This window comes from Physella acuta, unplaced genomic scaffold, assembly GCF_028476545.2.
Source record: "Physella acuta isolate Inbredline_101_S28 unplaced genomic scaffold, ASM2847654v3 ptg000713l, whole genome shotgun sequence".
NCBI lineage: Eukaryota > Metazoa > Mollusca > Gastropoda > Physidae > Physella > Physella acuta.
This window is the reverse complement of record NW_026732231.1, coordinates 112,501-172,500: the sequence shown is the minus strand read 5'-3', so window position 1 is coordinate 172,500 and position 60,000 is coordinate 112,501. Positions and strand designations below refer to the sequence as shown.

The following is a 60,000-nucleotide window of genomic DNA, read 5'->3' as shown; positions in this document are numbered from 1 at the left end:
CTAAAAAGTGACCGCGAGTGAAATTCTCTTTATATGAGCTCTATTACGAAAAAAAATTTCCTCCGACGACCCCCCTTGAAATTTTGTGAGGTGGTAGGAGAACGCCTCGGGGTGTCACAAAAAACTCGCCATGTCCGGGAAAATTCGATAAATGGGTCAAAACTGACCAGTCGTATTTCCCTATATAATCTTTGTATTTTATGGGAAAAACAGAGGGTGATTTCAAAATGGATTTTAGGGCACTTACCGTCTTTACATCTGGCTAAATTTTTGCATGCTTTTAGGTAAATGGCTTGACCTTTAGACGAAATGGTCAGTTTCACTCAAAGCCCTCGACGAGGGCTAAAAAGTGACCGCGAGTGAAATTCTCTTTATATGAGCTCTATTACGAAAAACAATTTCCTCCGACGACCCCCCTTGAAATTTTGTGAGGTGGTAGGAGAACGCCTCGGGGTGTCACAAAAAACTCGCCATGTCCGGGAAAATTCGTTAAATGGGTCAAAACTGACCAGTCGTATTTCCCTATATAATCTTTGTATTTTATGGGAAAAACAGAGGGTGATTTCAAAACGGATTTTAGGGCACTTACCGTCTTTACATCTGGCTAAATTTTTGCATGCTCTTAGGTAAATGGCTTGACCTTTAGGGAAAAATGTCGGTTTCACTCAAAGCCCTCGACGAGGGCTAAAAAGTGACCGCGAGTGAAATTCTTTTTATATGAGCTCTATTACGAAAAAAAATTTCCTCCGATGACCCCCCTTGAAATTTTGTGAGGTGGTAGGAGAACGCCTCGGGGTGTCACAAAAAACTCGCCATGTCCGGGAAAATTCGTTAAATGGGTCAAAACTGACCAGTCGTATTTCCCTATATAATCTTTGTATTTTATGGGAAAAACAGAGAGTGATTTCAAAACGGATTTTAGGGCACTTACCGTCTTTACACCTGGCTAATTTTTTGCATGCTCTTAGGTAAATGGCTTGACCTTTAGACGAAATGGTCAGTTTCACTCAAAGCCCTCGACGAGGGCTAAAAAGTGACCGCGAGTGAAATTCTCTTTATATGAGCTCTATTACGAAAAAAAATTTCCTCCGATGACCCCCCTTGAAATTTTGTGAGGTGGTAGGAGAACGCCTCGGGGTTTCACAAAAAACTCGCCATGTCCGGGAAAATTCGATAAATGGGTCAAAACTGACCAGTCGCATTTCCCTATATAATCTTTGTATTTTATGGGAAAAACAGAGGGTGATTTCAAAATGGATTTTAGGGCACTTACCGTCTTTACATCTGGCTAAATTTTTGCATGCTTTTAGGTAAATGGCTTGACCTTTAGACGAAATGGTCAGTTTCACTCAAAGCCCTCGACGAGGGCTAAAAAGTGACCGCGAGTGAAATTCTCTTTATATGAGCTCTATTACGAAAAAAAATTTCCTCCGACGACCCCCCTTGAAATTTTGTGAGGTGGTAGGAGAACGCCTCGGGGTTTCACAAAAAACTCGCCATGTCCGGGAAAATTCGTTAAATGGGTCAAAACTGACCAGTCGTATTTCCCTATATAATCTTTGTATTTTATGGGAAAAACAGAGGGTGATTTTAAAACGAATTTTAGGGCACTTACCTTCTTTACATCTGGCTAAATTTTTGCATGCTCTTAGGTAAATGGCTTGACCTTTAGGGAAAACTGTCGGTTTCACTCAAAGCCCTCGACGAGGGCTAAAAAGTGACCGCGAGTGAAATTCTCTTTATATGAGCTCTATTACGAAAAAAAAATTCCTCCGACGACCCCCCTTGAAATTTTGTGAGGTGGTAGGAGAACGCCTCGGGGTGTCACAAAAAACTCGCCATGTCCGGGAAAATTCGATAAATGGGTCAAAACTGACCAGTCGTATTTCCCTATATAATCTTTGTATTTTATGGGAAAAACAGAGGGTGATTTCAAAATGGATTTTATGGCACTTACCGTCTTTACATCTGGCTAAATTTTTGCATGCTTTTAGGTAAATGGCTTGACCTTTAGACGAAATGGTCAGTTTCACTCAAAGCCCTCGACGAGGGCTAAAAAGTGACCGCGAGTGAAATTCTCTTTATATGAGCTCTATTACGAAAAAAAATTTCCTCCGACGACCCCCCTTGAAATTTTGTGAGGTGGTAGGAGAACGCCTTGGGGTGTCACAAAAAACTCGCCATGTCTGGGAAAATTCGTTAAATGGGTCAAAACTGACCAGTCGTATTTCCCTATATAATCTTTGTATTTTATGGGAAAAACAGAGAGTGATTTCAAAACGGATTTTAGGGCACTTACCGTCTTTACATCTGGCTAATGTTTTGCATGCTTTTAGGTAACAGGCTTGGCCTTTAGGGAAAACTGTCGGTTTCACTCAAAGCCCTCGACGAGGGCTAAAAAGTGACCGCGAGTGAAATTCTCTTTATATGAGCTCTATTACGAAAAAAAATTTCCTCCGACGACCCCCCTTGAAATTTTGTGAGGTGGTAGGAGAACGCCTCGGGTGTCACAAAAAACTCGCCATGTCCGGGAAAATTCGATAAATGGGTCAAAACTGACCAGTCGTATTTCCCTATATAATCTTTGTATTTTATGGGAAAAACAGAGGGTGATTTCAAAATGGATTTTAGGGCACTTACCGTCTTTACATCTGGCTAAATTTTTGCATGCTTTTAGGTAAATGGCTTGACCTTTAGACGAAATGGTCAGTTTCACTCAAAGCCCTCGACGAGGGCTAAAAAGTGACCGCGAGTGAAATTCTCTTTATATGAGCTCTATTACGAAAAAAAATTTCCTCCGACGACCCCCCTTGAAATTTTGTGAGGTGGTAGGAGAACGCCTTGGGGTGTCACAAAAAACTCGCCATGTCTGGGAAAATTCGTTAAATGGGTCAAAACTGACCAGTCGTATTTCCCTATATAATCTTTGTATTTTATGGGAAAAACAGAGGGTGATTTCAAAACGGATTTTAGGGCACTTACCGTCTTTACATCTGGCTAAATTTTTGCATGCTCTTAGGTAAATGGCTTGACCTTTAGACGAAACGGTCAGTTTCACTCAAAGCCCTCGACGAGGGCTAAAAAGTGACCGCGAGTGAAATTCTTTTTATATGAGCTCTATTACGAAAAAAAATTTCCTCCGATGACCCCCCTTGAAATTTTGTGAGGTGGTAGGAGAACGCCTCGGGGTGTCACAAAAAACTCGCCATGTCCGGGAAAATTCGTTAAATGGGTCAAAACTGACCAGTCGTATTTCCCTATATAATCTTTGTATTTTATGGGAAAAACAGAGAGTGATTTCAAAACGGATTTTAAGGCACTTACCGTCTTTACACCTGGCTAATTTTTTGCATGCTCTTAGGTAAATGGCTTGACCTTTAGACGAAATGGTCAGTTTCACTCAAAGCCCTCGACGAGGGCTAAAAAGTGACCGCGAGTGAAATTCTCTTTATATGAGCTCTATTACGAAAAAAAATTTCCTCCGATGACCCCCCTTGAAATTTTGTGAGGTGGTAGGAGAACGCCTCGGGGTTTCACAAAAAACTCGCCATGTCCGGGAAAATTCGTTAAATGGGTCAAAACTGACCAGTCGTATTTCCCTATATAATCTTTGTATTTTATGGGAAAAACAGAGGGTGATTTCAAAACGGATTTTAGGGCACTTACCTTCTTTACATCTGGCTAAATTTTTGCATGCTCTTAGGTAAATGGCTTGGCCTTTAGGGAAAACTGTCAGTTTCACTCAAAGCCCTCGACGAGGGCTAAAAAGTGACCGCGAGTGAAATTCTCTTTATATGAGCTCTATTACGAAAAAAAATTTCCTCCGACGACCCCCCTTGAAATTTTGTGAGGTGGTAGGAGAACGCCTCGGGTGTCACAAAAAACTCGCCATGTCCGGGAAAATTCGATAAATGGGTCAAAACTGACCAGTCGTATTTCCCTATATAATCTTTGTATTTTATGGGAAAAACAGAGGGTGATTTCAAAATGGATTTTAGGGCACTTACCGTCTTTACATCTGGCTAAATTTTTGCATGCTTTTAGGTAAATGGCTTGACCTTTAGACGAAATGGTCAGTTTCACTCAAAGCCCTCGACGAGGGCTAAAAAGTGACCGCGAGTGAAATTCTCTTTATATGAGCTCTATTACGAAAAAAAATTTCCTCCGACGACCCCCCTTGAAATTTTGTGAGGTGGTAGGAGAACGCCTCGGGGTTTCACAAAAAACTCGCCATGTCCGGGAAAATTCGTTAAATGGGTCAAAACTGACCAGTCGTATTTCCCTATATAATCTTTGTATTTTATGGGAAAAACAGAGGGTGATTTTAAAACGAATTTTAGGGCACTTACCTTCTTTACATCTGGCTAAATTTTTGCATGCTCTTAGGTAAATGGCTTGACCTTTAGGGAAAACTGTCGGTTTCACTCAAAGCCCTCGACGAGGGCTAAAAAGTGACCGCGAGTGAAATTCTCTTTATATGAGCTCTATTACGAAAAAAAATTTCCTCCGATGACCCCCCTTGAAATTTTGTGAGGTGGTAGGAGAACGCCTCGGGGTGTCACAAAAAACTCGCCATGTCCGGGAAAATTCGTTAAATGGGTCAAAACTGACCAGTCGTATTTCCCTATATAATCTTTGTATTTTATGGGAAAAACAGAGAGTGATTTCAAAACGGATTTTAGGGCACTTACCGTCTTTACATCTGGCTAATTTTTTGCATGCTCTTAGGTAAATGGCTTGATCTTTAGGGAAAACGGTCAGCTTCACTCAAAGCCCTCGACGAGGGCTAAAAAGTGACCGCGAGTGAAATTCTCTTTATATGAGCTCTATTACGAAAAAAAATTTCCTCCGACGACCCCCCTTGAAATTTTGTGAGGTGGTAGGAGGAAGCGTTAGGGTGTCACAAAAACTCGCCATGTCCGGGAAAATTCGTTAAATGGGTCAAAACTGACCAGTCGTATTTCCCTATATAATCTTTGTATTTTATGGGAAAAACAGAGGGTGATTTCAAAACGGATTTTAGGGCACTTACCGTCTTTACATCTGGCTAAATTTTTGCATGCTCTTAGGTAAATGGCTTGACCTTTAGACGAAACGGTCAGTTTCACTCAAAGCCCTCGACGAGGGCTAAAAAGTGACCGCGAGTGAAATTCTCTTTATATGAGCTCTATTACGAAAAAAAAATTCCTCCGACGACCCCCCTTGAAATTTTGTGAGGTGGTAGGAGAACGCCTCGGGGTGTCACAAAAAACTCGCCATGTCCGGGAAAATTCGATAAATGGGTCAAAACTGACCAGTCGTATTTCCCTATATAATCTTTGTATTTTATGGGAAAAACAGAGGGTGATTTCAAAATGGATTTTAGGGCACTTACCGTCTTTACATCTGGCTAAATTTTTGCATGCTTTTAGGTAAATGGCTTGACCTTTAGACGAAATGGTCAGTTTCACTCAAAGCCCTCGACGAGGGCTAAAAAGTGACCGCGAGTGAAATTCTCTTTATATGAGCTCTATTACGAAAAAAAATTTCCTCCGACGACCCCCCTTGAAATTTTGTGAGGTGGTAGGAGAACGCCTTGGGGTGTCACAAAAAACTCGCCATGTCTGGGAAAATTCGTTAAATGGGTCAAAACTGACCAGTCGTATTTCCCTATATAATCTTTGTATTTTGTGGGAAAAACAGAGGGTGATTTCAAAACGGATTTTAGGGCACTTACCGTCTTTACATCTGGCTAAATTTTTGCATGCTCTTAGGTAAATGGCTTGACCTTTAGGGAAAACTGTCGGTTTCACTCAAAGCCCTCGACGAGGGCTAAAAAGTGACCGCGAGTGAAATTCTCTTTATATGAGCTCTATTACGAAAAAAAATTTCCTCCGATGACCCCCCTTGAAATTTTGTGAGGTGGTAGGAGAACGCCTCGGGGTGTCACAAAAAACTCGCCATGTCCGGGAAAATTCGTTAAATGGGTCAAAACTGACCAGTCGTATTTCCCTATATAATCTTTGTATTTTATGGGAAAAACAGAGGGTGATTTCAAAACGGATTTTAGGGCACTTACCTTCTTTACATCTGGCTAAATGTTTGCATGCTCTTAGGTAACAGGCTTGGCCTTTAGGGAAAACTGTCGGTTTCACTCAAAGCCCTCGACGAGGGCTAAAAAGTGACCGCGAGTGAAATTCTCTTTATATGAGCTCTATTACGAAAAAAAATTTCCTCCGACGACCCCCCTTGAAATTTTGTGAGGTGGTAGGAGAACGCCTCGGGTGTCACAAAAAACTCGCCATGTCCGGGAAAATTCGATAAATGGGTCAAAACTGACCAGTCGTATTTCCCTATATAATCTTTGTATTTTATGGGAAAAACAGAGGGTGATTTCAAAATGGATTTTAGGGCACTTACCGTCTTTACATCTGGCTAAATTTTTGCATGCTTTTAGGTAAATGGCTTGACCTTTAGACGAAATGGTCAGTTTCACTCAAAGCCCTCGACGAGGGCTAAAAAGTGACCGCGAGTGAAATTCTCTTTATATGAGCTCTATTACGAAAAAAAATTTCCTCCGACGACCCCCCTTGAAATTTTGTGAGGTGGTAGGAGAACGCCTCGGGGTGTCACAAAAAACTCGCCATGTCCGGGAAAATTCGTTAAATGGGTCAAAACTGACCAGTCGTATTTCCCTATATAATCTTTGTATTTTATGGGAAAAACAGAGGGTGATTTCAAAACGGATTTTAGGGCACTTACCTTCTTTACATCTGGCTAAATGTTTGCATGCTCTTAGGTAACAGGCTTGGCCTTTAGGGAAAACTGTCGGTTTCACTCAAAGCCCTCGACGAGGGCTAAAAAGTGACCGCGAGTGAAATTCTCTTTATATGAGCTCTATTACGAAAAAAAATTTCCTCCGACGACCCCCCTTGAAATTTTGTGAGGTGGTAGGAGAACGCCTCGGGTGTCACAAAAAACTCGCCATGTCCGGGAAAATTCGATAAATGGGTCAAAACTGACCAGTCGTATTTCCCTATATAATCTTTGTATTTTATGGGAAAAACAGAGGGTGATTTCAAAATGGATTTTAGGGCACTTACCGTCTTTACATCTGGCTAAATTTTTGCATGCTTTTAGGTAAATGGCTTGACCTTTAGACGAAATGGTCAGTTTCACTCAAAGCCCTCGACGAGGGCTAAAAAGTGACCGCGAGTGAAATTCTCTTTATATGAGCTCTATTACGAAAAAAAATTTCCTCCGACGACCCCCCTTGAAATTTTGTGAGGTGGTAGGAGAACGCCTTGGGGTGTCACAAAAAACTCGCCATGTCTGGGAAAATTCGTTAAATGGGTCAAAACTGACCAGTCGTATTTCCCTATATAATCTTTGTATTTTATGGGAAAAACAGAGGGTGATTTCAAAACGGATTTTAGGGCACTTACCGTCTTTACATCTGGCTAAATTTTTGCATGCTCTTAGGTAAATGGCTTGACCTTTAGACGAAACGGTCAGTTTCACTCAAAGCCCTCGACGAGGGCTAAAAAGTGACCGCGAGTGAAATTCTCTTTATATGAGCTCTATTACGAAAAAAAATTTCCTCCGACGACCCCCCTTGAAATTTTGTGAGGTGGTAGGAGAACGCCTCGGGGTCTCACAAAAAACTCGCCATGTCCGGGAAAATTCGTTAAATGCGTCAAAACTGACCAGTCGTATTTCCCTATATAATCTTTGTATTTTATGGGAAAAACAGAGGGTGATTTCAAAACGGATTTTAGGGCATTTACCGTCTTTACATCTGGCTAAATTTGTGCATGCTCTTAGGTAAATGGCTTGATCTTTAGGGAAAACGGTCGGTTTCACTCAAAGCCCTCGACGAGGGCTAAAAAGTGACCGCGAGTGAAATTCTCTTTATATGAGCTCTATTACGAAAAAAATTTTCCTCCGACGACCCCCCTTGAAATTTTGTGAGGTGGTAGGAGAACGCCTCGGGGTGTCACAAAAAACTCGCCATGTCCGGGAAAATTCGTTAAATGGGTCAAAACTGACCAGTCGTATTTCCCTATATAATCTTTGTATTTTATGGGAAAAACAGAGGGTGATTTCAAAACGGATTTGAGTGCACTTACCTTCTTTACATCTGGCTAAATTTTTGCATGCTCTTAGGTAAATGGCTTGACCTTTAGGGAAAACTGTCGGTTTCACTCAAAGCCCTCGACGAGGGCTAAAAAGTGACCGCGAGTGAAATTCTCTTTATATGAGCTCTATTACGAAAAAAAATTTCCTCCGACGACCCCCCTTGAAATTTTGTGAGGTGGTAGGAGAACGCGTCGGGGTGTCACAAAAAACTCGCCATGTCCGGGAAAATTCGATAAATGGGTCAAAACTGACCAGTCGTATTTCCCTATATAATCTTTGTATTTTATGGGAAAAACAGAGGGTGATTTCAAAATGGATTTTAGGGCACTTACCGTCTTTACATCTGGCTAAATTTTTGCATGCTCTTAGGTAAATGGCTTGACCTTTAGGGAAAACTGTCGGTTTCACTCAAAGCCCTCGACGAGGGCTAAAAAGTGACCGCGAGTGAAATTCTCTTTATATGAGCTCTATTACGAAAAAAAAATTCCTCCGATGACCCCCCTTGAAATTTTGTGAGGTGGTAGGAGAACGCCTCGGGGTGTCACAAAAAACTCGCCATGTCCGGGAAAATTCGTTAAATGGGTCAAAACTGACCAGTCGTATTTCCCTATATAATCTTTGTATTTTATGGGAAAAACAGAGGGTGATTTCAAAACGGATTTTAGGGTACTTGCCGTCTTTACATCTGGCTAATGTTTTGCATGCTCTTAGGTAAATGGCTTGACCTTTAGGGAAAACGGTCAGTTTCACTCAAAGCCCTCGATGAGGGCTAAAAAGTGACCGCGAGTGAAATTCTCTTTATATGAGCTCTATTACGAAAAAAAATTTCCTCCGACGACCCCCCTTAAAATTTTGTAAGGTGGTAGGAGAACGCCTCGGGGTGTCACAAAAAACTCGCCATGTCCTGGAAAATTCGTTAAATGGGTCAAAACTGACCAGTCGTATTTCCCTATATAATCTTTGTATTTTATGGGAAAAACAGTGTAATTTCAACACAATTTTTAGGTTACTTAACCTCTGTACATCATGCTAATGTTTTGCATACATTTCTATAGATGACTAGGCCGTATGAAAAAACTGTTGGGCACACTCAAAGCCCTCGACGAGGGCTAAAAGATGACCGCGAGTGACATTCTTCTTATATGAGATGTATATAAATAAATTGACGAACGATCCACTTAATGTTATATGAGGTCGTAGACCGACCCTGGAGGGTAACAAAAAAACTTTATTCCAGTCGGGAAAAGCCATTGTAGTCGTTAAATATGTTCATATATTGTATTTTCTACTATAAGCATTGCATCTGTTTGTTAAAAAAAAAGTAAACAATGACAGATGTCATTCGGGCCATTTTCAAGGGAGGTAACCTTTTTAAATAATTATTTTTCAATTAATTATATACTATTTTAAACAGAAACAGAAAATGACAAAGTATAGCATTTGTTTTAGTAAAACATTAATTTCTTAATTAAGCTACATATCATAATTAAATAAAAAAATTAATTTTAAAAGTTAACGTAATATAAATTTTGAGATATACTGATCGTGGAACCTCTGTAGTTCTAATTTCATTTTAGTCATAAATTGCGTACTTTCAGTTATTTTCTCTGAAAGCGGATCGTAAACAACATACAACAACATCTTCTCTCAAATTAGCATTACTGTTTAAATTTAACACTCCACACCTCATCAATCAATAAATAATTAGTATTCAAATTATCAAATGTTTTTGACAACCTAAGCGAAGCTAGGCAGTATGCCTAGTATATATATATATATATATATATATATATATATATATATATATATTAATATAAAACACTTCTGTTGAGGCAAGATTATATTTTTAAAATTCTGACAAAGCATTTCATCCTTTGAAATGATAACCAACGCTTAGACTGACGTATTATGTTCGTGCGTCTAAAGATTAGAGGAGGATGTCAAGGGATTTATTTATTGCCATCGAATCTCAGCTGCTTTATAAAACTAAAATGTTTTGGATAAACAGGCATCTCGTTAGCTTGTGATAAAAATTGAACATTAGTTTTCTATTTCTGTCCGTCCGTCTGTCTGTCCGACTGTCCGTCTATCCGACTGTCCGTCTGTTTGTCCGTCCGTCCGTCCGTCCGTCCGTCCGTCTGTCTGTGTGTCTGTGTGTTAGTCTGTCAGACTGTCTGTCTCTGTCTGTCTTTGAGCCGCTTAATAGTATGTTCTGCCTAAGGAGCATGGATTCTACACAGCCCGACTCCCTATTCTCCCCCCCCCCCCCCACCCCACCCCTGACCGGATTTCCCCCTTAACTCCGCTAATCCCTTTAATTCCATCTGTTGTTGTAGGTTTGATACGTTTATGTGAGGATACAACAGCTCCACCAATCCAATTCCATCTGTTGTTGTAGGTTTGATACGTTTATGTGAGGATTCAACAGCTCCACCAATCCAATTCCATCTGTTGTTGTAGGTTTGATAAGTTTATGTGACGATACAACAACTCCACCAATCCAATTCCATCTGTTGTTGTAGGTTTGATAAGTTTATGTGACGATACAACAACTCCACCAATCCAATTCCATCTGTTGTTGTAGGTTTGATAAGTTTATGTGACGATACAACAACTCCACCAATCCAATTCCATCTGTTGTTGTAGGTTTGATAAGTTTATGTGACGATACAACAACTCCACCAATCCAATTCCATCTGTTGTTGTAGGTTTGATAAGTTTATGTGACGATACAACAACTCCACCAATCCAATTCCATCTGTTGTTGTAGGTTTGATACGTTTATGTGAGGATTCAACAGCTCCATAAATCCTTCATCTCTATCTGTCAACCCTTCTTGCCTTGACTTTACTTTTATTTCAAAGAGCTACATACATTTTAAAAGGGTTTCTTCTTTCTATGAAAGAACGTATCAAAAATTCATGATTGATCAATCCATTATTTTGACGTTAGAGAATACATTAAAGCCGTTGAATCTAATCGCTAGACGTGACCGAGTACACGTATTCTATATTTGCAGCGAGCACAGCTAGTTTATCTAGCTACTGTTGGCAACGTTCTAAGCTAGCTATTATTTACGGTTTGATGGCGTCTTTACGAGTCATAGGCGGGACCACAGGCGTCACTAGGGCTGCCGATCAAACCGGGTGACAAGCACTAATGGGGAAGACACCATGGCAAAAATGTAAATTATACATAAAACTATTAAAACGCGGCGATACTTTTCCCAGTTTAATTAGCATATGCCATTTCGAAGAATGTGGTTAATTTCGAGGCGCTACGTCATCAGAGCTATCTACTTACCAAATATCATGATCTTATCGCATCTGTAAAGGGTCGATCTAATTCAAGAACTTTGATAAATGCATAGTTTATATAGGCCTAGCGAAGTTTATGTCAATTTATGTCATATAGCTAGCTATTAGTGAGATGGCTATAGTTTTTTCTGATAGAATGAGAGTGGTTATATATATATATATATATATATATATATATATATATATATATATATATATATATATATATATATATATATATATATATATATAGGTTTCATGGTAGATTTATTATATCAAGACAAATGATCTCAGGCAAAATATCCCAGACAATATATCTCAGGACAAACGATCTCAGGACATATAATCTCACGGACAAAATATATTAGGACAAAACATATCAGGACAAATGCACTGTATAATAATAGTAGTGTGTTTTTATATTTTTAAAGAAAATTATTTATTTTCTCCCTTTTAGTGCATTATTACATAAAAGCTTGTTATTAAAATTTTAATGCAATTATTTAAAGCAGTATTTTTTCAGTACTTTAAAATATTTAGTACTATAAAGTTGCATGACTAAAATCTATTGCGCGCCAAATGAATATGATAATGTGCGGAATAGTACGTGTAAGACAGCTACTAATTTCAGATAAAATTAATTAACTCAAAAACAATTGATTAGTCATCCCCTTTAGTCAAATTTGATGTCAGATTGCATTTTCATCGGGTCTTGACCCACATGCTAAGTTCGAAACGAATCGGTCAGTTAGAAGTGCCCGACATTTCGCTCGGCAATTTAGATCCATGACGGATAATAACAGCAAATACAAGCTTGTAAACAAAATTTAATAACAAGCTTACGCCTAACGTGTATTACAAAGCATAATTGGCCTATAGCTGAATTGTTTACCTGTTTGTGACAGACAAGCATATTATAATAAACTCCATTTAAACACAAGAACAAAATCAAAATAAATTTATTATCCTTCACAAAAGTTATAATTTTATCTTAAAATGTAACAATTACTTCCCTTTTGAGTATTACAAGATTTTAAAAAATAATTAAAATTACATTTAAAAAATTCAAGTTTGTGTATGTGCTTGTGTTTATGTGTATGTTTATGATTGTGTTTATGTTTGTGGCTGAGGTTGTGGCTAGGGTATGTATGTGTATATGTGTGTGTAGTTGTATAGGTGTGTGTGTACAGATACAAATACAGATATAGGTACAGGTACAGATACAGATACAATTGCAGATGCAGATATATTTAAAAAGTGCTGTCGAATCTATAAATCAGTAGTTAGAAATTGCTTTTTCAAATTGTAAGTTTCATCTAAATTCCCGACATTTTTCACATAGATTTCCTCCTTACGTCCTTTCAACTTGTCACGATCGTCAAGTTGTCTGACATCTGCCAAAACTAAGATCTGATTTATTGGGCTTTGTGTGAATGTTGAATGATACTGTCAATCGACGTTTTTTCCTACCAGCCTTGGTATCTATTGTGCCGATTGTGTCGCCGTGTTTTTGGACGCTGCTATCCTCAACACAACCGACAGATATACCCTCTGTGTTTTTTAATCTCTCCACATAAAGTTCAGTATTGCATCTTTTTCTATTGACTAGTTGGATGTCACATTCTCTTCTCTGTTTGTAGGCTCTTTGTTGTATAGGGACTAATACAACAGTCGACGGTGTGTCGGGTTGGCATAAACTGTCAGCGCGTTCTCTTACAATGTAGTTTGCGTTCTCTGAATCAGCATTGCTCTTTTCTATTGTTTCCGACGTCTGCTTAAACGTTACAACATTCAGCTGACCTTTTTTCCGGTTGCATTTGATGCTATTTTTAGACTTCTTGAGACGACTGGAGAAAAGGCGAGGTGCCGGATGTACGATTAGTGCCTGCGTTGGTTCAAATAAACCGTTTCCCGGTTCTACTCGATAGCTTTTACCAGCTTGATTTGTTTTGTCTTTTAGAAAACTTTGACTATCGTCGCTTGGCTTTAAAATGTTTTCGTCCTTCACGACGACGACACAGCTGGAGAGCCCTGACTTAAGTTGTAAGCTTGTGCTCTCATTGTCAACTTGTGACCTACTGACGGGGACGGTCTCAATAATGAAGGAAGTTTCCAGTGGAGCAGCGTACTTGCTTGTTGGCGTATCTAAGGTGGGAGAGGCATCTTTCCTTAATGATGAATCAATGTTGGACATGATAACCGTCCGGGCCTCAGATAACCTTCTGTAAGTCGACTCGTCTAGCTCAGTCATCCACGAGTTGGATGCTCTCCTAACAGGACAGCATACTCTTGTGAAACTTTTACGAAACACGTGATTAAAAGCACAATAGATTAAAAAGTTGACACCGGCACTAATAGCCAGCAACGTATCGGTGATTTCACGAATTGCTCTTGTCAGATAGCCGGACTCGTGGTAACCAAATCCAAAAGCTGTAGACAAGATGGCGTCCGGTGTTATACAAATCAAAAAAACTAGAATCACAACAATCATCATTATAGTGACTCGATGACGAGCATTCTTGCGCCGTTTAGCTTTGGTTCGCCGAAGTTTGGTTATAATACAGGCATTAAGAATAACAAGAGCTATTAGAGGAATGATAGACCGTAGCAAGTTCTGACACCATGTATAAATCGTAACAAACAGTGTGTTCTGCCACATGTCGGTCAGCTCCACGTCAAGACGGGTAGATTTCGTTTCCTGGTCTACACAGCGAATTGTTCGATACCTCAAAGCTGAAGGCAATGCTAGCGTCGACATTACGATGTAAATAAATGCACACAAGAAGACGGCACGACGCCGGCTCCATACAGCCTTGGCACGGGTTGGGTGGCACACCATTATATAACGTTCTACCGCCACAGACACTGTAAGCCAGGAAGACACAGACACAGACAAACTGAACACAAAGTGTGCGTACGGATACAAATAGCCGTATGACAAATTGCCTAACTTGCTAGAAGTTCTCATGAAAACACTGACGAAAAAGTACAGAATGTCGTTGACAAGCTTAATGGAGTCCGCCACCGCAAGAGCGCTGAGAAATGCGTTTGTTGAAGTATGCATGTTTCGTCTGGACAATACGAAGATGGTCAATGCATTGCCAACTACTCCAGGAAAACAAACGATCGGGTAGATGATAAGACCGGTAGTCAACTGAAAATAAAATAAAATGGTCAAACTTTTTACTTATCGACTAGTATCATACAAAGTGGAAAAAAATCTACTTCTTTACTGTGCTTATATAAATAGCATATACTATATAGATCTAATAATACCTTAATAGATGGCTAATTTGGTCTGCTTGTTTGTAACATAAAACTTCCCAGGAAACTATTTTTTACCTCATTTTAAAAACGTAAGTATTGTAATTTTACACCTCCCTGACGAAATGTCATATATATTTCATACTAGCCGTTCTAGACAGGTCAGGCCCTGCACTGGCCTCTGTGAAAAACCTATCTGTAAAGGACCATGACTTGTGTGTTTAGTAATCAGCACAAAGCCGGCGTTTGGGGGTGGTAAATGGGGCGGTCGCCCAAAGCCCCGCGCTTCAGCACCGTCACTGTTGTCTGAATTAGTTTGTAAACTTGAATAATCTTTGCTGAATTCAATAGGGAAAAACTGAGGCCAAGGTCGGTGTTACTGAGTTTTCACCCACCTGAACTGGGACAGGCCGTTATTCGATAGAAAGACATTATGTCACGCCTCGCTGTCTTCAGGGCACGGTCCACTCGCTTTTGAACTGAGGTGACTTGAGATGGCGGTCGCGTATTAGCCCCCGACCTGACATGTGATGTAAATTTGGTAAAACAAGTAATGAGATACCCTATTGTATGCGGACCGATGAAGACGTTTTTAGTGAGCAGGCGCGATACCTGTAGTGGACAGTTGGTGACTAGATGAATGTTAGTCTTGACTTGGTCGTTGTAGGGGTCGGATGTCTTGGTACGACAAAACTAACACTAAGTGGCGTCTAGAGGGGGTGGGAGGGGGCGGAGGGGCCCCAGACCCTGGGGATACACATCAGTTGTGGGGGGCATTCAACAGAGTGATTTATTTATTTTTGGGGTAGAAAGTTAAAAGTTTTGTTATGTTGTGTCATTTTAACCCATATTCTGCTAGCGTCCCACTTATGGGACGCTTGTAAAAAAAATTGCTAAAATTTATTTAAAACTAGTTAAAACACAAATTATGTTTCATTGTATTTGAAAATGGCTAGACTATTGAATTTGTGTGTGTTTTGTGAAAAAAATTAATTTAGAAATATGTTATAGTGCCGGATTTGCAGGACTAGTCAAAATGGCGGAAAAAAGAAAACATGCGCACAGGAAAATACATATCTTCTAAAATATTAACATTTTAAGTGCAAAATACATTTGAAACTTGTAGCAGTACCATATTTCTATCTGATAAAAATTTAAGAATAACAATTTTTTTTTACTACTTCGTTTTATCAAGTGTACAACAAGCGTCCCATAAGTGGGACGCTAGCAACGAATGGCCCCATGTAGATTGTTACACAAACGTCACATTTATTGGACACTAGCGAGAAACACAGATGCAAATGTTTATGTTAAATGGTTATTTATGGTGAAACAATTGTTGACTTTGTTAAATGCTGACTTTGGGGTGTTAAGTAGTATTTATAGATATTTAATTATGACTTTGACCTATATTTATGCAGATTGCTACACAAACGTCACATTTATTGGACACTAGCGAGAAACACAGATGAAAATATTTATGTTAAAAGATTATTTATGGTGAAACAATTGTTGACTGTGTTAACTGTTGACTTTGGGGTGTTAAGTAGTATTTATAGATATTTAATTATGACCTTGAGCTATATTTTCTTATATATTATTGTATTAAAAGATTGCAAATATTGAAAAACATTTTATTTTTAAGTTTTCAGAATTACACTTACTGAAGTATTTAATACCATTGAATACAAACTAATTTAGTATTGCTGTAAATTTACTAGCGCGTGATATTAAAATTATAACAAACCAGAATAATAACAATGGCCACGATTTAGGTGAAATGATTTAGTCATGGGGGTTGGTTAACTCTCTTCATATAAGAGAGTTTAAGCTACATATAGCAGAAATGTGAATTAGCTGTGTACAGTTGCCATGCCCCAATAATATTCCCCTCCAAAGTTTCCCAATACCAGTTTTACTTTGTTAACTTTTTAAGGAGATTCCTGGTGTTAGATTGGGAGCCGTACATGGATGAGAGCCATGAACACTCAATACAAGCCCCCAGAGACGGATCCGTGCCCCAGAAATACGATGTCTGATGTCCTAATGTACGCCTGTTAGGGGGGGGGAATAGCGAGAGTAACAAATGAGAAGATGGCTGGATGACATCTGGGACTGGACCGGATCATCTTTTGCAAATTCACTGAGGGCAGAGTTTTTTTCAGGCATCATTTAGGAGGAGGGGGGGGGGGGCTCTTCCCCAGAACAAAATGGAATTTATATACAAAACATACTTTTACCAATGTCCACCCTTCCCCTGAAATTTAAGTCCCCACCCCTGAAAATTTCAAGTACGTCCACCAAAAAATCAATTATTTTTATTTAATTATATTACAGTTTCGATGAATAAAACAATATTTGTGATCTTGTGTGTATAATTAGATGTACTAGTCACAGCTTTACTTATTTCCAAGTGTTATTTACTTTGATGGATGATAGATTGAAAGAAAACTAGACTTTTGAACATAATTTCTGCATTTTAGACCATAGTATGGCTAACCCAATTGATCATTATCAGTATTTTTAGCTGTCCTAAACAATGAAATCATTGGTCTAACAATACAAAATCAGTATAAAGCTTAATTTTCGCGTGAATAGCCATATTTCGTAATAAATTATTTTATTTTTCAATAAATGTACATGGGGCCTTTCGTTGCTAGCGTCCCATTTATGGGACGTTTTTTAAAAAATCGATATTTAAAAAAGTATTGATTTTTTAAAAAAATCCATAGTCATTCCTTCATTCAGTGCTCAAAAGCTAAACCATATCAAAAAATTATAAAAATTTGAGACCTTGGGATAATATGGATTCATCCGTTCGCAAACAGAATTATTAATTTACCGAATCCATCCAAATTGATATTTACTATCGTCTACCAATGGTACTAACATGATATAGTCATCGTATTGTCGGCGTCGCACATTTTTTATGGAGAAAGGGGTATCGTGAAGGGCAGTCATTTGGAATTGATATTCCCATAATAAATGTGTTTTTCAGTTAAATAGTTTACCTGATACTTGTTTTAGGCATAGTGTAGGTAGGGGCGTCTATTAGAGAAGTTATGTCTATAAGCATCTATAAAGTATATTTTGCCAATATTCATTATAATACATTTTGTAGGCACCCATAGAGTAGGCCTGTTTAACCCATAATCATAATGCATACACTGTAGGGGTATCTTTTATGTAATTATGCTTGTTTATTTAAATATTATTGAGGGGCATGCATACAGTAACTATGCCTATATTCATTTTGGTGAACTATAAGGGCATTCGTAGAGTGATTAAGCACAGGTTGTTTATTTATTGTAGGGATATTCTTTATAATGGTTAAGACTATATTGATTTTTGTTTTTAAATATTGTAGGGATTCTAAACAAAATGTGAAGTCTATACTGTTTTGATACATCTGGCAGAGTTCGTTTTATTGTAAAGTTATCCTGATTTCTCACACGTCTAGACATTCACGGCAGCCCGGGCATACCGTCGCGAAACTCGTAAATAAGGTGTAGCTGGCTGTCACGTGGTTCACTTAATTACAGACACGAACCTTCACTGGTGAGACCGCGGTCTTGACCGGTAATGTAATACGTGGACGATCTTTAAACACGAAGCTTCTCTTGAACGACTCCGGTCAGAGATCCAGTAACGAAGTACCCGAACTTGGAGATCCTTTTCTTAAGGTTTCGCATCCCATTGCCATAAATTTAAATGCACAGTTATCCTTTCCCTCACCCTACCAACTGTCACCCCAAAGCAAAGTTTCTTCCAGGCATCTCTTCGGGGTGGTCATAGTCGACCCCCCCCCCCCCCAAAGAAAGACTACCGCTCCCTCGGAACGAAAAGGAATTTATATAGAAAGCATATACTGTTACCAGTGTCGCGCCCCCCCCCCTCCCGGAAAAATGTCCGCCGCCTCCCCTTGATAATCAAGAACCCGCCACCCCCTCCCCCCCCCCCCCGGAGAAAAAAGTCTGGAAGAAACACTGCCCCGAATTTGTTTTATGCTATCCGCAATGAACGAACCCTGGAATACAATTCACATTTTGTCGGTATTTAACATGTAGTCCGGTCAAGGGACGTGATCAGTCACCTTCATTCAGTCTTTCTTTTCTTTGCGACATCTCCAGTCGCATGGGCCCCATTGTTCACCTTATAAGGATAGCAACTAGATATGTCTCTTGTTGTTCTGCCTTATTACCTGTGGGCGATGATGCCAGCAGCTAGTGACCGTATTTCTCAAAATGTAGTTGTTAATCATAAGTGTTTAAGACACTCCCGTAATCTCCAGTCAATTGGACCCAATGGTTTACCTTATAATATAAGGATAGCAACTAGCATAGTCTCCTCTCTTGAAATTTTCGTCTTATTTCTTTCCTTATTTCGATGGTGTCTGTCTAGATAGGAGCTATATAGTAACACATATTTTGCGATATTAGTATTTTTATGTCTGTCGGCCTTATGGTCATTTGGCCTTATTGTCTGTCGGCCTGTTGGCTGTCGGCTTTTTGTCCTACACTTATATATATATATATATATATATATATATATATATATATATATATATATATATATATATATATATATATATATATATATATGTGTGTGTGTGTGTGTGTGTGTGTGCGTGTGTGTGTGTGTGTGTGTGTGTGTGTGTGTGTGTGTGTGTGTGTGTGGTGTGTGTGTGTGTGTGCGTGTGTGTGTGTGTGTGTGTGTGTGTGGTGTGTGTGTGTGTGTGTGTGTGTGTGTGTGTGTGTGTGTGTGTGTGTGTGTGTGTGTGTGTGGTGTGTGTGTGTGTGTGTGTGTGTGTGTGTGTGTGTGTGTGTGTGTGTGTGTGTGTGTGTGTGTGTGTGTGTGTGTGTGTGTGTGTGTGTGTGTGTGTGTGTGTGTGTGTGTGTGTGTGTGTGTGTGTGTGTGTGTGTGTGTGTGTGTGTGTGTGTGTGTGTGTGTGTGTGTGTGTGTGTGTGTGTGTGTGTGTGTGTGTGTGTGTGTGTGTGTGTGTGTGTGTGTGTGTGTGTGTGTGTGTGTGTGTGTGTGTGTGTGTGTGTGTGTGTGTGTGTGTGTGTGTGTGTGTGTGTGTGTGTGTGTGTGTGTGTGTGTGTGTGTGTGTGTGTGTGTGTGTGTGTGTGTGTGTGTGTGTGTGTGTGTGTGTGTGTGTGTGTGTGTGTGTGTGTGTGTGTGTGTGTGTGTGTGTGTGTGTGTGTGTGTGTGTGTGTGTGTGTGTGTGTGTGTGTGTGTGTGTGTGTGTGTGTGTGTGTGTGTGTGTGTGTGTGTGTGTGTGTGTGTGTGTGTGTGTGTGTGTGTGTGTGTGTGTGTGTGTGTGTGTGTGTGTGTGTGTGTGTGTGTGTGTGTGTGTGTGTGTGTGTGTGTGTGTGTGTGTGTGTGTGTGTGTGTGTGTGTGTGTGTGTGTGTGTGTGTGTGTGTGTGTGTGTGTGTGTGTGTGTGTGTGTGTGTGTGTGTGTGTGTGTGTGTGTGTGTGTGTGTGTGTGTGTGTGTGTGACTAGACTAAGAAAGTAATAAGGACAAAGGTCAATTAGAAGCTAGTTCGTATTGACAATAGACAATATGGTTCGAGGGGATGTGTAGTTGTTTTTAGTTTTTTGATAGAATGTGTGTAGTGTGAGTATGACGCGACAATAATAGCGATGAGGTAAGAAACAAGACTTAATGGACTATTGGGGGTACGAAGTCCTAGGAATCGATCGTTTGTAGTAGAGTGTTATTAATTACTGAAATTTTGACAGAAGGTAGAGAATTAGATCTTTTACTTACATGTGAAATTCCATTTATCTAACTGAAATAGTACTCAATTTATAGGCTTTTGAAAAATTCAAAGTAGAAAAAGTACCACTTCCGGTTATCGGAAATCGATCAAAAGTTGAAACGGATCTACGATTTTGATAAAATATTTATATATGAAATTTCATCAACCTAGCTGTAACGGTACTTAAGTTATCGTGTTTACACACACAGACACACACACACAGACACGAAGACGAGAGAGTGAGAGAGAATTGCGCACATGGGCTATTTTATATTAGGATTTATATTTACCTACTTTATAAGATCTGTATAATTATTATTGTGGGTTTTTTCCCTATTGTAACAGATCTGTATAATTATTAATGTGGGCTAGGTTTACTTACTTTACCAAATTAATTACATTTCTGTTAGAGCGGTAGCTTGCCTTATTGTATCAAATTTGTTTTGTTTGTCTAGAAATACTGGTATACTGCTTAGGGTCAAGCCTTTCATTACTTTCCTTGAGGTAAAAAAACAACCATTTAGTCTTTAATTTGACCAGAAATCAATATTGATATAGACCCAGCCAGACTTAAGTCGACGGGAAATTGGTTCCCTCTTCCGCTTTCTTTGAGAGAAGGATTAGCATCACCTTAGAGATGTCCAATCTGTGGAAACTAACTTGTGAACTGATGAAGTAATGTTTTGTGTTATATCATACAAATGCTGATCAAAATCCCTGTCGATAGTGCCAGTAAAACTTATAGATGTCGACTCATTCCAAGAAATGTAGAACTGTGTAAACAACACACGACCATGCCTGAACAGACACATATCACCCTTCTAGTAAAACACTATTTGATAGTTCTATTTCTTTCTAGCTACCATTCAAGTCAGTGGCTTAGTAAGGGTATATGCTGCCCTATGTGACTTTGTCGTTAAACCTTATCACCCCCTTACCTGTCCAGATAATTTTGCTGAATGTCCGTATATGATAAACAAGCTATAAGTTAGGGACCCCGCTTTAGTGGAAGCCCCCGAAAGTATTTTTGCAAACCGTGGTGGGTGATTTGTTAACATATCGGCCTATTAAATATTTTTAAATCATACATGGTGTAGTTTAAAATCTAATATATAAAGCTCAGTTCTGTATGTAATGCATTTGTATGTCGTTGGAAGTGTACGAATTTAAAAGTTAGAAAATTATCGTGCGCATTTGTCTAAATTTATGAGCTAAAAAATTACTGTTGAAAGTGTTGGGAAATAATTTTCATTTTTCAAATTATAGTAATAATTGTCGGCATGTACATTAAACACAAGTTTTAAAAAAAATATCATCTTTTACAAAAATTCTAATTATGTCTTTATTTAGTCCTATAACACTTACTTCCCTTTGATAAATTAGGAAAAACACAATTACTTCCCTTTATAAAACATTGCATTTTGTGGAAAAGTATTTACTTTTTAATTACTTTGTTTTGGTGTTGGGAAAAAAAATAATTACATAATTAGCGGGGATTGATCAAGTGCAAATGTTGTAGGTATTTTACGGATAAGCTTGGAGTATTAAAATTGTTCATCAAATTGAAACAGGCGCGTTCGTTTAAGTGAGTGCAAAAGACTATGAATAAGTTGGGGTACTATAGTCGTTCATTAAGCTAAAACAGGTGATTCCGCCCCGGGCGTTTATGTTCGCGTTAGTGTTTTCTTTGTGTTTAGGTGGGTTTGCGTTAGTGGTTGCGTTTTGATTTGGTTCGTTTTTGTTCTTTCTTTTTTCGTTTTTGTTTGTGTTTCTTTGTTTGGGTTTGTATTTGTGTTTTTGGTTGGTTTTGCGTTTGGATTTGGTTTGTTTTCGTTTGCTTTTTCGTTGTTTTTTTTTTTTTTGTTGGTATTGGTGTTTGTGGTTGGGTTTGTTGTTAGGTTTTTGTTTTCGTTTGCTTTTTTGTTTGTTTTTTCTTTGTGTTTGTATTGGTGTTTGTGGTTGTGGTTGGGTTTGTTGTTAGGTTTTTGTTTTCGTTTGTATTTGTAATTGTGTTAGCGTTATGTTTGCGTTTTGTTGTTTTGGTTGGTTGTGGTTTGGGTGGGCAATGCCGGGTTTAGGATGATTACTAAACACACAGGTAATGGTCTTTAACAGAAAGGTTTTTCACAGAAGCCAGAGCAGGGCCTGGCCGGGACGGCTAGTTAATCTATATATATAAAAAGCAATGTATGTGTGTCTGTTTGTCCTTTATGCATTACTACACCTCTCATCACATCGCCGTGAAACTTTGGGAAGTTGTTGAGAATATTCCTGGGGAGGTTTCTGCGAAAAAAAAATTTCAAATTCGCAGGGGTGGCGCCCCGGCAGGGCGCGAATTGTTTTTCTCTATATACCGTATATAAAAATAATAAAAGTGAATTGCCGTGACACTGTTCACACGATCGCCAAGAAACTTTAGGAAGTTGTTGAGAATATTCCTGGGGAGGTTTCTGCGAAAAAAAAATTTCAACTTCGCAGGGGTGGCGCCCCGATAGGGTGCGATTTTTTTTTTCTATTTACGGTATGTAAAACTAAAAGTCGATTTTGGTTTGGCATCGTTCATCCAATAGCCATGAGACTTTGGGGAGTTCATTATACCACTCTAGGGAAGGGTTCTGTAAAAAAATATTTTTTAATTTCGCAAGGGCGGCGCCACGGGAGGGTCCGATTTTTCTCTATATACGGTATATAAAAATAAAAGTCGATTTTGGTGAGACACCGTTATCCGATAGCCATGAGACGTTGGGGGAGTTGATTAGAACAATTTAGGGAAGGGTTCTGTAAAAAAAATCCGTTTTTAATTTCGCAAGGGTGGCGCCACGGGAGGGTGCGATTTTTCTCTATATACGGTTTATAAAATTTCGGTTTCACACCGTTCATCCGTGTACCATGAAACTTTGGGGAGATGATTAGATCATTCAATGGTAGGGTTCTGCAAAAAAAAATATTGTCGGGGGGCGTTTTTTTTTTCTCTATACACGGTATATAAAAAATAAAACTCGGATGCGGTTCATCCGAGTGCCATGAAACTTTAGGGAGTTGATGAGAATACTCCGGAGAATATTTCTGCGAAAAAGAAAACTAAAGTTTCTTATGGGCGGCGCCATATAGGGTACAATTTTCGTCAATACACGGTTTGACGCCCAGAATTTTAGAGCGACTATGTTGGCACTTGACATCCGTTAATCGAGCGTCCTGCATAGCGAGTAAGGGGTACTACTATATTCAGCGGTAAAACTACAACAGGCTTCTAAAAATAACTTTGTAACGCGAGGAAATCCTTCTGTACAGTTTCGTCACCTTGCGAAAGATAACTTTTTGAATATGAGGAGCCTACTGTAGAGTTTCGTCACATTGCGAATGATGCAATAAGCATCTATTATTTGACAATCCAGTCAGAAATTGAGATCGAGCATCTAATAATAGACCATTAGTAACGCTAGCATATTGCATCAGTCACACTGATATTTAAAACACGTCAAATAATTTTTTTAAATGGCGCCTGTTAGTTTTAAGGAGCCAGGGGTCGTACGCCGCGCCTATGCGGTAGTGTAATCGGGGGGTGGGGGCCCTGAGAGCGCCCCTCTACGTCTCTGACACATGGGCGGTCACCGAAGTGTGTTCTACCATATTATTTCGGTGAGTGATTAATGTACACTCAAGGTTTTCATGCGGTAGTGTAGGTAAACCCGTGTCCTGATATTTATGATCCAAGCGCAGGCATTGTTTACATTTAAATAACTCATTTTTAGAAAAGAAGGTCACGCGTCTAAGTACATATAATTGATAACGCGTTGGTGAAATCCTTCTAATAAATTCCGTCAAACTTTCTTCTATCCCCGCGGCAACGCGCGGCCGGTCGGGTGCGCTAGTTTGGTTATAAAATCCTGACTGTTTAGTTTTTTCGGACTGGATGTATTTTACGTTTTAGCATCTTCGGTAATTAAACACAATGAAAATAAAGCAGGAGTAATCTCCTCTAAACTCTCTTCCTCTCTCTCTCTCTCTCTCTCTCTCTCTCTCTCTCTCTTCCTCTCTCTCTCTCTCTCTCTCTCTCTCTCTCTTTCTCTCTCTCTCACACACACTCTCTCTCTCTCTCTTTGTCCGCAACATTTTTACTTTCTCGTATATACGAAGTATAGAGAAAGTCTTGTAATCGTGAAGATTAAGGATAAGCATTTGTTTATGTATTAGGAACAGGGTCCTGGATATGGTTAAGGGGAAGAAAGGGACTATTAGTAAAATATGTATTTTGTAGTGAGGTAATTACACAGGGTGGTAATAGAGAAGAGATAATACATCTGGGGGTTAATGACCGGGGGGGTTAGATATAAAGTGCCGCTCTGGGTGGTCATCTTAAGGGCCGCCCTCATGACTGAAAAATAAATGTAATTTATATCTTATTTTTATGGTAATTTAATCAAAATCTAATCAAATTAAAAAATACACGTGTATTGTCATCGAAGTGGAACGTTTCTGGAAAGTTTGAAAGAAATCTCTTCATTAGAAATTGAGTTACAAGAATCGCCACAAATCCACAAAAACAGACGCAGCGAACTAAATAAAAGCTCGTAAAAATCAAATTATATTTGCGGCTTTGTCCTGTTTGGAAATCCAAACGTCTGAACTGATAGTTCATTTAAATAAAAAGATAGGTAATAATTGGTACAGTACAGGTACCGACACAGGTACAGGAACAGGTACAGCTACAGGTATAGGTTCAGTTAAAGGAATAGGTACGTGCAAACAGTTAAAAATCCGACTGGATGTTAACTGGATAAACAAATGGAGCTTCTGTCGTGTCGCGTTTACGATAAAGTGGTGAGGTTGTAAAACTACGAAAGCTTAAAATCTTAATTAATTTTTTTGCATAAATACAACACTTTCTCTATACTCTGTATAATGATACAAGGAAGTAAAAATTGGAAATAAATGTAAAAACCTTTACTAAAATAAGCTTTTAAATGCACAGAAAATTAGAAACCCAAACTCATTTTCTTTCTTTAATAAAAGCATTGGTCGCATTTAATATCACTTGCATATTTTTGCTTTCTGTTTAGCTATTCTATTTTTAAAAGTTCAAGTATGTAAAAACTGATTAAAAATCATGTCTATATCCCGAGTTGCCATCCCCGTAGTGTTGTATAAAAAATTCGAGAAAGTTTAGGAGAGATCAGTCCCGCTTTATTATAATTGTGTTAAATTACCGTAAATGCATTCATTAAACTTAAGACGCCTTTGTTTGGTTTTTAATGTATATTTACCTTAGTAGCGTAGAAAAAGTATGGGTGTCGGAAAACCAGCTTAACAAAATGGAGGGTGTCCTATTTACCTGAGCGATGTCATAAAAGTGTTTAAACGAGTCATCGTAGTCCCTTTTTGTGGTGTTGGAGCACCATCTTCCCTGGCCATCAAGGGTAGCGTTTCCAAAAATCATTGTTTCCGCCATTAACTGCCGTCTGTGAAGTAATCATACATTCACTTAATCATTACATCACACAATAAACCTCAACCTACTCACACATCACACCGTATGTCTCGGCTTACTCATAACATTAAAACACAAACCTCCTCAACGTATTCATTACATCACACCATAAACGTCAACCCATTCAGAGGCGTAGGATAGGGGCCATCAGGATTTCTGGTTAGGGGGAGCGGCGAGTCGAGAAAAGGGCGCCGTGTATATATATATATATATATATATATATATATATATATATATATATATATATATATATATATATATAACATTAAACGTATATATGCCTCTAATTCACTTGAAAGGGGTAGAGATGGCTACTTAATAAGACAACTGACCTACAGAAGAGGAAATAAAGACTCTAAATATAGATATGTATCGGCCTACACATTTAACTGTAATTGTCAAATTCAACCAAATCAATAATTTCTGTACTATTCAATACAGTATCTTATTATTATTCGTTTTTACAACAACAACAAAAAATGCTGTCTACAATCTGAATATTAACTATATTTTTGTCATAAATGCTAAAACAACACGGCATTAAGAAAGTTTCTGAAAGCGGAATTAATATAAAAGCGCAGAAACTATAGGTGGAATATTCTGAATTATAGCCTAAAGCATTTTGTCAAATTAGCAAACTTATTGGTCTTGTATTTCAGACGTTTACATCTTTGAATTATCTAGGCCTACTGCTTTTTGTGATCTTTTAAACATTATTCTTAACATAATGATAAGGTATGGGTCAGATCTCTGTATTGCTCACATACTTCATTACTCGTAATTCCAGAAACAGTATTCACACAGTTTGACCTGTTTCAAAAACTATACTATAATTATGATCGTGTAAAATAAACAACTATAGTTATTCCAGTAGCGTACGCAGGGGGGGAGCAGGGGGAGCGGCCGCTCCCCCTCTGGCCATTTTCAGCAAAGTGGCGCCTTTTTGGAAACTTTTTAAACTCAAAGTTTTAAACAATGATATTTGTTAAAAAAATATTTTTGGTCGGCACATCTATGTAAATCACAAGATTTCTTTTCATGCAGCAATTAAGCATTATTGTACTAGTCTAGTAGTGTCTACGTTTACAACACGTATTAACAGCTGCATCAGTTTGCCATTCTAAAAATAACTATTATGATGCATTGCAATGTTTAAAAAACCTCTACGGGTAGTACCACTTGGCAAGAGGGGTGTTAAGTTTAAGGCAACTGTATAATGTATTTGCTTACGAATAATTGAATTAGAAAATATTATACATAAAACTTCACACATAATTACTTTATATATACAGTTTGAATCGTGTGATTAATTATTTTTTTTAAATTACAATACAGAAACGGATGTGGCACCTCTATTTAAATTTACTGATGAGCAAACTGCGTAGTGATGGGGAAATTTTGACAAGGTCAACAACGTCATCACGATGAAGTAGTAGTAGTCTTACAGTTTGGGCGATTGTGATTACGATTACAAATTATATGAAACAGTTACAACCCCCCTCCCCCATGGACCCCTCTGTAAAAAAAAATATTGTCATAATAACACTGCTACTTATTTAAATCTATTTCTGCAATATATATTTTTGTAATATATATTTGTGTAATATATATGTATGTTTCAGTCATATAAAAACTGACGCTATGTTCACTCTAAGTTGGTTATCCCCCCCCCCCCATACACCTCACCACCACAATTGTGTAGAGCGACATTAATGTCACACCTAGGTATACACTTGGTTGGATTATTGACCGAAAGGGACCGGACAGTGGTGAATGAAGTTGAACCCCCCCCCCCAACCCACCCCGAACTGATCTGTTAAGTACATGTAGAAAAACGCGTAATGATGTACCAAAGTACCATGCCGCCATAACATTACCTTTTTAAACGTAAAACTCTGTGAATATTGTTTTTGCAATTACCAGTAAAAGGTGTGTGATCATACAGTGATCTAACCCATAGCTATCACTTTGTTAAAAAATGATTTTTAAAGAACACAAAGAAGCAGTAGTTATTTAAAAATATATGATCTGAACTAAAAATCGATATTTAGTTAAATGTAGGCTTTTATTCCGAATGTTCTTCTATTATAGTGAAAAACGTGGTTTTATACCAACTCTGATTTTAAAAGCTTTCATTATGCTGTACTACTTTAGGATTTATTATGACGATATATTAAATTATGATTATAGACAAAAACATTTTGTAAACACGAATAGTGTTAAACAATCTGATTATATTCTAAAGTAAATAATTTTATTTATTTTGACATTTATAATTAAATGTGTAGATATATACATATTTATATTAAGAGATTGATTATTTCCCCATTTCACTTGTCTTACATAATTTCCCAGGAATTATTATGTAAGAAATTTGTTTACAAGAATTACGTTCATTGTTTTTGGTTGTAGTGTGTGTAGATTTTTTTTTTTTTTAGATTGATACAATTTTTGTTTTGTCGGCCTACATTGTGTGTTTTTTCTTATTTCTTCAGAGTGCTACTTTCAATTTATTTTACACCATAACGAAGTAATGACATACAGCTAGTAATTATATATATATATATATATATATATATATATATATATATATATATATATATATATATATATATATATATATATATATATATATATTACACGTATATAGAACGTGTTAAAAATTCGGCGCCTGTTTTTGCTCTTTTCGCTCCCCCTACAACGAAAACCTGGATACGCCTCTGAGTTATTCTTTATTTGAAGTTTGCTTAATCACCTTTGGAGGCAGTTTTACTCTTATCTGCCGTGTTTTTATATTGTTTTAACTATATTTACTAGAGATATTTAAGTATATGTTTGTTATGTAGGTATATCTATTATATAAGATACATTTGGAAAATATTCCAGATAAGCAGAATCGTATTCTACGGGGCAAACTTTAGGTGAACAATTACCCAACGTTTCTATTTCTAGACATCTTAAACCCCTAAGTTAATAGGTCTCCCGTAAATAAGATGGATGGCTGAATTGAGCTAGACAACTCAAGGAAAGACTACAATTGTGATTTAAGATTGATCTGTAGATGGTTGACCGTCTATATCCACAGTGTTTCTTCCGAACACTGTTAATAGTATATATTTTCTATAGAAATTTCATTTCGTTCGAAGAGATGCCTGGAAGAAACTCTGTATATCCAGAAGGAATCACACAAACAGTAGATGTACAGGCGCTAAAGTAGAAAGATATTGTGACACAAATGCGCCTCGCACATGCCTTGCGCTGAGCTACGTAAGCCAAGAAGTAGGCTATAGATTTATTTGCGATGAGTTATTCAAAAGTGTTATATTTATTTAGGGTACACAACACGGGAGTTTTCAGTTCGTAGATTCAGTAATTTGTTTGTAGTTGTTGCAATTTCCGTTAACCGGAAGTGGAACTTATTCTACTTTTGGTTTTTCAAAAGCCTATAACGTAAGTACTGTTTCAGATAAATAGACGAAATTTCACAGAGAAGTAAAAGATCTAATTCTCTGCTATCTGTAAAATTTTGAGTAATTTCCGTTTACTGGAAATAGTACTTTACGCTATTTCCGGTTTCTCAAAAAACGAATATGAATTTATGAAGTACTAACATTCCGCATTACTATACACACATTGTTAGCTGTTCACTTACTGCGCAATTCTTTTTCTACGAGATTCTATATATATAGGCCTAAATATATAGAAAGTAATTTATTCGAGAAAGTTTAGGGGAAATCACTGCCGTTTTATTTGTTTTCCCCCAAAATAGGCGCAACTATCCTTAAAATGTATCTTTAACTAAACCTATTACATCACACCATAAACTTCAACTGTTAAAGCCGCATTTGTATCAACAGGAGAGTGACGTAACTGCGGGTGTGTGGAGAGTGACCAGCTTTTGTTCCAGCTAGAAATTGGCGTTACAACTTAAGTGTAAGTTGATGTAAATGCTTGAAGCCCACATCAGTCGGGATGTTAGCGGCATAGAAAGTTGGCGCATCTATCAATCGTACTAAACGGTTTTTCATGCCGCTTCTATTTCCGGTGGGGATTAGTTCGTAGGGAGTGCAAACGTCTACTGAGATTGATGGTGGGAGGGAGTAAATATAAAGAAAGTAGCTGGTAAAGGTATTTTTAAAATAATTGGGCAAATTTAGGCAGTAACGATCATTTCGAATGTTATAAAGTAGGCAATTGGCCTATATACTCTAACCAGTGTCCGCCCAGAAATTTAAGTGCGCCCCTCCCAGGTTTCACCCCCCCCCCCCCCCCCAAAAAAAATGTCAATTTTCTACAAATCTTAATATAAAAAGATCGCATGACTAAAAAGAATTGCATACTTAATGAAACCAATGTGGGTATAACAGCGCGACAAAATAGTACTACATTTTGGAAATTGTAGTAAATTCTTTGAAAACAAACCAAGCATCCAATTAAGTCGAATTCGATGTCTTTTGAAAAAAATTGGTTCGTTAGAAGTGGTCGAAATTTTACTCCCAAGTTAGACCCATGACGGACGAAGCACGACAGACAGACAAAGGCATCAAGCACGAGGAAACAAGTTAAATAAAAGCTATCTTTTAACATATCTCTGTTATCAACTAGAGTTAAATCGTGTTCTGCTGCTCAGTTTTGTTACTTAATTAAACCCAATGATGGAAGAATAAGCTAAGTTTTATCACTTATCCTATAAAATTCATTTTGCACTTGGATGTTGCAATCATTGTTTCTTTCAGACAATTTTCAACACGATTAGTATTTGAAACTTCTTCGAAGGGGATGCGCAATTATAATCTCCACGAATGCTGATTAGTAGCTATATATTTTCTGAATGAATTATATATTTTTAATTCAGTCTAGGCGGCTGTGCCCCCCATCACCCCACCACCACCACCCCCACCCCCAATACCCCCACCTCCCTATTACACCGATTAGATGCCTGAAATAAACTCTGATTGTGATAGTGTAATATACACGACTTAAACGATTCTTCAAAAATAAAGCTTAGTACTCTGTTCTGTGTGCACGTTTTGTGTACTATGTAAAATAAAATAAATTTTTAGTGGATATAAAACAGTAAATTTAAATTTAAAAGTTGCCGAAAGCCTCAAATGTAACTTAGGACTTAAAGATATTTAGACTAGAACACGTACTGTTAGTCTTCTTAAGAATTTAAAAACAGGAATTTGAACTACCTATTATTGTTAGTACGTCTTTTACTTACTTTTCTTTTTTATTTCCAATAGAAATTGTATTCTTTTGACCAACTGGTGACAGCTGTTAATAACAATAACAAAGTAATAAAAATGAAGAGCACTGATACCACGCACACTTAGTCTCGGGAAATATTTATGTCCCTCGTGAAGAATAAGAAATTAATCGATGGAGAATTTTCGCCCTAGTTTTGTCACACGGCGAGTTTTTCTCATAAAGCAATGTATGAAAGACTAGCACCGTCGCAAAATTATATTTAACGTATAGCCTATCCGCATTATTCAACATTAAACTTTATTAAGTCAATAAACTCATATTTATTTTGTATCAATTTTGTATACATTTAATGAATATTTTATATTTAATGACATATCATTGTAAAAATAATTTACGATCAATAGTTAAGTCAAACTCATGTGAACGTGAATTGTGATGGGTCTCGGGTTATCTTTTAAGAGGAGGTGTGGCCCTGTAAGGAAAAGGCACCAAAAACCGATATTATATATATATATATATGTGTGTGTGTGTATATATATATATATATATATATATATATATATATATATATATATATATATATATATATATATATATATATATATATATATATATATAATAAATATATATTATAAATACTTGCCTGGCTAAGATCATTTAGTAATAAGAAACTGCATGGATACCAGCCGTTTAAGTGGAATAGTTACCCAAAACCATTTTGCCGTTTCTAATATTCTAGTGGTGGCGTGGGGCGTTGTATAAATGTATGCCTGTCTGCTTGGCGCATTGTGTGAGACAGCAGAGCGTGCGATGCTTTCCACCACCAGGAAAACACTTTTTCATAGCTCCAACTTACTGAGAAACTTATTTCATTTACCAGTCTTTATAAAAACAATTTAAATGTCCATAAATAGAGATTTAGTATAATCGTCATTTTGGAAATAAGGATAGATTGTTTAAATGCAGTCGATGGATACATTTGTATTAGGTAGGTTACTCTCACTACAAGCTGCGATGCCTTATTGCCTAAGGGGGTGTAAGAAATTTCGCTCTTTAGTTTTGATACATTATGACGTCAAAAGACAAAAGAACGAGATATCAAGGTAACGGCAAGCTTGTATTACTTTCTCGTATACGGAGTACACAGAAGGTAATGTAATAGTGTGAAAAAAAGAAATCGAGTTTTACACAAATCTCGAAGTTTTACTCTTTTCTAAGTCGGAAAAAAAACTACTTTTTATTTGTGTTGACAAAATTAAACAATTGTATCGAATATGTAGGTTAGTTTAAGTGATACCCGGTAACAGGAATTGTATTTCTTATTTTTCCTGTTCCATCCATTTAAGCTGGTACACTTTCAGCTAGGTGGTCGAAATTTATCTCTAAATTTTAAGTATTAAATAGTATGTGCAAGTTTTTTGTGCAACTTTTGAATGATTTTTCTGGAACCAGAAGTAGCACTTTATTTCTGTGTGAACAGGATTACTTGAGTACTGTTACACTTAGGTAGGCTACTTGAAATTTCAGATATTAGGTCTGATTCCAGTGGCGGAACTACCATACCGACAGACCACGCACCGGGGTAACTTATAATTGTATTTTATTTTTCCCCATCGTTTTTCAACAATTGCAAAGGTCGCATTCTCTTTCTCCTACAAATCAAACATGCTTTGGAAAAAAAATGGAAAAAAAAAGGTTCGTAGATCGAGAGATCTGTAGATTTATCTCACTTAAGTAAGTTTTAAAATAGTTTTTGGGAAAAGTATTTGCGACCATCCCAAATGTTGACGTAAGTGGCCCCTATGCAAAAATTATCAGAGGGCCTCTTTGTCAGCCGTCAGGCTACAATTGAGTTAAACAAAGAGATCAATTGCTACTTACGATGGATAGTTTTAAATAATATAAATATTTTGTATATTTTGTATTTTATATGTCTTGATTGTGTATTTATACTATATTATTATGTAGCTCTACTACCCCGTAGTTTTGTAAAAATGTTACAGGCTTACAGTTATTTTTTTAAGAAACCAAATTCAGTGGCATCACGTGGCGGGGGAAGAGGTGCTGTCCGCGCCTGATGACAATATTTAGGCGTGACACCATGACAAAACTTTGTAAAATTTACTGTCGAAACTCTTTTGTATCAAGCTAAAATCCATAATAATAGTTCCGCTGTCTGTCAGTATATCTATCTATTTACTATCTATTGTATCAAGCTAAGATCTATCAGGAACGCTTTTACTATAGAGAAAACACAGAGTAAAAATATGCATAGTAATTCGAAAAACGAAACGCGACGTCACATGGAGCATATAGTAGGAAATTTTCTAAAGCCGGAAAAGGACACAATAATATGACGACATTGATTCTCGAGTAAACATTGAATTAAAAAAACAATTTTGTCTAATCTTAAAAGTGGTATGCGTGAAGAGTTTTTTTTTTATGCAATTCTTTTCTTCGGACGTAGAACGTCTAAGCCCCCCCCCCCCCCTCAAGAGAAATGACGTCATCGATTATAATAAAAGCACTGACATTACCGCCTAATTCAAGTGTCTAATCTTAAAAACGGTTTGCTTGCAAGGTTTCTTTCATGCATCTCTTCGATTAGGGGCTAAGCACCTATTCCCCCCCCCCCCCCCAAGGCAGAACGTCAAATCCCCCCTACCCCCAAACGAAACATTATTTATATAGAAAATATATACTTTTACCAGTGTCGGCCTCCCCCGAAATTATCGGGGGTGAGGGTGGACTAAATTATTTGGAAGGAGGCGGACACTGGTAAAAATATGTTTTCTACAAAAATTATATTTCGTTGTATGGCGGGTAGACGTGCTTTAGGGTGTGTTATATCCTTCCTCAACGGGCCATTTATCTCGTCTATAATAATAGTTTCGCTCTCTGTCTATGTATCTATGTATCTGTTAGGAACGCTTTTACAAAACAGAAAACACAAGCAGAGTAAAAACATGCATAGTAATTCTGAAAAAGGAAACGTGACGTCACATGGAGCATATAGTAGAAAATAGTCTAAAGCCGGAGAGTGCACACCGTAATATGACTTCATTGATTCTCGAGTAAACATTTAATTAAAAAGCCAATTTTGTCTAATCTTAAAAGTGGTTTGCGTAAAGAGTTTCTTTCATGCATCACTGCGTAGGGGCACCCCCCCCCCTCGTAGAACGTCTAATTACCGATACTTGATATCTTGTTTTAATTTTTGACAGCTTAAACATAATTTTAGCGCTTGCCAATTAATTTATATAATTTTTTGAAAAATAGCATGTTATTTATTCTATAATAATAGTTTCGCTGTCTGTGTATCTATCTAACTATCTGTCAAGAACGCTTTAGAGAAAACACAAGCAAAATAAAAACTGTCATAGTAAAACGAAAACGAAACATGACGTCACATTGAGCATATAGTTGGAAATAGTCGAAAGCCAGCCGGGACAATGCACACAATAATATGACGTCATTGATTCTCGAGTAAACATTGAATTAAAAAACATTCTTTTCTAATTTTAAAAGTGGTTTGCGTCAAGAGTTTCTTTCATATAATTCTTCGGGCAGGGGCGAAGCCCCACCCCCGCGTAAGAACGTCTGAGCCGCCCCCCCCCCCCCCCCCCCCACCAACTCAAAAGAAATGTCGTCATCGATACTCTATAATAAAATTACCGCTTAATTCATTTGTCTAATCTAAAAAGTGGTTTGCTTGCAGAGTTTCTTTCGTGCATCTCTTCGGGTAGGGGCGAAGCCCATTTAACCCCCCCCCCCCCCCCCCCCCGCCCCACCTCCCCCCGGTATAACGTCTAATCCCTCCCCCTAAAAAACGAAATATAATTTATATAGAAAATATATTATACTTTTACCAGTGTCGGGCTCCTCCGCCCCGGATAATTTTATTTGCCTCTGCAAAAATTCAAGTGCCCCACCCCCAGAAAAATAAATGAAAGAAACACTGTCTGCGAGAGTGAGGTTTATCGGCCAAAGTAGGAAACGAGGTCTAAATTATAGAAGTAGGCTCTACCTTTAGTCTGTATGATCAACAAATACGATCAGTGTTTCTTTCAGACTTTTTCCTCCCCTGATTGGTGGGGGGGGGGGTACTTTAAATTTTTGGGGGTGCGTGTGCATTAAATTTTCTGGCAGGAGGCGGATACTGGTGAAGTATATTTTCTATATAAATTATATTTCTCTTTTTTTTTTAAAACGTTTTTCTTAACTCAGCTTCGCGTTTGTTTGTTTGGATGTTTGTTGTTAAAATTGACATCGAAAATTAGCCCACTTCTGATTGCTCTAGAGACCTGAAATTTGGCATGCATGCTACTTTCGCCTAACAATTTCAGATGCAATCATAAAAACTAGCAATTAGTGACCGTAATTAGCTTAATTTAATTACGCCCCAAGGACCATAAAATTGAGGACATGATTTCTAAAGATACCGACAAGACTGGAGGCCTGTTGACACAGTTACTTCGGCCCCAATCGATGTGAGCGCGCTGGCCGTGATCGTATAGTGGTTAGTACTTCGCGTTGTGGCCGCGACAAATCAGGTTCGAATCCTGGTCGCTCAAGATTTTTAGTCCGTGTATTTATAAACACTTTTTTAAAAACCACGTTTTTCATGTGTAGCAACGGACTAAAAAGGAGAAAATAAAATACTTAAAAAAAACTTTTTAAAAAACCACGTTTTTTATGTGTAGCAACGGACTAAAAAGGAGAACGGACACGGTAACACATTGTTAACGGTGACACGGTTGGTACGCTGGGCATGCTAAAATACACATAAACACGTTTTTCCTTAACTCAGCTTCGCGTTTATTTGTTTGTTTATGGGAGATTTGATCACGTGATTCGTGAGTAGATCTCCAGGCCAGCAACGTAAATTACACCCTTTCTCTGTTTAAAGCGTATCGGTCGCTCAAGATTTTTTTAGTCCGTGTATTTAAAAACACTTAGTCAAGTCATACTTAATCAAGTGATTAGATAAAGTAGAAAATAAACTATATAAAAAACTTTTTAAAAACCACGTTTTTCATGTGTAGCAACGGACTAAAAAGGAGAAAATAAAATATTTAAAAAAAACTTTTTAAAAAACCACGTTTTTCTTGTGGACTAAAAAGTAGAAAATAACTATTTACATACATTTGATGACAAAAAACGTGGGTCGGGCAGATGGGTCGGGAAATTTGATGGTGAACGTACCCACGTTTTTTGTCATCAAATGTATGTAAATAGTTATTTTCTACTTTTTAGTCCACAAGAAAAACGTGGTTTTTTAAAAAGTTTTTTTTAAATATTTTATTTTTTGGTGTTTTCCGAATGGCTCGTCTCAAATGACGTTTTAGTTTTGAAGATTTCTTAAACTCGTGACTGAGAACAACTTTGTACAGTACGCTCGTCCGGTAGGCTTAGGGTGCCGTCGTCAGGTAGGCCTAGGGTGCCCTCGTCAGGTAGGCCTAGGGTGCCCTCGTCAGTTAAGCCTAGGGTGCCCTCGTCAGTTAAGCCTAGGGTGCCCTCGTCAGGTAGGCCTAGGGTGCCCTCGTCAGGTAGGCCTAGGGTGCCCTCGTCAGTTAAGCCTAGGGTGCCCTCGTCAGTTAAGCCTAGGGTGCCCTCGTCAGGTAGGCCTAGGGTGCCCTCGTCAGGTAGGCCTAGGGTGCCCTCGTCAGTTAAGCCTAGGGTGCCCTCGTCAGGTAGGCCTAGGGTGCCCTCGTCAGGTAGGCCTAGGGTGCCCTCGTCAGGTAGGCCTAGGGTGCCCTCGTCAGTTAAGCCTAGGGTGCCCTCGTCAGTTAAGCCTAGGGTGCCCTCGTCAGGTAGGCCTAGGGTGCCCTCGTCAGGTAGGCCTAGGGTGCCCTCGTCAGTTAAGCCTAGGGTGCCCTCGTCAGTTAAGCCTAGGGTGCCCTCGTCAGGTAGGCCTAGGGTGCCCTCGTCAGGTAGGCCTAGGGTGCCCTCGTCAGGTAGGCCTAGGGTGCCCTCGTCAGGTAGGCCTAGGGTGCCCTCGTCAGATAGGCCTTGGGTGCCTTCGTCAGTTAGGCCTAGGTTGCCCTCGTCCGGTGACTCAGCGAACAATGGATGCCGTTAAAGGCTAGTCTTGTTGGGTTTTACCATGCTCGCAGCGCCAAATGTAACCAATGAAAGAATGCAGCAACACGCTTTTTTCTACACGATGGTAGGTTCGATGATTTTATTTACAATGAAAAGCCAAAAACTAAAAAAAAAAACAACAGACCTCCACAGTCTGTAAATAAATCGACACAAAAAAGGTTAATCATCACAAGCTATTCTTACACTACTATACCCTATCTATAAACATACCATCGGACATTAGTACAAAATATTCACAACTCATACACTAACAATGACAGCTACGCACAATCTTACTCACCCCTAAGTCTGGTCACCATAAACTCGTCCGTAATGATTTCTTAATTTGGTCTGGATTTACTTTGTACCAGAACCAGAGTCTACTCTGTCGTCTCTCGTGTACTATCTGGTCGTACTGTCCCGTCGGGTTTCGTTGGTCCGTATTTATTGGCTACCGTCATGTCCTAAGTGTCAAAGAGCAAGTCTGTCAATACGCACAGACCGTCTCTGATCCCGTTCTCCCCCCGTGGTCAAACTCAGGCTTCTTTGTGGGCGATAATCAGTGTCAGATCCACTAAGTGATCTGGGCGGTTAAGCCCCTTTGTTACCTGGCCAGCGTTTCCGCTATTGGTCACAGGGAAGGCTGTCTTGGGCCACCCCGCGCTCCGCTTGACCGGTGGGTCGCCAATCAGATGGCCGATCCACTAAGTGGTACAGCCACACCCAGGGTGATGTAAGAGCTAACGGCAGCTAAAGATCAACCCCCCCCCCCCGGTGTGTGTGATATCCCGCCCCTTTTATAACCCTAACCCATTGATCGTAGCTACCCATAGTTCTCCCTAACCCGAAAACCTGTTTACGCTTCTGCTTTGACTACATGTAAAAATAAGCTAAGACAACATTTGCATTAAAGAAAAATTCCTTTAAAATGTATGCTAGATAGTTATTTTTAACTGCTGTGAAAAATTTCGGCATTTTACTCGTCATCGATGCGTAAAAACTGGGCTTTGCAATTTTCTCCGTGTGTGTTTATGTGTGCGTGTATGTGTGTGTGCGCGCGTGCATGCGTGCGTGTGTGTGTGAGAACGTGTTTGCGTGCGTGCGCCTACGTTCGTTTTAAAGAGTGCGATTCGCTATGGATACAATGGGTAGCTATAGTCGCTCATTAAATTGAATCAGACACCTCCTGCTGCGACTCGCAAAGGTGCTACAATTGGCTCCTTGGGCTTTCCCGTGATCACTATGTTGAATACACTCCTTTAAATAGTGCGATACAATATGGATAGGATGTGGTATCATAGTCGTTCACTAAATTGAATCAGACACGTACGCCAGCGCCCCCAGCAGGAGGCGCTTTGGCGCCCCAAGTTACTATGGCGCCCACGTTTTTAAAGAGCACCCTACAATATTGACAGGGTGATGATTAAACCGAGCCCGTCTATACCCCTGACACCTGGATGGTAACCGAAGTGTGTTTTACCTCACTATCATGGAGAGTAATTCACGTACACCCAAGGCTTTCACACAGCATGCGCTGTGCGGTAGTGTTGGCAAACCCATGCCCCGACAAATATTATCCAAGAAATATAGCGCAGACATTATTTACATTTAAATAACTTAGTTCTAGAAAACAAGGTCACAAGTCTAAGAATATAGATGAAACCTTCTTAAAATATTGCGTCAGGCTTGCTTCTGAGGCCGCGGCAGCGCGCGGGGACATGACCGTCAGTTAGATCTACCAGTATTTACATTTTAAGGGGGTAGACTCCGGTAAAAAAAACTTTTTTAATACTCGTTAGAAAACAGTTATTTCTTTACAGCTTTATTTAAATTATTAAGATGCATCCGATTTTAAAGTGCATATCTTCAAACTAATTTTTTATGAATTTTTAAATTGTGGGTCCATTAAAAACACTAGTTTTAATGCCCCGAAATACCCCAAAATTAAGTGTTTTGAACGGACACAAATTTTGTAAATTCATAAAAAATTATTTTTAAGATATGCACTTAAAATGTTTAGCTGAATTCATTATTTATTGGGAATAAAATTAAATATTGTATGAATGGTAGAAAGGCTACAAGGGGGTTAATTTTTCAAGATGGCAGGCGTTGTCATAGTAACCAAGATTTTTCCACCTTTTTTTTAGTGGAAATGCATATGCCTATGCGGGTGTATTTTAATGAAGCTGTAGAAAAAAACGAGTATTGAAAAAGTTGTTTTTTACCGGAGCCTCCCCCTCCCGGTAAAAAAAATTGGTGGAAAAATCTTGGTTAGGCCTAGACTACTAACTATTTGAATAAAAATTAAAGGGAAGCCACTCTAAATAAAATTTTCTTAAGATGGCTTTGTTTTTTAGAAACAGCCAAGTTATTATCTCAAAATTCGTTGTTTAAAGTTGATTTCAGGATATTTTTAATGATTTAGCACTTTTAAATGGTGATTTATTATTCAATTAGGCCTATCTATAATATTTTATTAAATTATCCGAAAATATAGGGCCTACTCATTATGTCAAATCATTATGAGTGGGAGAGTCCGGAGAGGCAACTAGATTTTACTAGATCTAGATCTAGTCTAGATCAGACATCTTGATCTAGATCTAGATCTAAATCTAGATTCTAGCTAGAATCGTTTTTGGTACGTAAAATCGCCCGCGACTAGTAATGTGAAAAACAGGTGACTCCTTAAATTTTAATAATTATTTCACGTTTTGAGGAGGATTTATGTTTTGAAAAATATAAAAATGTTGGTAATCTATCGTTTTAGGTACGTAAAACTCGGCGTGGTCGAGTCGGTAAAAGCTCATGGTTGCTAAACCGAAAAGTCTTGAGTTCGAACCCTTGGGCAGATGAGGCTCGTTAGCTGGGGACAGCCACTCTTCTAGGAGAGACAACTCCAAAATTAAACAACTGCTGCCTTGTAGTTTGTTCTTGGTTGGACAAAGGCTATGGAAGCAAATCCAAAAAGAAAAGCAGGCTAAAGTTGTAGTCAATGGCCTCAATGGCGCATAACCAGTTGACACGTAACGCTTAATTGTGTTGGAGGCGTGGTCGAGTCGGCAAAAAGCTCATGGTTGATAAATTCGAACAAAGTCTCGAGTTCAAACCCACTGGCAGATAAATCTCGATCCCCTTCAACACTAATAATTAAGAACGAAGAAGAAGAAGAGGTACGTAAAATCGCCCGCGACTTGTAATGTGAAAAACAGGTGACTCCTTAACTTTTAATAATTATTTCACATTTTGAGGAGAATTTATGTTTTTTAAAATACAAAAATGTTTCCTTGTTTCATTTATGTATCTGTTTTTAAACAATTGAATTAAAACTTTTCAGTAATAAATGAAGACTAGCGATGTTTCCAACAGATGCAACCATGCTCATTTACTATAGCAGCCATCTTGTTTAAGTTTTATTTTTATAAGATTCAGGGGGAAGCCACTCTATTTTACACATGGCTGCTGTTTATATAGCAAATCTTGCTCGCAGACACTGCTGTTTAAAGTTAATTTCTGGCCTATATTGATATATTTAGCCATTGATTTAGGTTTATTATCCATTTATCTATAATATTTGACACAAACATATCACAATAGACCTCTATTAAAGACTTGACAATGAGGTAACGTTTTCGTACATTAATAGCCGCTGGCGATTTTACATACCTAAAACGATAGATTACCAAAATGTTTCCCTGCTTCATTTATGTAGCCTACCTGTTTTTAAACAATGGACACCAGTGACTTGACGAAAATCCTTCCGTAATGTTGTTGACATGGGATAAAAATGTGCTTTTTACTTTCTCGTATATAGAGAGAGAGTATTGTAATCGTGCACAAAAAAATTATCGAGATTTTCACAAATCTCGACGTTTTACACCTCACTGATACGGAAAAACATAATTTTGCAATCTTGTCCGTATGTCTGTGTGTCTGTCTGTGTGTAAATATGATAACTTGAGTACCGTTACAGCTAGGTTGATGAAATATTCATATATGAGTATTTTATCAAAATCGTAGATCCTGATCAACTTTTGAGCGATTTCCGATAACCGGAAGTGGTACTTTTTCTACTTTGAATTTTTCAAAAGCCTATAACTTGAGTACTACTTCAGATAGATAAATGAAGTTTCACATGTGAGTAAAAGATCTAATTTTCTACCTTCTTTCAAACTTTTTTTCTATGAGATTCTATTTTTAAAAGTTTAAGTAACTAAAAATCATGTCTATATTTCAAGTTATATAAGAATATTCGAGAAAGTTTAGGGGAGATCACTCCCGGTTTATTTTTATTTAGTTACCGAAAATATTAAAAACATCAAATACATCCAATCTTTAGTAAAGTCCGAAAAAAACCAAACAGACAGGATTTTATAACCATATTAATTGTAACTACACCGTGCAAGATTTTAAAATTAATTTATGGACCTCTCAAATACCTTTGAGACTTTTCTCGCTGGTGTCCATTGAATTAAAACTTTTCAGTTATGAATGAAAACTAGCAATGTTTCCAACAGATGCAACATTGCTCATTTACTATAGCAGCCATCTTGTTGAAGTTTTTTTTATAAACTTATAGCGCGAGATTCAGGGGAAGCCACTCTAACTTACAGATGGCCGCTTTTTATATAGCAAATCCTGCTCGCAAACACTGCTGTTTAAAGTTAATTTCTTGCCTGTATTGATATATCTAGCCATTGATTTAGGTTTATTATTCATTTATTTATAATATCTGACACAAATATATCACAATATACTATACTTCTATTAAAGCCTTGACAATGAGGTAACTTTTTCGTACATTACTAGCCACGGGCGATTTTACGTACCTAAAACGATAGATTACCCTAGAATCTAGAGATCTAGATCTACTGCTACACTACTCTACTTTACAAGATCTCTCTAGATCTAGTCAATATTAATACTAGATCTATATCTAGTACTAAACTAGAGATTAGATTTAGAATTAGGTTCTAAACAGAAAGCCAACAAACTAAAAGGCTTTCATTGACGTGAAATGTCAACAACCAACAGACAATTTGGACGGACAAAGCGGACTGAGCAGAAGCCTACCAAGATCAGGCCTGTGGCAAAAACATAAACACAAGGATGAGCCTACATTTATTTTATAATAATTTTCCACAGTATATTTAACTATATACGTAACAAAAGTTGAGGTTGCTATGTACATTATCTTACTGTATTTTAACTTACTATTGTTATAAACCATAATGCTTTTAAAGTTAACAAATATGCAACAGAAGAAATTACCACGCACATTAATAAACACCCACATTTTACAATTATAGACATTAAAATCAAAATATTTATTAGAATATTTTTGTGACTTTTCTGTGTCTTAATTTTTGTTACTTTTTTCACATAAAATTTTTCCTGTGTGACTTTTTTCTGTGACTTATTTTCCTAGCAAAAACTGGACTTTGTGACTTTTTTCTGTGACTTTTTTCCGTTCACCAAAATAATAAGGGGATATATGCTAGAAAGCACCCTTTATATTTAAGTTTGTTGACCCATCATTCTAGTCATGATGTTTGCCTAGCAAGATGTTTAAACAGAACTGTCAAAAAGCAGACACAAAATTCTGACATATAATATTTACAAAACAAATGATAAATGAATGGTACTAAAAAATAACTCATTAAATTAAATTCAGCTTACAGGCCTGGTCACTGTAAAATTAATGTAATAAACACTCTCTCTCTCTCTCTCTCTGTGTCTGTCTCCCTCTCTTTCTCACACTCACACACTAACGCAGCCCTTTTCTACATCATTACCACAGCTAGTTCTGTTTTTTTAATTAATAGAAATTAGAATTAAAAAGCTTCAATTAGTGAGACTAGGTTATGTCTAATCATATTCACTCATTTCATTTTAATTATCATCTGTTATCAATACTTTTTTCTTCATAAATGTTTTACATTAAAAGTAATTGTATCTTTAACAGAATATTCTCTCCCTTTATGGTCCAGTGCCTAGAGAATAGTTTAAGTAGATGGCTGATTGTCAAAACCAGCAAAAAATGCTTAAACCAAAGACATTTGATGAGGAGAATTTAGAAGATGAATTACCAATCTCAGTACCTAGAAGGTAAATATAATTTAGGTTTTCACATTTGTACTAATTTATTGCTGTGTAAATTATGGCGGAGTTCAAAGGGACTTAAGTACTATCTCAGACAGTATTTAGAATGTGTGAGCTTTTAGTTTTTAAAATTGCTTTGACTAAAGTAATTGTCATTGGTCTCTGTTTGTCTTTCCAATCAAATCTTGCTATCGAAATTTCTGGCACTTCCCAGTTAGCTAGCGCGCTGAAATTTTCAGGGAAGCTTTGTTTTGGATGACATTAGAATATTCAATTGTTATTATTACTAAATTGATCCATGGAAACATTTTATTGAGCATTTTAGACCGCTATATAATCTATATATATAATTCTCCTCTGGGAGCCATTAGAAAACAAGCTGCAAGCGCCTCCTTACAGTCCCCTCTCTTTCTCTCTATCACTATCACTACCACCCTACCCCACCCCCACATGGTCTGCTGAGCTGTGGTCACGTTAATGTTTACAAACCGTACAGCCAGGTTTAGTGACGGCTATTAGGGGCAGATAATTTAGTTTGAACCGACTTTAAACTTACAGGAGGTAACTAAGAGGAGGCTGCTTTCACGGGGGGGGAGGGGGGCTGTAGGGTCGGGTTAGGGGAAAGGAGGGGGGTTAGTGTTTTAAAGCAAATATTTTCAGTGGCAGCATTGGTACTGTCGAATTCACAAATTATGAATTACTGAAAAGTAGAAAATAAATCAACTAAATAGCGGCGTATGATATGCCGCGGGTCGGCTCGTTGTAGTAAAAACGTGGGGAAAAAGGGACATAACCCAGTAACTGTAATTTGTGTACAAACAACCGTAACAACTGGTGGCCAGTATGGGGGAGACGATATGGTCGAGTGGTTGGTCACACGATTGCTATCCTCGACACAGGTTCAAATCTATGTGTTCTAGTCAGTAACGTATTCACACAACGTGTTTTTTACGAGTTGTCTTTTTACGAGTTGTCTTTTTACGAGTTGTCTTCGTTTACCCAAAAAAAAGTGAAAAGATAAAATCGATAGCAAGATTTTAATGCAAACAAACAGACAAAGACTAAAAAGTAGAAAATAATAATCATTAAAAAAGTTTTAAAAAACCCACGTTTTCTGATTGAACTAAAAAGTAGAAAATAAATGCTATACATCACAATAATGCAAGCGAAAAAAAAAACGTGGGGCGCCGTGATTTTCTTACAGTTTCTAATACTGTTGACTCTCTACAAGCTCCCTAATAAAAGTCAATAGTATTATCTAATCAATAGTAATATAACTTTTACTTCGGCGCCCCACGTTTTTCATCGCTTATAGTAGAGTGATCGCTTGCATTATTGTGATGTATAGCATTTATTTTCTACTTTTTAGTTCAATCAGAAAACGTGTTTTTTTTAAAACTTTTTTAATGATTATTATTAGGTAGTTTACTTAGTTTGTAAATAATCCAGTGGTAAAATGTTACAGTGGTTGCTTTTCAGCATTTGGTCTTTTAGATTTTCTTTGCCATATTTTCTGCATAGCTGTGAAGGCCTTCTTGGCTTTAGAAGTGTGTTTAAATTTCAATGTTGCAGTCACCTAATTGGCATAATCTGTTACTTAATCTACTTGTCTATTGCTGCATTCTGTTTCATAATTTTGGTTTTGATAATAATTAAAAGTGATCATTGCTAATATCAGATACTCTCTTCACTGCTATATTTTGAAGGGATCTTTCCATTTTTGTTTATAAATACCTGATCATTTTGTTTTCTGTTTTACCATCTGTTGATTCCCATGTGTTTTTGGTTCCCAATCCTTCAATTGTTTGTCTGTGTTTTCTGTTGCTTCCAACTTTGGCATTAAAGTCATCTAAGAACACAAGAAACATCATGATATGGCACTATGTCTAATACTGTTTTTAGACTGTAATGTAATAGAATCTTCCTTTCATTTCTTTTTTTAGCATTTTCTGTTGAGGCACAGCATACTTTAGTTTTGCATATTTTGATCCCAGTAGTCTGACATTCAATATACTTTCATCTAATAGTCTAAAAGCCAGCAGAGCATCAGAAGCTCATTCATTAAGCATCACTGCTACTGCCTGATAATATTTTGCTTCTTCATGCCAATGATTTCTCATATCCAGTCATAAGGCTTTTCCTTTGTCCTTTCCGGCAGCCTCATTGTTTCAATTTTTTACAAGTTATACAAGTGTCCATGCTTTCCAGCTACATATTTTGATAGTGGTTTATTTTATTTTATTTTTTTTTTTAGATATAAAAAGCTTAGTTTTGGTATCTGGGGTTTGTAACTAAATTTTTAATCTAACTAGAAATGTAAAATTTCTAAATTTAGTAAGAAAAAGAAAGATAACAAATAATTTATCGTAAGCAATACTTGATCAGCCTTTTTGGCATGAACACTTTCCACATAGCTCTGTTGTTAAGAAGGGGCAGATAACTGTCTTTTAGAGATCGCCAGCTACTGATTGGGTTATAAAGTTAAAGTTTAGTTGTATGTGGTGTCAATTTCTAAAAAAAAAATTACAAAAAACAAGAAAAGAAAATATTAATAAAAGAGTTTATGATAATAAGCTTTTAAGTTCACTTAATATTAAAATAGCCTATGCAATTTAGACACAATGCTTTTATTAAAAAGGGAAAGTTTCTCCCCTTTTACCAGTTTTAAATGTTTAAACTCTGCTTTGAAAAACTGCAATTAGATTTCAATCTTTACTCTAAAAAAACAATTATCTCTCTCCTTATTGATGTGCTCTCAGGTGTAAAATCATATGTGTTCAATAGCTCACCGCCACCACCTAACTAATTGAGTTATCGCTAGTACCTAATCTCCCCATTTGTTTTTTCATATAGTAATTTTCAAATAAATTTTTAATGACATATTTAATATTTAATTAAATTTAAAAATTAGATATTATTCTTGCAACGTCTTAGATTAATGTTTTTGGAAAGTTTGAATGAGAACATAGCATTATAAATGGGTTAGAAATTGAGTTTCGAGATTTGCCACAAGCTGACCGGAAGAAGGACACAGATTTTGTGAATTAAGTAAAAGTTCATAACAAGATCTAAGCCCAAGAAAAAATATTTGACTGAGAAAATTACAAAAATGTAGTAAATTGTTGTTTTCCAGTTTTAATTAGATACAATTAGGTAAGTGTCTAGCTAAATTTACTTTTCAGTACATTTCAGGCTGGTGTTATAATTTTTATGGTGGCAGTACTCTGCTTTGTGAATAGTTATGATGGAGAATTTGTGTTTGATGATACAGAAGCAATTGAAAATAATAAAGATCTTCTACCAAGCACTCCAATCAGCAATCTGTTAGAAAATGATTTTTGGGGAAGAAAACTCAGTAATTTGAGTCACAAATCCTACAGACCTATAACAGTTTTGACCTTCAGGTTAATTTTCGTCTTCATCTTTTAAACACGATAATAGCTTTGTAATCAAAATTACTTATCATTATTCTGCAGTTGTCTGGATATACTCAGTTAATCATTTTAACTTAAATACTTTAAAAAATTTTAGAATGTATTTTAGAAATAATTTTTTTTATTGCTATTCCAATTTTTTTTTTGTCACAGATGGAATTATTGGGCTGCTGGCGGGCTTTATCCTAAAGGTTTTCACATCGTCAATATCCTTCTACATGGATTTGTTTGTGTCTTATTGATGCCTGCTTATAAGGTTGTTTTATCTATCAACGCCATGCATTCATCACCAAAATCATCACTACTATGCAGTTTGTTGTTTGCTGTTCATCCTGTGCACACTGAAAGTGTGAGAAAATATTTTTCGTTTTTTATTTTACAATAAAAATATCTACTCTTTGCTCCTGACAGAGACGTAAGTTTTTTAATGGAAATTCGTTCTTTTTAAGAAAATCGTCAACCAGATAACATGAATTTTTCCCTCATGGGGCAGTTGAAGTTTACCTGTTTCATTGACCTCATCATATGAGGGGATATTCTATTTCCCACTATGCCCAGCCAGCTTTCCCTTATGTGAGTCATGTAACCATCTTAGTTTATTGGACTCAGGACTCTAGCCCTGGATGTGAGTTTGACATTAACATGTTAGCACAACCACCCCGTCCCAAAGACTTGTGCATTTCTTATTATATAACTTGAAAATAACTTTTTTGATACTTTAGCTACCTGATTATAGTGTATTCATAGTGTGTGGCACTACACACAGTGTTCATGTCATAGCTTGGGGCACATCAGGTCAAATGGCAGCGGGGGTGCCAGTGGACACCGTTGATTTAATTTTCAACGATTATAGTCACCCACCATATCCAAATCGCGCCCTACAGGGCGGTGCCGTTGCATGCGTCTGATTATGTTTAGTGAACGACTCTAAAATCCAATCTTATACAAAGTCTTTCGCAATGTTTAAAACAGATGTAGGCGCCATATCGCTCACGGGATAGCCCGGGGCGCAAAATAACACCCGGCCTGGGGCCGCCAGTCAAATTTAATTTTTTCCCCCAGAAACCTTCTTGGTAGTATTCTCATCAACTCTCCTAAGTTTCAAAGCTCTCGGGTGAACAGTGTTGGACCACATCCAACTATTTTTTAGAGAAAAATTGCACCCTCCCGGGGTACCACCCTTGCTAAATTATAAAATATTGTTTTGCAGAAACCTCCCCTGGAGAGTTTCAATCAACATGGCGATCATATGAACAGTGTCAAACCGCAATCGACTTTTATTTTTTATATACCGTATATAGAGAAGAATTTAATCATGCCCTGCTGGAGTACCACCCCTGGAAATTAGAAAAAAAATTTTCGCAGAAACCTCCCCAGAATATTCTCAACAACTTCCCAAAGTTTCATGCCGACCAGATGAAAAGTATAGTAATTCATAAAAGACACACATACATTGCTTTTTATGTATATAGATAGATCAATGTGATTTTGTTTGCTCTGAAAATCTTTAAAGTGTTTAGACTGATGTTTTTTTATTTTTAAAAACTTTTTAAAAATTGATTTCTTCTTTCCACCCCCTTGTCTAAACAGGTTGCAGGTGTTGTTGGACGTGCTGATTTACTGTGTGCCTTGTTTTTTATTCTATCTTTTCTAATGTATGTTAAAGGAATTACTAGAGGTATTTTATGTTCTTTTATATAACAATGATTACATGAATTACAGAAATTTTCAATGTGTTTTGATAAGATGATAATGAGGTAGTATATTTTTAAAAATCATGCTGATGACAGTTCTTTTATTTTTGTATATTAATGGAGGCGGATGATTTTAACGAGATGGGTTCTATCTTTATTGTTGACATAGATAAAAAGTGAGGTTTTTTTTTTTCAATTTTGCCATCAAAGCAGCTGTAAAAAAAATCTCAAAAAAAAAACATAGTTCTGAAATCAATTCTAAAATGTAATATTTATTAGAATCAATGTCTGAATGTTGCAAATTCAGGGAACATGAAATTTTTTTTGCGTTTTAGGCTCCATTTCTATTTATTTTCATCAAGCCTAAATTATAACCTGAAGTTGATTGGCTGTACAGGAATCCTGTGATTGATCTTCTTTAAACCTCACTTCATAGTAATTCGTACTCAAATCTTGCCAATAAATTTTAAAAATTAAAACCGCATGTCCTAACTCAGCAATGTTTTAGTTACACAGTTATATTTAATGATAAAAAAAACAAATTGCTTTTAGCTTTATTTTATTTTGAAAATACTAAAAACACCAAATACATCCAATGTTTAGTAAAGTCTGACAAAAACTGACAATAAATTTTTCTAATCACATTAATTTATGTAACACCATACATGATTTTAAAAATATTTTATAGGCCTACACCATTTGATTTTTTTCAAGACTATTCACAGCTGCGTCCATTTTTAGTATGTAGACACTTCAAAATACCAAGCGCTAAAATGTCTCTCCTAGGAATCAAAATCATTACTTCTGTTTTTTTTTTAAGTTTAAAAAATGAATAGTCAAATAGAGCTTGCAGCATTCACCTAGGAAATCTCAAGTTCAACAGGTACACATTTTTTTTTAAATCCATGTAAAAAATTGATAATGTTATTGAAATTATTGCAGAGTCAGCATTCTGTCCCAGTAATTGCTCATACTTATGGATAATCATAAGCATGTCATTTTGTGCATGTGCAACTTTTAGTAAAGAACAAGGAATTACAGTAATTGTGAGTATAAATTATATTTTATAATGGTCTCTACATTTGATTATCTGCAAAAATGTCAGCAATCCTTTTTTTTAATACTTAATAAATGAATCCACTAGGCTGTTCTCTTATCAATTACCTTGGTAAAAATGCATTGTTCTAAATCAGTAGCACATTAGAGTTTATTAGTATATTCTTTTTAAATTAATTAAATTTTAAATTATGATAATAATCATTATGACTTGTTATTTATATAGAGAAAATTTTATTCCCAATTTATTTATTACACAATTTTCAGGGAATCTGCAGTGCCTATGATATTCTGGCAGTTTGTAAATATAATTCCTACAAAATGTCCAGAAGCTACAATTACTCAATAACAGTGCATCAAAAGTATAAAAATGTAAGTGAAAGCATTTTACTAGAAAAGGTAAGATTTATGTTAGTTATAAGAATGGACATACTTCCTTAAAATGCAAAACAAAGTATATTTATGCCTACAGAAATATATATATATATATATATATATATATATATATATATATATATATATATATATATATATATATATATATATATATATATATATATATATATATATATATATATATATATATATATTTATATATTTATATATATATATATATTTATATATATATATATATATAGGGTTGTCTTTATCTTTCAAATTTGTTAGTTTTAAACTGGGCACCAGTAAATCAAGTTCCATTTTGTGGTAAAAAAAAGTTCAGTTAAAAAGTATATTTATGCCTACAAAAAATCTATAGGTGTATATGTAAGGGTGGTCATTATTTTCAAAATTTTTTAGTTTTAAACTGGGCACCCGTAAATCAAGTTCCATTTTGTGGTAAAAAAAAAAGGTCCATTAAAACAGCTACCAGAACTAGAACACTAAGTAGTTTTTTTTATATTCAGTGTAAATTCAGATGAATATATCAGATAGCCTATTTCTATTATTAAATGCATTTAAGGTCTCAGAAACTTAAAAATAATAAAATATAAAACGCATTTAGCAACAGAATTATTGTTTAGGATATTGATTGGTCAAGCAGTAACACACTTTATGGATGTTAACAAATAAAGTGAAGTAGTCAAAAACTACTTATCAGAAAGAAATAGAATAGAAGCATACTGAATTTATTTTTGATAAAGCACAAGTCAGTTATAAACTACAATCAACAAGGCAACGTTGAACATGTTTTCTAAGTACATGGAGATTGATTAGTTGAACACAGTAAATGTTGAAGATGTAAATTCAGATGTAATTGTTTTTCTAACTCTATAGCTGTGCCAATCTGCCAGCTATTTATTTGTAGACAATGAATTAAACGTGAAAAAAAAATCTAGAAATTCTGAAAACTGAATTACAATTCATGTCTATCTCTAGTGAAAGTGTTGTAGAATGTTGTAGAATCTATCTATAGAATGTTGGATTGTAAACCTTAAGTTACGAGTTCAGCTCGAGGCTGTAGGTAACGTATAAGTTACTGAAAGGTATATGGGGAAAACCTGATGGAAACAAACAGATCACAATGTCTGGCTAAATAGGTTCGAGTGTACTTTTATCAGTTATTTTGTGGTCTGTCAGGTTTTAGAGGATTGTTCAAAATGGAGAAAGTAAATCTGTTTTTCTATTGACTACACAAAGTGAGTTATTTTACTTTGTATCCTATTATCTTGACCAGGAGCTGATCATCATCGTTGTATCATAATTGTTTAATGGAACGAGCTTATGACACAATCGAAATCATACCAATTAATGCAAAATAAATATATAGGGCCTACAATGAAAATGTTATCAGCCCATCTGTAGGCCAATGTATATATATAATGTTAGAGTATGTCAAGCGAGTTCTGTCTCTAGGCATTAACTGTTTTATCCTAGAGTTAACAATTGTTATTATCTTGGAGCAAAATGGTAGTTGAAATTTATTTTTTAAAAATACCACATCTAGTATCACTGTACTTTCAATAATGCTTGGCATTGTGTAGGCAGTCAGTAAATGAGTTTGATGGTTATAATATATACATAACTTTTGGAGTGGTAGGCCTATTGCTCTAACCAATGAACACAACAAACAATATAATGTATACAAATCACTTTCTTTACAGGTCATTAACAATATTGGCAGTTTTACCCTAAAAAAGAGTGATAAATGACTACTAATACAAATAATTTTAAATTTAATTGTGATGTTAATTTTTTATTTATATATTTAACAGCCATGCCTATATTTAACACAGTTGTAACTGGATCTCCAAAAAAAATGGTTAACTAATTTAAAATTTTAAAATTTCAATTAGTAAATAAAACATCAAAATCACGACTTTTTGGCTAATCTGTTTCTTCTGTAAAGATCTCCAAACTTTAATACTTTCACTCCATATTTTTATTGCAATGTTTGTATATTTTAAAAAATGGTGACCCTCATGGAAAAAATGATTTTGTTATAGATGGTGGCTTTGACCAACCTTTTATCTATAATATAAGCAGCTAGGTAGTGTGTCAGTCCGTCATCCTATAGATTTTGGAACCATAAAAGTAAACATCACACCATGCAGTACTTTACAGTGCATTGCAGTGTTTTATAATAAGTATTAGAGTAGGGTTTGTTTATACAACGACATAAAATTATTTTATAGTTGTCACTGTTTTTACACTTTTGCATAACGTAAAGAAAATATTAAATAAACGTACATTGCTAAAACATTAAAAGGATCAATGTCAAACATCTTTTTCGTTTACATTCCTAGAAAAAGTGGATACATTTTCATAACAGTAGGTCGAAAAAACTAATTAATTCAACTTTTTTTTTGGTAATTTTTGCAAGGGAGGTAATTTAAAAATAAATTTAACTCATCAATAATTTAAGTTAATTTTATTACTACCGCATTGATTATTATATGTTAAAGTTCATAATTAAAATAGAAAAATGTTAAGATTATTTACATTATTTTCTAATTAGCCTATGAATTCTTAAAATCACTATTTTTTGTTTTTCGGTGTTATTAAAACAGATTGTGAAATTAGACTTTTAGAGAATGCTGGAAATGCTCTCTCTGGGAAAATGTGTTTTTAATATTCAACTCTCAATAATTTAAGTCAATTTTTTGTATTACTACCGCATTAATTATTATATGTTAAGGTTCATAAGTAAAATAGAAAGATGTTAAGATTATTTATATTATTTTCTAATTAGTCTATGATCTCTCACAATAACTAGTTTTTGTTTTTGTTTTTCGATGTTAACAGATGGTGAAATTATAGATTAGAATTATAGTATAGAGAATGCTGGAAAGGCTCTCTCTGGGCGTGGACGCCTGGGAAAAGCGTGTTTTTCGGTGGTGATTCTAATTACATTGCCAATGTGTTTTCTTAGAACCATAAAAGTAAACACCACTTGCCGTACATTTATTTGCATCGCATTGTTTTGTTGTAAGTTATGAAGTAGGATTTATGTGACTTAAATTTTTTATGCTGGAAAGGCTATCTTTGGGCGCGGACGCCTAGGAAAGCGTGTTGTTCTGTGGTGATTCTAATGTTGTGGTTGTGTTTTGTTTGTGTTGTGTTTTTGTTTGTTTTGTTCTGTTCCCAAGTTGGTACATTTAAAAAAGATTTACCGTGGCTGAGCACGGGTATGCAGCTAGTAGATGTATATAAAGATTGAGATGGTATCAGATTTTCTACACCTGGTATTTCAATACATTATTTTTTCAATTACCAATCTATATATATAATTCTCTTCATGGAGAAGTTAGAAAAAACACCAAGCTGTAAACGCGCCTAGCAGTCCCCTCTCTAGGCATATCGCAACCACCCCCACCCCCACGCTAAATGTTTACAATCGTAGAGCCGAGTTTAGTGATGCCTATTAGGGGCAGTTAATTTAGTTTGAAACTATTTTAAACTTAGGGGAGGTAACTAAGAGGAGGCTGCTTTCACCTTGGGGGGGGTTTGGGGGAAAGGAAGGTTTTAGTGTTTTAAAGCAAATATTTTCAGTGACAGCATTGGTACTGTCGAATTCACAAATTATGAATTACTGAAAAGTAGAAAATAAAACTAAATAGCGGAGTGTAATACGCCGCAGGTCGGCTTGTCATAATATATTTAAATTTTATTCAAAAATATTTTCTAAAAAGTATATTTTTTTTATTCAGAAGATTGCTTTAGAAGACAATTGGAAAATGGCACTGATCAAACGACAACTTTTACTCACTGTATCAGCTGTATTTTTACTGGTTGTTCGGTGGCGAGTTATGGGATCAGCACCTCCTATATTTCAAATTCATGATAACCCCCATTCATTTGTCAATGGAACAATTTTTAGGGTAAGAATTGGTGGTTAAATGAACATATTTTATCTCCTGTTTTCTGTGTCATGGCACATAAATATTTTTGCTTTCATTTTCAATGGTCTAAGTTTGACTTTTAAAATGAACTAAAAACACTGCTATAATAATTTTATTGTTTCAACATTTTCTCTTCATCAGGCAATTAATTATAACTACTTATATGCAATCAATAGCTGGATTTTGTTATCTGCCCATTGGCTTTGCTTTGATTGGTCCATGGGCTGTATTCCCACAATAACTTCAGTTACTGATCCTCGCATTTTGGTTGTTTGTATTTTTTGGATAGTTTTATTGCTAATAGCAAGGAGATGCCTTTGTTTGAAATCAAACAGGTTTGCTTGTTTATGTTTCATATTAAAAAAAATAAATGCTGGACATGAAATGTTTATTTCATTAAAAAAGTGATGTTATATTTTTAAACATAACAAATAAATACACAATTAACAGTAACAAGAGATAGTAAACTTATAGTATAAATATCTATGTTATTTGTTTTCAACAGATCACTTATTTTGGCAGTGCTTTTAATAGCTGTACCCTTCCTCCCAGCCTCAAATATTTTATTTAGAGTTGGATTTGTTGTTGCAGAGCGAGTTTTGTATATACCTTCCGCTGGTTTTTGCATTCTAATTGTTTTAGGGCTCAAAGCTTTGTGCAAAATCAATAAATTTAAACATGTAAATTTGTTATATCAATATTTTTTTAATGCTAAGTTAGTAAGTTAAACAATTTTCTAGCTATTTCATTTCCTCTATTATTTATTTTTGTAAATATTTACAAAAACATTTTTGTGACATTTTTTAAAAAATATTTTTTCAGATAGCTTTTGCTGGATTTGTATTACTTTTATTAGTATTTTTTCTTCGATCAATACAGGTATATTTCTATGACATTTTTTAAAGTGTATTCTAACTTCTTTTGTTTAAAATTAATATAGCTAATAAGATGTTATAAGATGCTCCTGAAAGTCACACATTAACATATTATGAATTTTTAGAGAAGCAGCGAATGGCGAAGAGGTATTTCTTTATTTAAATCAGGAGAAAAAGTTTGTCCTCTCAATGCTAAGGTAAACTTTCCTAAAATATAAAAGCCCATGTGCACACTTCTCTTTTTTTCTCTCTCTCTCTCTCTCTCTTTCTCTCTCTCTCTCTTTGTCACTAATTTTACAAGGCTATGAGATCAGTATCTTCAGTAAGATATGGAGAACTTAAGGATATAGACTTTAGTTAAAAATAAGATGTTGGATGTATTTAATGTATAAACTAAATTTTATTTAAAGACGGAAAATAAAAGTCAAGGCATATTCAAATGTACTAACTAATCTTTAATTATGCAACTGGAGAAGTGTTTATAGTTATGACGAATAGATAAAATATCATTATGAAACAAATATATAAAATATCATTAAGAACAATGTTGATAAAAAATAAACTACAGAAAGTACACAATACTAATGCCATCATTGATTTTAGGACAAAAATTGAATATCGAAAATGATACATAATATTAATAATGTCATTTTCAATAAGATTTGCTTCCCACATCTTCCAATTTTAGAATATGAAGAAATGAATTATTTCATTAAAATTTGATTAAGATTTATAGATCTACTTATTAAGACCTACGCTATGAAATTTATACAATTTTTTCAGCCAAAAATAATAAAAATAAGTTTTAAAAACAAAATTACTATAGAATAGCCAGGTTTTTAATGGAATCATTTAAGTCACTTAATCTGTTGTGTTGACTAATAATATATATAATTTGGTAAAATTTTTAGCTATTTAGTTTATTCTTTCCTTGTCATTAAATATCTTTCAACATGTAGTAAAGCACATTGTGTTTTGACCAATTATTTTTTTTTAAAAACATTTTTCGCAAACACTATAACATTTAAAAAATATGGGCTTATAATTTACGTGTAAAGGGTACTGATGGATAGTTACTTTTAAAATATACATGGCTCAGATTGACTTTCTTATAAATTATTATTTTTCAATTTTATGATTGGAAATTTCTAGGTCCACTATAATATTGGTAAGCTAAGTGCTGACTCTGGGAACACAACATTAGCTCAGTTACATTACAGACTGGCCATTAAGTAAGTTTATTGTATTTACTTAGAACATTTTTTAGAAACCCTAAACTAGGTATTAACAATTTCAACCTAAGTTTTAATAAATAGTGTATAACAGATAAAATGTTCCTGGGTTGTCGTTTTTTTAAATAGAATCCTACTTTTTTTTTTTTTTTTGAGGAAATTTCTGCTATTAAAAAAAGCAATCTTTATGCATTGCCACTTTTTTAAAAAAGCTGTTTCTTCTATTTTATTTTGCCTTAAAGAATAGGATAAAAAGGTAAATTTTTTAAAGGCTATGATATGGTTAAAAGATAATACTAAGACATGTGCAATTCATATATATTACTTTTATTTACAACTAAACTAATTAAGATAATAAATAATGAGAAAACCATTTCTTTCCTTACAGTTTTCCTTAGTCTTTTCATACCGCTCGATAACCTAAACTACCTATCACTTCATTTTTATTGTGGAACTAGTTTTAACTGTTAAATTACATGGTTAATTACTTTTAATACATTTTAAAGAAAACATCACTTTCTGAAGCATTTATGAAGTAGAAAAAGATGTTTTTAAGAGATTAATGTAGCACAACAAACTTAATAATATAATAATATTCTTTGGCTACTGCAATGTACAATTATTTTTTTTAAATTTCCGTGTAATGTCTCACAACTTAAATTATTTGGGAATATTTCTACCTCATTTTTTAGAAGGTTAGTTACTACTCTTTAAATAATGTTTGCTATCTGAGACGTTTAAAATGTATATTTCCTTGATTTCCGAGCTGATATCTGAGATGATAACTAAATTTCCACTTTATTATTTATATTTTTCTATACTAGACTGAACCCTATGTATGATCAAGCAATGAATAATCTTGCAAACATTCTCAAAGATAACAATTTGACAGAGGAAGCAGAACAACTTCTTGATAAAGCAGTATCTATATCGTAAGATTTATTAATTACCTTAGGATGATAATTGAATTTAATAGTGTCCGCATAATATTTCATTGTTTTCTGTCACTTTTTGGCATTTAGAGCTGTACACTTTTCAACTTATAGAGCTGCAAATAAAGGTCTCCCACTCATGTCTTTAGACTCAGATCTGCTGTGTGTTAATTTTTTATTTCTTTTATTTCATTAAATATTTTATTTTGTTTAGATCAGACTTTGCTGCTGCTTGGATGAATAGGGGTATTGTCAAGGCTGCCCTTAAAAAGTTTACAGAAGCTGAGTTTAGCTACAAAAGAGGAATTCATTATCGAAAAAACTATCCTGATTGCTATTACAATCTAGGCAATTTGGTGAACACAAATTTCTCATAGATAAAATAAGTAAAAAAAAATCATAAAATACTTTAAAATATAAGTCATTGTTTTTCTTTTTTAGTTTGCAATGGTTTTATATTACAGTACCTTGACATGGGTCGTTCTCAAGATGCTTTAGAGGCATGGCACAACGCTACAGTTTTAAAACCTACACACTGGAATTCTTGGAATAATGCAATTATTTTACTTGATAATTTAAGTAAGTCTGAACAAAACTCTTTTAAAAAGTACACAGAACAAAACTCTTTTAAAAAGTACACAATGTTAAAGTTGTATAAAAAGGAGTCCTTGCATTGCTTTTTAATATTAAAATTATTGAACTAATATTTGAAATAAAATGTATTACTTCAGATCAGCATGAAAAGGCAGCCAGCCTGGCTCTGGTAGCTTTAAGAATTTTGCCTAACAACAGTGCACTCAAATTTAGCCTAGCCAATGTTTATGGCAAACAGGAGAAATATAATGAAAGTGAAAAGTTGTTCCATGAAGCACTAAGAGGAGATCCACAGAATGCAAATATCTATTTAAATCTAGGTACCATAAGTTTCATTTCTGAAGTACTTAACCTATTGATTAAAACTAAAAAAAATACTATTTTAAAATATTAGTTATATTTCAGCTTATATATTATGTATTTAAGGTTTTATTTTCCATTGTAGTAAAAGTAAAATGCTGATTTTTTTTTATTAACAGGTGTATTGTATCACAGATGGGGCAGGTACTCTGATGCTTTGCTCTACTACAAACAATCTTTTCAATTGAATCCTCAAAATTCAATCACACAGGAAAATATGAAACTCCTGCAATCAAAGTTGAAATCAAAGAATTAAGCTTTAGATTATATTTAGCCTTAATGTGTTTTTTGTTTTTAATTATTGCAAATAAAAGTAAGATAATTTCTATTGAGTCATAATACAATGATACACATAAAATACTTCCTTTTCTTTAATATTAACTTTTTGAGTGTATATCTATATATAATATATATACACATATATAGAGATAAATATATAATATATATATATATATATGTCAGCGGGTGAATGGATGATTTATTTTGTATTATATTTTTGTGTGCGAATTTGTACGTGAATGTTCTGCTGGACAGTGGCTACTGGGTTTAACTTCTGGCCATGTCACAGGGTATAATTAATATATAAATATAAAATTATATATTTATATGGACCCAAAAAATTTTAACACACACACAGTCCTTTATATAGCTTGATTACAATTATTGGGTTTCTTTATACTGTAGTGATGCAACATAGTTTTCATTTCAAATGTTGGTTCTGCATCTGCACTCAGCAGATGTTTTGAATTTGACTTAATGTTTACGTTTTTATTTTTGGTTACATTTTTTTCTCCATGAAAATAAATGTTATTAAATTGTTAAAGCATTTCTTGTTTTATTTTTAACATAAGACTAAGGTTAGGGTTTAACCACCGTGGGTTTTACCACGGTTGCACTGACCGGACAGTTTATTTACTAATTATTTAGATAAGCCTAGGAAGGGAAGACAGTATACTGAGTATAGTTATCTCCCCCCCCCCCCCTAGCAGGGCTTACATCAGTGAACATACATAATGTTAATTTAATTAAAACATTTTATAAAATTAAAACATACAAAATCATGTTGCCTACGGACAAAAAGTGACTTCTAACCCCACGCAGTGTCAACTTGCCCCACAATTTTAGACAGATTTTACCCCTAACGTTTCTAAACAAATGACTGAAGAAAAAGAGTTATTGGTGTATAGCCAATGTAAAGTAAGACTATTTACAGGACAAGAGTAGAACACATATTTTAATAAAACGTTAACTAACGAAAATTCAAAACCAACTTTGGCAACTCGAATTTGACTTGCTTTAAAGTTAGTGAAGAACAAAATGACACACCATCCATAGTTAACTTTCATGCAAGAATCTTAGCAATAGTTTTGAATTATAGATTAAATGATCAAAATATGCCCTGTTTGAATATTTAAAAAAATTTAAATGAGTGTTATTTGCTTTCTCCATTCTGGAAAATGAGCATTTTGGGGCCCAATTAGACCATATTTTATTATCCAAAGTCCTCACATTTTTATTATTTTTTAAAAATACGGTTTAGCTCTGGGCACTGAATGAAGGAATGACTATCGATTTAAAGAAAATACTTTTGATGTATCGATTGTTTTTAAAATATGTCCCATAAATGGCGAATTTTTCTAAAAAGAAAAAGTTAACTCGACTCCACCAGGGTTAAAGTAATAAATTGACAATTTTTGGGCCCCATAGTAAGAGTCGTAGCTAGGGGAGGGCGTGTGGTGCGCTAAACGGAGTAGGAAATATTTAATAGTTGGAAATATGGCACTGCTACAAGTTTCAAATGTATTTTGTATTTCAAATATTAATATTTAAGAAGATAAGCACTTACCACTGATTGTGTTTTCTTTTTTCGGCACACAGATATAATATTGTAACAATTTCCATGTACAATGAAACATAATTTGTGTCTTAAATAGTTGTTAATAAAATTGTATGGGTTATAGGAATGTTATGGGTCCGACTATTTCACTATTTAAAGAAGAGTAATTTGTCATTAAAATTAGTTTGTAAGTATGCCTTTGTGTTAGTTTTTTTACTTTCTCGTATATACGAAGTATAGAGAAAGTATTGTAAGCGTGCACAAAAATCACTTGAAATTTTAACAATTTTCACCGTATTACACCTCAGTCCTTCTGCACATC

The 60,000-nt window shown here is 35.8% G+C and overlaps 2 protein-coding genes across 12 annotated transcripts; one reads left to right on the top strand and one right to left on the bottom strand.

Annotated features, from left to right (window-relative positions):
* Positions 1–12,393: 12,393 nt before the first annotated feature.
* On the bottom strand, positions 12,394–41,775 carry LOC131949750 (neuromedin-U receptor 2). Of its 5 annotated transcripts, none has more exons than XM_059311628.1 (4): positions 41,662–41,775; positions 40,940–40,979; positions 25,775–25,901; positions 12,394–14,568 (listed from the first exon to the last, which is right to left on the bottom strand). In XM_059311628.1, the coding sequence occupies exons 1-4, from the start codon at positions 41,687–41,689 to the stop codon at positions 12,793–12,795; spliced, it is 1,971 nt and encodes a 656-aa protein (XP_059167611.1). In that variant the 5' UTR covers positions 41,690–41,775; the 3' UTR covers positions 12,394–12,792. The 5 variants fall into 5 exon arrangements, with proteins under 5 accessions (XP_059167611.1, XP_059167610.1, XP_059167613.1 ...); XM_059311627.1 differs by having other exon boundaries at positions 40,940–41,021; positions 41,662–41,769; XM_059311630.1 differs by lacking the exon at positions 40,940–40,979 and adding an exon at positions 40,889–40,939 and having other exon boundaries at positions 41,662–41,699.
* Positions 39,555–58,664, top strand: LOC131949749 (protein O-mannosyl-transferase TMTC4). Of its 7 annotated transcripts, none has more exons than XM_059311624.1 (18): positions 39,555–39,662; positions 43,213–43,330; positions 46,507–46,728; positions 46,912–47,107; positions 48,349–48,436; positions 49,395–49,498; positions 49,776–49,880; positions 53,657–53,827; positions 53,990–54,183; positions 54,354–54,528; positions 54,671–54,727; positions 54,849–54,920; positions 55,876–55,955; positions 56,780–56,887; positions 57,102–57,243; positions 57,352–57,466; positions 57,619–57,801; positions 57,961–58,664. In XM_059311624.1, the coding sequence occupies exons 2-18, from the start codon at positions 43,236–43,238 to the stop codon at positions 58,095–58,097; spliced, it is 2,244 nt and encodes a 747-aa protein (XP_059167607.1). In that variant the 5' UTR covers positions 39,555–39,662; positions 43,213–43,235; the 3' UTR covers positions 58,098–58,664. The 7 variants fall into 7 exon arrangements, with proteins under 7 accessions (XP_059167607.1, XP_059167604.1, XP_059167605.1 ...); XM_059311621.1 differs by having other exon boundaries at positions 43,188–43,330; XM_059311622.1 differs by lacking the exon at positions 39,555–39,662 and adding an exon at positions 39,845–39,902 and having other exon boundaries at positions 43,188–43,330.
* The last annotated feature ends 1,336 nt before the right edge of the window (positions 58,665–60,000 follow it).

Coding starts and splice junctions, on each gene's coding strand:
- LOC131949750 (XM_059311627.1), bottom strand. CDS start 41,689: ATGGACACCAGCGAGAAAAGTCTCAAAG. Junction 25,902..40,939: donor TGTCCATTGTTTAAAAACAG/GTAGGCTACATA, acceptor ATTACTTCACAG/ACGGCAGTTAATGGCGGAAA. Junction 14,569..25,774: donor ACTTTTATGACATCGCTCAG/GTAAATAGGACA, acceptor TTTTATTTTCAG/TTGACTACCGGTCTTATCAT.
- LOC131949749 (XM_059311624.1), top strand. CDS start 43,236: ATGGCTGATTGTCAAAACCAGCAAAAAATGCTTAAACCAAAGACATTT. Junction 49,499..49,775: donor AACAAGGAATTACAGTAATT/GTGAGTATAAAT, acceptor CACAATTTTCAG/GGAATCTGCAGTGCCTATGA. Junction 54,184..54,353: donor CTTTGTTTGAAATCAAACAG/GTTTGCTTGTTT, acceptor TGTTTTCAACAG/ATCACTTATTTTGGCAGTGC.